At 37.4% G+C, this 72089-nt stretch overlaps 2 protein-coding genes and 1 non-coding gene across 3 annotated transcripts; 2 read left to right on the top strand and 1 right to left on the bottom strand.

The window, feature by feature from the left end:
• Window positions 1-23886: 23886 nt before the first annotated feature.
• Window positions 23887-23994, bottom strand: LOC112768108 (small nucleolar RNA R71). The gene has a single exon (XR_003185546.1). It is a non-coding gene; the product is annotated as a small nucleolar RNA R71 (small nucleolar RNA).
• A 22595-nt stretch (window positions 23995-46589) lies between these two features.
• On the top strand, window positions 46590-47003 carry LOC112763714 (uncharacterized). Its single transcript, XM_025809314.1, has one exon. It carries the CDS (start codon window positions 46590-46592, stop codon window positions 47001-47003), a length of 414 nt encoding a protein of 137 aa, XP_025665099.1.
• A 3990-nt stretch (window positions 47004-50993) lies between these two features.
• On the top strand, window positions 50994-57478 carry LOC112764377 (wall-associated receptor kinase-like 14). The gene is made up of 3 exons (XM_025809935.3): window positions 50994-52296; window positions 55870-55947; window positions 56045-57478. The coding sequence occupies exons 1-3, from the start codon at window positions 51549-51551 to the stop codon at window positions 57331-57333; spliced, it is 2115 nt and encodes a 704-aa protein (XP_025665720.1). The 5' UTR covers window positions 50994-51548; the 3' UTR covers window positions 57334-57478.
• The last annotated feature ends 14611 nt before the right edge of the window (window positions 57479-72089 follow it).

The raw sequence follows: 72089 nt of genomic DNA, 5'->3' as shown, positions 1-72089 counted from the left end.
CACCATGATCTTTAAGGCTCTGTGTGACCTTGGTTCAGGAATAAACCTCATGCCCCTCTCTGTAATAGAGAAACTGGGAATCTATGGGGTGCAAGCTGCTAAAATCTCATTAGAGATGGCAGACAGCTCAAGAAAACAGGCTTATGGACAAGTAGAAGATGTATTAGTAAAGGTTGAGGGCCTTTACATACCTACTGATTTTATAGTCCTGGATACTGGAAAGGAAGAGGATGAATCCATCATCCTAGGAAGACCTTTCCTGGCCACAGCAAGAGCTGTGATTGATGTTGACAGAGGTGAAATAGTCCTTCAATAGAATGAGAACTCCCTTGTGTTTAAAACTCAAGGATCTCCCTCTGCAACCATGGAGAGGAAGCAGAAAAAGCTTCTCTCAAAGCAGAGTCAACCAGAGCCCCCACAGTCAAACCCTAAGTTTGGTGTTGGAGAGTCTCAACAAAGCTCTGCACATCTGTGAGGCTCCATGAGAGCCCACTGTCAAGCTATTGACATTAAAGAAGCGCTTGTTGGGAGGCAACCCAATGTTTATCTAATTCTTATTTTTATTGTTTTTCATGTTTTCTTAGGTTCATGATCATGTGGAGTCACAAAATAAACAAAAAATTCAAAAAAGGAATCAAAAACAGCAGAAGAAAAATCACACCCTGGAGGAGCATCTGTCTGGCGTTCAAACGCCAGAACAGAGCATAGTTCTGGCGCTGAACGCCCAGAATGGGAGCATCCTGGCGCTGAACGCCCAGAACAAGCATGGTTCTGGCGTTCAACGCCAGAAATGGCAGCAAATGGGTGTTGAACGCCCAAAATGGGCACCAACCTGGCGCTGAACGCCCAGAGTTGTGTGCAAGGGCATTTTGCATGCCTAAATTGGTGCAGGGATGTAAATGCCTTGACACCTCAAGATCTGTGGACCTCACAGGATCACCTCAGGATCTGTGGACCCCACAGGATCCCCACCTACCTTCACTCACTCTCTTCTCTCTTCTCAATCATCCTTTATTCCCAATAAACACTCATCCCTTCTGTCTTCCATTTACCACTCACACCCATACACCTACTTACCTTTAAAATTCAACATCTCTCTCTCACCCAATCCCACCCATATGGCCGAATACACACAGCCATCCATCTCCTCCATATCTTCTTCTTCTTCTATTCTTTCTTCTTTTGCTCGAGGGCGAGCAATATTCTAAGTTTGGTGTGGTAAAAGCAGAGCTTTTTTGTTTTTTTCCATAACCATTGATGGCACCTAAGGCCAGAGAAACCTCTAGAAAGAGGAAAGGGAAGACAAAAGCTTCCATCAAGGGTCTATAGCTCAGTGGTAGAACATTTGACTGCAAATCAAGAGATCCCTGAGATACCTCAGAGGATACATTTTCTTCCACACAATTATTGGAAGCAACTAAGGGTGGAACATCAAGAGCACTCCATCATCCTTCATGAAATCAGAGAAGATCTAAAAGCAATGAAGGAGGAGCAACAAAGACAAGGAAGAGACATAGAAGAGCTCAAGGACATCATTGGTTCCTCAAGAAGGAAACGCCACCATCACTAAGGTGGATTCATTCCTTGTTCTTGCTTTCTCTGTTTTTCGTTTTCTATGTTATGTGCTTATCTATGTTTGTGCCTTCATTACATGATCATTAGTAGTTAGTAACTTTGTCTTAAAGATAAGAATGTCCTATGAATCCATCACCTCTCTTAAATAAAAAATATTTTAATTCAAAAGAACAAGAAGTACATGAGTTTTGAATTTATCCTTGAGCTTAGCTTAATTATATTGATGTGGTGACAATGCTTCTTGTTTTCTGAATGTATACTTGAACAGTGCATATGTCTTTTGAAGTTGTTGTTTAAGAATGTTAAATATGTTGGCTCTTGAAAGAATGATGACTAGGAGACATGTTATTTGATAATATGAAAAATCATAAAAATGATTCTTGAAGCAAGAAAAAGCAGCAAAGAACAAAGCTTGCAGAAAAAAAAAATAGGCGAAAAAAAAAATAATAGAAAGAAAAAGAAAAAGCAAGCAGAAAAAGCCAAAGCTCTTAAAACCAAGAGGCAAGAGCAAAAAGCCAATAACCCTTAAAACCAAAAGGCAAGGGCAATAAAAAGGATCCCAAGGCTTTGAGCATCAGTGGATAGGAGGACCTAAAGGAATAAAATCCTGGTCTAAGCGGCTAAACCAAGCTGTCCCTAACCATGTGCTTGTGGCGTGTAGGTGTCAAGTGAAAACTTGAGACTGAGCGGTTAAAGTCAAGGTCCAAAGCAAAAAAAAAAAAGAGTGTGCTTAAGAACCCTGGACACCTCTAATTGGGGACTTTAGCAAAGCTGAGTCACAATCTGAAAAGGTTCACCCAATTATGTGTCTGTGGCATTTATGTATCCGGTGGTAATACTGGAAAACAAAGTGCTTAGGGCCACGGCCAAGACTCATAAAGAAGTTGTGTTCAAGAATCATCATACTGAACTAGGAGAGTCAATAACACTATTCGAAATCTGAAGTTCCTATAGATGCCAATCATTCTAAACCTCAATGGATAAAGTGAGATGCCAAAACTATTCAAGAGGCAAAAAGCTATAAGTCCCGCTCATTTGATTGAAGCTATGTTTCATCGATAATTTGGAATTTATAGTATATTCTATTCTTTTTATCCTATTTTGATTTTCAGTTGCTTGGGGACAAGCAACAATTTAAGTTTGGTGTTGTGATGAGCGGATAATTTATACGCTTTTTGACATTGTTTTTAGTATGTTTTTAGTAGGATCTAGTTACTTTTAGGGATGTTTTTAATAGATTTTGTGTTAAATTCACATTTCTGGACTTTACTATGAGTTTGTGTGTTTTTTTGTGATTTCAGGTATTTTCTGGCTGAAATTGAGGGACTTGAGCAGAAATCAGATTCAGAGGTTGAAAAAGGACTGCTGATGCTGTTGGATTCTGACCTCCCTACACTCAAAGTGGATTTTCTGGAGCTACAGAACTCGAAATGGCGCGCTTCCAATTGCGTTGGAAAGTAGACATCCAGGGCTTTCCAGCAATATATAATAGTCCATACTTTGGCCAAGAATAGACGACGTAAACTGGCGTTCAATGCCAGCTTTCTACCCAAATCTGGCGTCCAGCGCCAGAAAAGGATCCAAAACCAGAGTTGAACGCCCAAACTGGCACAAAAACTGGCGTTCAACTCCACAAATGGCCTCTACACGTACAACACTTAAGCTCAGCCCAAACACACACCAAGTGGGCCCCGGAAGTGGATTTATACATCAAATACTTACTCATGTAAACCCTAGTAGCTAGTTTATTATAAATAGGACCTCTTACTATTGTATTAGGCATCTTTGAACGCATTGTTCTTAGACCATGGGGGCTGGCCACAAGGCCATGCCTGGACCTTTCACTTATGTATTTTCAACGGTAGAGTTTCTACACTCCATAGATTAAGGTGTGGAGCTCTGCTATTCCTCAAAGATTAATGCAAAGTACTTCTGTTTTCTATTCAATTCATCTTATTTCGCTTCTAAGATATCCATTCGCACCCAAGAACGTGATGAAGGTGATGATTATGTGTGACGCTCATCATCCTTCTCCCTTATGAACGCGTGCCTGACAAACACTTCTGTTCTACATGAAATAAGCTAGAATGAATATCTCTTAGATCTCCTAACCAGAATCTTCGTGGCGTAAGCTAGAATGATGGCAGCATTCAAGAGAATCCGGAAAGTCTAAACCTTGTCTGTGGTATTCCGAGTAGGATTCAATGATTGAATGACTGTGACGAGCTCCTAACTCGCGATTGCAGGGCATTAGTGACAGACGCAAAAGGATAGTAAATCCTATTCCAGCATGATCGAGAACCGACAGATGAATAGCCGTGCCGTGACAGGGTGCGTGAGCATATTATTCACTGAGAGGATAAGATGAAGCCATTGACAAGGGTGATGCCTCCAGACGATTAGCCGTGCCGTGACAGGGCATTGGATCATTTTCCCGAGAGATGACCGAAAGTAGCCATTGACAGTGGTGATGTATCACATAAAGCCAGCCATGGAAATGAGTAAGACTGACTGGATGAAGATAGCAGGAAAGCAGAGGTTCAGAGGAACGAAAGCATCTCCATTCGCTTATCTGAAATTCCTATCAATGAATTACATAAGTGTCTCTATCCCTATTTTATTAATTAATATTCGAAAACACCATTATCACTTTATATCTGCCTGACTGAGATTTACAAGGTGATCATAGCTTGCTTCATACCAACAATCCCCGTGGGATTCGACCCTTACTCACGTAAGGTATTACTTGGACGACCCAGTGCACTTGCTGGTTAGTTGTATCGAAGTTGTGACAATTATGAATTAAGATCAGAGCACCAAGCTTTGGAGCCATTACCAAGATTTGTTCGAGCCTGGAGATCACAATTTCGTGCACCAGAAGGCAGGTTCATTCTTTGATTCCAAGAAAAATGGTCGAACTCCTTCAACAGCTTGGACCTTAAAAAAGTAGTTCTTAAAATCCCTAAAGGCTCGTCATACATAGCAAACACTTTGTGTCCCTGGGCAGATCGAAAGGAAATCCAAGAAGCTTTCTTTTTTGAGGAAATCCCGGGCTTCGTCAAAACAAAAAGATAAAGAAAAAGAGTTTGAGAAGGTGTGACACCCAACTCTTGGCAAAGCAACTGAAAAATCTTGATAAAACCGCAGGAGTTCAGATGGAGCTGGGATGGAGCTACGTTACACGACCACAAAAAGTCGGTCTTAAAGGAAGTAAAAGGAAAAGTAATGTCAAGCTGGCTGAAAAAATAGTCATAAGCGTAAAAGAAGGGACGTTCCCCCTGGGTCAGAGCAGGAAAGCAAACCTTTTCATTAGAATCAGGCGCTACCAATTCATAGTTCTTTTCCTGATCTCTATTCCTACAGATTCGATGATGTTTTCTAAGCTCTGCACAGAATTCAGAATTAACTACAGAGACACACATCAAGACGAGGGAGTCCAGCCAATCAGACATGCCCTCGGAGACTTTGGAGGAGGTCTCGACAATATTTTTACGAGAAGACATGGTCAACTAATCCTACAGCAAAGAAAAAAGAGAGGAATTACTAAATAAATAGCTTAGACAAAACAGATATAACTCGATCTAAGGCACACATAACAAAAGGAAATCCCAGGACACAACCCACTGGTCCAGGGGCATCCTTTGGAGGCAATAATAGAGCGACAGAGCAAGTTCTACAAAGTTATCTCAGCAAGAAAAATAAACCTTCTTTCAATCAAAATGTCGAGAAGAAAATTACAAATCAAATAAGTCATCAAAAATAGCCACCCTTCAAACTACAGTTTTAGTCTATCAGCAAAAGGAACTACCAACAGCAAATTTTTGCCAAGTGGAAATCATCAAAGACGCAACTTTTTTTCAGAATCAAACAAGCTATTACCCCAAGAAGCTCCAAAATAAAAAAATACAAAAACAGATAACAACATGCAAAGCCCTAAAAGCTTCAACCATCAGGAAAGGCGAAAAGGTTCATACAAAAAGATGAAAGAAAATTCCAGAACACACATTACAACAACAATAAGACACATCAAAAGTAGAAAGATCCAAACTGTCTCCAAGATCAGGCAAATGTAAAGAAAGTGACTAAAAAGGAAGAGAAAGTACTAACTTGTAAAGAGGAAGAAGAGACGAGTGTGAGGAAAAGGTTCGAAGGAAACAGCGGCAACAAAGCACCCTTGCGTCGAAGCGAACAGAAGGAAAGAAGCACCTCAAAGCAAAAATGACGGAATGCAAAGGGATGAGAGAAACAAAAGCAAAGCAAAAGCGAAATATTCGGGAGCAAAAGAAACTGAAAAGAAGGATTCGAAAATACAAGAGAAAAGAGGGAAACGGCAAAGGAGAAATTAATGAGCATTTAAAAATCTCGCATGTTCCCAAGACAAGAGTGCAATTGCAAAAGCGCGCACTTTCAAACTAAAAGAAGCGAAGGAAAACGCTTCATATTCAAAAAGCTTCAGCAGAATCGACCAAAGTGCTCGAGCTCGGCTTTACCAGAAAAGGATTGAAGACCTAAAGACTAAAGGACTCGACCTCAAAAGGAAGGTCGTACTCGAGCAAGGGCACTGTTCATACCCTGGGTCGAGCTCTGCGACTCGGGTTGTTTGGCGACAAGTCGACCGACCTCTTCAGGTTAGGACTATCCGACCACTTCTTAAAGAGCTCGACCAAGTCACCAGGAAAAGCCCAAATAAGGGCCCAAACAGAGGAATACGACCCAAATCCAAAGGCAGCCCAAAGCCTAGAGAGATAAGGGCGGTTCCCTTGAAGATAAGATGACTTCACTCAAAGATAAGATAAGATAACTATCTTATCTATCTTATCTCCATAAAGGTCACTCTACGCCATTATAAATACACTGGAGCACCCAGGTATAACTCATACTCTGATTCTACTAAAAAATCTGCTTAATACCCTTGCTAACTTAAGCATCGGAGTTCCTTGCAGGTACCCCCACCCTCTGGTGACGAAGGATCAGCATCACCGACAAGTCCAACAAGTCGGACACAGCGGCTCCGGCCACCACCCACACATCGGATACATCAGCACCGACTGGCACAGAAGATCTCGTCCGAGATCGACCTACAGTTTCAGGTAACCCCCGGAACAAATACATTTATATATTAATGTCTAAAATGGCTAAAGATTGTGTATCAACTATCAAGGACTTAAGGATAGCTAAGCACAACTGATGGCAAAACTATAATTTTCACTTCCTTTAAGTTACTTACAATTGCATTTAACATAAAGAATTGAGTCCATTATTGGCCAATGGATGAAAATGTTGATGCAATCAAATTTTAAAGAAAACATTGACCATATAAAGCTAATATAGCATAATTCCATTTACGAAGTTAGCCGATAAATTCAAATTTATGAACATGTGGCGTTTGTAAACCCTGTAAAATAAATTAATTTTTAGTTAAAGAAATTAGAAATGTGAATTTTATAGTTTAATAAGGTAGAGCTAATTAAAATAAGAAGTTTGACAATAATTTTAAAGAATTTGGCCCAAAATTAGATCGAACGGGACGAATTGGGTGAACTGGACCCGTAATGGGCCCAAGGCCCAACCCACACTCCACTTGACCAAATGAGTTCAGCTCATTTTTTTCCCATTCCTGACTGTTTCACCTTGGAAGAACATAAGGGAAGAGAGGAGAAGGTTCCAAAATCCTTGGTTCCACTTCAAATCACCATATCTTGCTACTCTGAGCTCCGATCGCCACATCGTTTGCGGCCACGCATCCACGGCATCGAACTCTACAAAGTTCGGTGCATAATTTGGTAAGGAACTTCCATTTTTATTCTCAACCTCACCTTCCCCAAAATTTTCAAAAATTTTATAAGTGGGTGTTGAGATTTTGGTCCTCTTATGTTATAGGATCCGATTAGTTTGAGAAAAATATTCAATCTTGCTTCATTGGTGCTTGAGTAAGGTGAGGATCCTAGAACGCTAGCTAATTCATTCATTAAGTATATTGGGTATTGAATTTTGGGTATGTATATGTGATAAAATGTGTTATGTGTATATATATATATATATATATATATATATATATATATATATATATATATATATATATATATATATATATATATATATATATATGATATGAAGCAATTGGAAATGTTGGAAGCTTAATTGGAAGCTTGAAGTTGGTACTAGTTGCTGAATTTCAGTGTTGAGGGCTTTCAAACTTATCTAAGTGGGTTGTCTTGGATTATACGAGAAAATTGGCCAAGGTATGATTTTGGTTTCTCGTATTTAATATATAATGTCTCGTGAAAATTTAGGCTAAGTGACTATAGGATAGGTGTGAATACATGAGTATGTTAATTTTTTAGTACTTTATGATAATTGTTGATATGGATTGAGAATTTGTTGGTGATTATTGCTTATGATAGAAATAGAATGATAAATGATGGTTTAATGACGATTGATAAGTTGGTAATAATGAATATGTATAGATGATGGATTTTTTATGATTTATTGGTATCATTGTGAAGTTTATGCATGGGAATTTTGTAAAAGTGGGGTATGGTGGGTGATGGAAGGGTGTAGTGCTGTGTTAATGTGATATGTTATGCTGTGGTGATGACTATATGTATAGAATGTTGAAATTGATTTTTATTTTTTTTAATGAAAATAGAGGTTTGAGAACTTTGTGTAAGTTTGATTTTTGGCCGAACTTCGGCGACCCATAACTTGGCTTCTGGACCCCCAAATTATTTTAAACTTGTTTCATATGAAAATTGAATCCGTGAAGTTTACGTCTTTCAAAGAACGGATGAAAATATTTTAAAACAAAAACATTATGCGTGTCGGAAGTTTGGAGTGCAAAACTGAAAATTCTGCAGCATTCAACATTTTTGCCAATCCGCAGATCTTGTGTGTGCGACCACTGCACGCGACGCGACCAACCCTTTCGGGTTTGGCATCTCGTGTACGTGAGCAGGGTGCTTGCGTATGCAAGAAGTGGTTTTTGAGGGGTTACATAGGCCTCACCTGTACGCGAGCAAGGTGCGCATATGCGAGCATCGAAAAATGCACGCCCATGCGTACACGTGACCCAGGCGTACGCGTGACCCCTGTTTTCAGCAAAAATAAATTTTGTGTTTTAAAACCTAATTTCAAACATCTAAACCTCTATTTTCATTCTTTTAGCCCTAGATCTTAATAGTATGCCTAGTAATGAGATGAAGCTAGGAAAATGTGATAACTTGGGGGTGAAGTAAGGTTGAAAAATGATGATGTATGAAAAGTGTAAAGAAGTGAAGGATATGTGATGTCATGGCTATGATGAATGATTGTACAATGATTATGAATGTTTATGTGGCTTATGCACTCAATTTATCTGAGATACGAGTTTTCCTGGGTAAAGTACCGTGGCTTGCCACCAAGTGTTCCAGGTCGAGATTCAATACTATGTTGACCCTACGTCTTAAGGGTGACCAGACACGTATAAATTCTCGGGAAGGATACCCCCAATGAGCAGATTTTATATATAAGAAAAAGCTATGCATAGACTCTTGGGGATGCGCGATGGGGGACAGTAAGGGGTTTAGTAGCCGGACTTGTCGGGTTGGCTTGATAACCGACATATGAGACTCATCAGCCATAGGACAGGCATGCATCATATGAATATTGTTTGAATTTCTTGTTGTGCATTAATTGGAAATGCCTAAGTCAATTTAATATGTTAATTGTTGTATTTGCTATCTGCAGTACTTGTATTCTACCTGTGTTTGTCATTGTCTGCTTATTTGTTTGTGCAGTTTCACCAGTGTCAAAGGATTGGAGGAAAGGAGGAGGATTGAGGGTTTAGGTTTAAGGAATTGGCTAAGTTAGGAATCCTTAGAAAACCACCTTGATTTGTGGTTTCTATTTTAATTCTTTAAGCTTTATAATCTGAGTGTCGGCGTTCTAAGATTGCCTCTGTCTTTCTCGGAACCTTACATCTTATGTATGCGGCACCATTACCATGCTGAGAACCTCCGGTTCTCATTCCATATAGATATTTGTATTTTTCAGATGCAAGTCAAGAGGCACCTCGCTAGGCCTCTGGAGTTCTGCATTGAAGTGGATCTTTGGGACTTTATTTTGTGTACTATTTGTATATGATATATTTATAGGATTCTCCCAACAACTTGTTTTACTTTTGTACCTCTTAGAGGTGTATGGAGAACTAGGGTTTTATATATGTATTATGGGTTATGGGTGGTTATATATATATATATATATATATATATATATATATATATATATGTATGTATGTAAATATTCTCCGGCCAGCCTTAGCTTCGTAGGCTGAGTTAGGAGCTTGTTATTGTGTACTCTTGACCCTCTAATCTTGTTTTCTGTATATATATGTTTATGAACCTTAGCATTCTTCGTACGCAACTTAACCTTATTCCTGAGCATTGCGTTTTTAATTTTGCGATTTTTGCTTTACCTATACTTCAAGGCTCCTCGTATACTACGTTCTTTCAATTATATATATATATATATATTATCTTAGAGGTCGTAATATCACACCACTTCGGTTTTACGACTTAAGCGTAAAGCTCTGTGTGCTAGGGTGTTACATTATGATATCATAGCAGTTCATTCCTGTAGAGCCTGAGGGACGGAGTGACTATGCTTCTGTGCATTCTCTATGTGTGTGTCTATGTGCTATTAGGATATCTAACTGATATATATGGCATAAACATTCATGAGAATGCATTTGGGACTTTGAAGCACTAGACTTGTGATATTGAGACTGATCAACTTGATATCACTTGTTTGGTGTGTATAGGAACCAGATGGCGTGATGCACGAAAACTTGTCTCTCAACAAATTTCCTTCAGCAAGTATACCGAATTGTCGTCAAGTAAAAACTCACAGTAAAGTGAGGTCGAATCCCACAGGGATTGATTGGTCAAGCAACTTTAATTGGAAGAATGTTCTAGTTGAGCTAAGCAGAAAGTGAGTTGAGAATTGCATGAAATTAAATGGCAGGAAACTAAATAGCAGAAAATAAATGACGGGAAGTAAATTGCAGAATCTTAAATGGGGAAGGGAAGTTTAGCATGAAAGTAAATGGCATAAAGTAAAGAGAATGGGTAAGATCAGAAATGGGAAATTCATTGGGCTTAGGAGATGTTGCATTCTCCGGATCAAGTTCATTTTTATCTCTTCCTCAATCAATGCATTCATTGATCTCCTTGGCAATCTTAAGTTATTGAATTCCAATTCTTTGGTAATTCAATCTCTCAAATCAGATCAATAGCCAATTCCTTGGTCTAATTGCTCATGAGAAGAGATGAAATGTGGTCACTGATTATACCACATGTATTTCCAAATCAAAGTATTGGGAGAATTATATGTCACCATATCCGCCCAAACCCCAATTTGGTCCAACATGAGAAAATATTTCTAGCATGATCTCTTCATCCCTTTTCCAAGGTTCAGAAGAGATCCAAGTATAAATAGCTTCTTTTCCAAGATAACTACTCAATTGGATGAAGATTGAAAGCTTTCTAGTAAAATCAAGAGAAAAGAAAGAAGAAGAATAATGAAAACTATTATTGATCCATCAAATTACAACAGAGCTCCCTAACCCAATGAAAGAGGTTTAGTTATTCATAGCTCTGGGAAATGAAAGCAAAGATAGAGAGTACATTCTGAAAGTTAAACTAGAAGTGCAAAGAAAGTAAAATACAGAGAGTAATTCTAATAATGCCAAAAGCTCCTTTTCTAGTTCAAAGCTCTCCCTATTTATACTACTCTTCTGATCTTCTAGTTGATTCTTCAAGTCTTGAATATGGGCCTTTGGATCTTGAGTTGAAGCAGTTATCTTTTTCAGTGGGCTCAGCTTTACTTGCAGAGAAAGTGTGAAGTAGGCAGGGACTTTAGCTTAGGGCGTTAGTGGTGTTAACGTTAAGTGAAAATGTGGGGTTGAGAACGTTAGTGACAATCACCTTTTTCACTAACGTTCCTAATCCAAAGTGGTCCACATTAACTTCAACGTTAGTGGTACTAATGTGACCACTAACGTTGACCCTTGGCTCTTCGCAAACGTTACTGGGGTTTACCTTTTTCAATAACGTTAAGAGTACCCCTTTCTCCCTATGTTAGAGTTCACGTTAGAATAGTTAACGTGGCCTTTAACGTAGGCTTGCCAAATCTTCGAGAGCGTTAGTGACACTTACCTTTGTCACTAACGCTTCAGAACGCCCCTACTTCCCACGTTAGAGTTCACGTTAACTAGGTTAACGTGACTTCTAACGTGGTATTGATAGCCATCTCCAACGTTAGTGACAAAGGTGAGTGTCACTAACGTTGGCTCATCATCCCTCTTCTCCACGTTAGCTTCCACGTTAATGTAATTAACGTGGCAACTAACGTGGCTCATAGTGGCTCAATCCAACGTTAGTGACAAAGGTGAGTGTCACTAACGTTGGTGATTCTTGCTCCCTCCACGTTAGAGTCCACGTTAACTAGGTTAACGTGGCTTTTAACATAGCCAATATGGGCTTAGTCCAACGTTAGTGACAAAGGTGAGTGTCACTAACGTTGGCATCATCTTCTTCTTCCACGTTAGAACTCACGTTAACTAAGTTAACGTGGCTCTTAACGTGGCCAATTGCCCCTTTTGGAACGTTAGTGGCACTTACTTTTACCACTAACGTTGGAGTTCTACTTCTCTTCCACGTTAACATAGTTAACATGGCAACTAACGTGGGCTATGATGGCTCACGAAGGCGTTATTGGCAATCACTTTTCTCATTAACGTTGCAAGCTAGCCTTCATTCCACGTTAGTGGTCACGTTAGCTAGACTAACGTGGCTGCTAACGTGGTTCTTCCTTGCTTCCTTTATCCTGAAATCAAGCAATAAAGTGCATCAAAGCTCTGATCCAAGTTATGAGACATGCATCATTCAATTTGTCCTTTAATTCATGCATAATTCTCATGAAATCATGTAAAATTCACAATGTTTGCTTGAATCAAGATGTAAGTGATTATTTACCCAAAACTTGCTTATTTCCTAAGAAAATGCATGAAACTACCTTAAAACCATAAAGAAAAGGTCAGTGAAACTGGCCAAAATGCCCTGGCATCATGGCGCCTCGTGGATGCGGTCGCGGGCGAGGTAGAGGTAGATTAGGCAATACAAGTCTTGAACTGGTAGGGAATAACCCTGCAGAATTTATGGCTGCCCTGGAAAACATGGTCATGGCTATACAGGCGACAGCCAAGGCACTAGGTAATCAGATGAACAATGGGAACAATAGGAATAACGGTGAAGAGGGTCACAATTCATAATTTTTAGTTTTAGATATAGTTTTTAGAGAGAGAGGTTCTCTCCTCTCTCTTAGGATTTAGTTTTAGGATTTAGGATTATTTCTTCTTCATCACAGGTTCAAGGTTCCTCTTATTTATTTTCTACTTTTATTATATACTTTTAATTATTATTTATCTTTTCAATTTGGCTTATGCTACATTCATGTTATGATTTTCTTAATTAATATTATTTGAGGTATTTCAAATTTGAGATTGCTTTGCTTTATTTATATTGATGCTTTTAATTTAATTTAGATATTTTCTCCCTTTTGGCTTGGGTTAAGTAATTGGTAACGCTTGAGCTGTCAAATAAAACAGTGGTTGAAATTGGGAGTTGCTCCAATAACTAAGGTTATAGTAAACTCTCGTTGCAAATATAGTTACTAAACCAAGCAATCAACCTTTTTTATAAATGTTTTGGTTGTCACAAGTAACAAACCCCTTTAAAATTGATAACCGAAGTATTTAAACCTCGGGTCGTCTTCTCAAGGAACTGCAGGGAAGCATGTTCTTATTATTGGTTATGAAGATTGTAAATCAGGGTTTTGAAGATGAGGAACAAGTAATTTAAATTGTAATTAAAATAAGTAAAAGACTGTAAAATAAAAAAATAACTGTAAAACACACTTTTGGCAAGGTATGAGAAATTGAAAGTCCTATCCTAGTTATCCTTATCAATGATGATGAAAATTGAATCTTAATTCCACTTAGTTAACCTTTACTAGAGCAAGGGAAGGACAAGTGACTAATTAGTTTGATCTTCAAATCCTAGTTAATTCCTAGAAAAAGATTGGGATTATTGAAGTTCAATTCAATTAGCAAAGATAACAATTATCGATCACGTTGAGTTTGATAACTCCTGAGTTACTGATTTCTTAATCAAGACCAAAAGGGAAAAAGTAAATCTATTGGAATAAAAATGTCTTCAGATTGGAAGCAATAGTAACATAAATAAAAGAGAGCAATAATAAACTGAAATACCTCAAATAACATTAATTCAAAGAATAATCTGTAACATAGAAGAATTCATAAACTAAATTGAGAAGATAAATAAAAAGGAATGTTGAACCTGATAAAAAGACATAATCTTGAAAGAAAAAGAAATCCTAATTCTAAATCCTAAAAGAGAGAGGAGAGAACCTCTCCCTCAAAACTACATCTAATTCATGAATACTAACTAATTGGAGACTCTCCTTTGAATGGATGCATTCTCCCACTTCATAACCTCTGATCTGTGCCTTCTAGACTTGGATTTGGGCCAAAAAGGGCTTTAGAAATCGCTGGGAGCATTTTCTGTACTTTCTGGTGCATGGCCTCTGTCACACGTCCGCGTGGGTCACGCGGTCACGTCATTTGGAGTTTTTCTTGTCATGCGGTCGCTTCAGTCATGCGTCCGCATCATATGCGTTTCACTTATGGTACGTGATCGCGTCAATCACGCGGTCGCGTCACTGCTATTTCGCATTGGCATGCGGCCGCGTCGTCCATGTGATCGCGTCACTGCCAGTTTCTTCAAAAACTCCGTTTTATGCTTTCCTTCCAATTTTGTATGTTTCCTTTCCATCCTTTAAGTCATTCCTGCCTTAGAAGATCTGAAATTACTCAACACACGAATCACGGCATCGAATGGTAATAAAGGGAAATTAAAATTATTATTTTTAAAGCATAGGAAACATGTTTTTCACATACATCACATAATAAGGAAGGAAAAGTAAAACCATGCAATTTACATGAATAAGTGAGTGAAGGATTGAATAAATCACTTAAATTAGGCACAAAGTATATCATAAAATATGGGTTTATCAACCTCCCCACACTTAAACAATAGCATGTCCTCATGCTAAATCCAAGACAAAGAGTAAGGTAAGGTTAAAGTGGTGGAATCTCATGCAATGCAATCTATTCTAAATGCAACTACCTAAATGAATCATGCAATTCTAATTTGTTATTCCCTTGTGTATAAAGCTTACATGTAGTTGAATTAATTCACATTCTCAAGGAATCTTATATATATATATATATATATATATATATATATATATATATATATATATATATATATATATATATATATATATATATATATAGCGAAACCTTAGATAGTGATAAAGTACCTTTACAATTAAGATGGGAGAGAAAAACATTTTATAATTTTGCAAGACAATTAATAATTTAAGCAGAGATATATGTTGATGAGCTATTGAACCCTCACTGAATTGTGTTTACTCTCTAGTCACTCAGTGTTTATTGGGTTAATCACTCTATTCTTCTTTTTATCCTTACTTTCTATAACTTTGTTCTTCATCTAACCAATCAACAATTATAGAATATAGGCATACAAAAATCATGAGGTCTTTAGTTAAGGTTGTAATGGGGCCAATGTAAAGGTAATGGTATATGTATAAGGCTAAGTGAGCTAATTAAGTGAATCCTTGATTAGTTTAAGATCTCACCTAACATACATATTTTGTAAAGCAAAGCTTCCTTACCTATTTTTCCATATTTTTCTCACTTTTTATGTTACATGCTCATATTTTAATTTTTATTTATTTTTATCCCATGTGCATCGCTTTTTGCATTTGGGAAATTCTTTTGCATCCCCTTTATTCAAATACTGAAAAATAAGTATTTTTTTAAAATGCACATGGTAATTAAATTATTTTGATTTCACATGAGCATGTTTCCCAAAACTTTTAAAAATAAAAATTTTTATTCTTTTTAACTTTCTACCCTTTTGTTTCTATCATCCATGTTCCCATAAGGTTCCCACACTTACACAATACAATTTCTATCTTAAGCTAACCAAGGATTTAACTTGGAATTTTTATTTTGTTTTTCTGCTTAAGGCTAGTAATGTGGTTATAAAACAAGAGGGGATTTAAAGGCTCGAGGGGGCTAACAAGGGTGATGTAAAAGGTAGGCTGATTTGGGAATAGTGAGCTAGAATCAAACAATGGCCTCAATCACTTTCTTGGTATGTATCTATATTCTATAATCGGACATATAGATTAAAACAAAGTAAAGAACACCAGAATAAATAAGAAGGGCGGAACACACAGGAACAAAATATTATGGTTTAAATGTAACCATGCAATTAAGCTCAAAACTCACAGGCTGTGTGTTCTCTAACTCGAAAATCATATATCAGTTATATATGTCAAGCAAGTAAAAATTAAGAGTTCCCATTATTCTCAATGTAAATCTTAAGGTGGCTTTAAAGTTCTAGTGTTTCTCCTTGACGAAATGTTGTTAACTAACTAACATGTAATGCTATATATACAAGGTGTGGGTTGTTTTTATTCTGTTAAAGTCTCTAGTTTACTTCTTTTTTATATTTTTAATTTAAACTAAGTTATCTTATGCTAAAAAGGGTAAACTATACTAATTAATCCACATTTTCTATAACTAATAAGTTAGAATTGCAACTAAACTAAATGGCTAAAATATGAACTAAAGTGCAACATGCAGAAATATAGTAAAAATACATGAAAATAGCAATGTATAAGTACTGAGAAAATAAAAATAAAAATAAAGAGAAAATTACAGAAAAATAATAAAGTAAAAAGAGTCTGTAGTGGTTCACCAAAAAATATACGCCAAAGATGGCGACCTCCCCACACTTAATATGAAGCATCGTCCCTGATGCTCACTCAAGCAGGGTGTGAAGGGGTGTCCTCACTGGAAGGATGGGTAGCTGGAGCCTCTGTGGTGGTGGTCTGAGGATCTGCCTGGTGCAGAGGAGGTGATGACTGAATAGGAACCTCTGGGTCTGCAGCCTGAATATGCTGCGGGGCCTCCTGCTGGGGCGCAGCCTGCTCCGTGCCTGCCTGCGCAACCTCTCTCTGTGGATGGGTCTCCGCCTCGTGATCATCCGTCTCCTCCTCAGATGGCTCTGATGGGGTGTCAGGCTCGGAGGGGATGTCGCTGCCAGAACGGAAGATCAGCTTCAGGTGCACATAGCGTCGCTTGCTGTGACGCTCAGATCTCTCGTATCATCGCCGGTTGCGGTGCTCCATCTGGTCTAGCTACTGAAATAGGCGGTGCACTACGTGATAAACTAGCTCTGAGGCAGGTGGAGGTGCAGTGGTGGTAGCAGGGGTGGCTGTAGAGGAAGAGGGGCCGGCAGATGGTGTGGCTGTCTCATTAGTAGGAGTGAGGAATGGAGGTCTGTAGCCCAAAGCCAGAAAATTCCTGCTGTGAGGGATAATTTTCTTGCATTCTGCAGCAGGTGGCTTCTCATCAACATCCTCCCAAGGCACGTCAGCTCGACGGCCAAGCTGTGTAATCAGATATGGAAAGGGGAGAGTGCCTCGGACGTGGACCCGGACCATGTAGTACCGAATGAAGCGTGGCAGGTACAGGTCCTTACCCTCCATCACACACCATAGGAGGGTGATCATAGCGGCAGGTAGCTCCGTCTCGTGAGTACTCGGCATAATAAAGTTGCTTAGGATCTGATGCCATAGCCGAGCCTCATCGTTCAAGTATGCCCGCTTGATTCCCTTAGGCATGGTGGTGTTCTGACCCATGACCCATGGAACAGTCGGGTCAAGGGCTATCCTTGCCTTGATGGCATCCCAGTCAAACTTCAGGAAGCGCATGTCCTCCTCAGCCTTTTGATAACCATCTGGCTTATCGGATTTAGGGAGGAGCTTCAGAACATCCTCTATAGCCTCTTCAGTGACCAGTATCTGCTTCCCTCTTAGGTGTACTGCATCTAGGGAAGTTTTGAAGTAATTGCAGTAAAATTCCCTTACCCAAGATGCATTGACCTCAGTCAGGTTTCTCTCCAGGAAGAACCAGCCTCTTTGTTTGATCTGATCAGAGGTGCATTGCTGGAGTTCTTCTGAGATCTTCAGAGTCCTCTCCAGGTACAGGTTCCTGGAGGTTGCAAATACCAGATACTTCAGCTCGCAGTATCAGTTTGCAAACTTAATGGGATCAGTAGCAGGGAGTAGCTGGTCAGCCTTCTCCTGCGGGGTAAAGTGTTTCTCCCGCTAGGAGTCATCATGCATGATGTCCAGGATGGACATGGAGGATTCTCCTCTTTTCCGTTTGCCAGTTGTTGCCTTTCCCTTTCCTTTTCTTTGGGTGTCAGACATCCTGAAAAACAGAAAATCAGGATATAATAAAAACAGGAAAAACAAGTATGCAAATCACAAAATAAGCTTATAGTGGCAAAGGAGCAGTGGAGTAATGAAAATGAGTTAAGTAAATGTGCATTAAGGATTGAATAGGAGTTAAAAGTTCGAGAAGAAAAATTAACAATCCAAAATGTATTAGAAATCATGTTAATTAGGAAAAATTATCATCATGCCTTGGTTAGAAGGTTAAAAAGAATAGTGAAAAACTAGAAGAGATGTTTTGAAAGGTTAGGTTGGTTAGGAATGAAAAAAGAGTTTAGGAAGTTAAAAATAGTGAATTAGTAAAAAGTGGGTTAGAGTAAGTGGCATGATGATCATTTTCTAAGTAACAAGCATTCTCAATTAGAAGCTACAGTTAACTCATATCCAAACAAGGGAATCAGGTTGATGATGAATCAAAAATTGGAAGCTAAACATCAAAAATGCATATCATGAACCAGGAAATCAAAAAGAATAAGAAAGCTTGCCCTGGTATTCATGAATTGGGTTGGTAAAAGCAGAGTTCAAAGTGCCAAAACCAAGACATGAATGGAAACAAAACAGTTTACAGAAAATTGGGCAGCATTTCGGCTAAAATTGGATGTTTCCGGAAAATAAACAGTAAGCAGGATAGTTCATATAAATTAAAACAAACTGCAATTAGATATAATTAGCGTGAACAAGAAAGAACATTTGCAATAGCAGCATGAATAGTAAGAACAGCATATGAACAATACTAACATCACAGCCACAGCAGAATTACGAAAATTATAAAACAAGAAGCACGAACAACGTAATTAATCAGGCCTAAATCCACTAACCACATCCTAGGCTACCTAACCACCTAGAATCCACTACAACATGCATATCTAACTAGCCTAATTATGAACATAAACAGAAAAATATGTAATTAATTGGGAATTGAAAGAAGGGTGGCGTTCGGCGGAACCTGGTAGGCGGATGAATGAAAGTGGGGCAGAGAGATGGCTGGGGAATGGTGGTGGTGGCGGCTGACGCGGTGGTTGAGGGTGGCGCGGCGGTGTTGTCTGTTCGGAGGCAGGGGGTTCGGGTGGGGTTATGGGGGTAGGGTAGGGGGTAATGGTGAAGAGGGGGTTGGATGAGAAGGGGTTTGCGGCGGTGACGGCGCGGTGGGCGGTGGTTGTCCGCGGTGGTGGCAGCGGTGTTTAAGGGAAGAAGAGAGAGAGAAAGAGAAGAAAGAGAGGGAAGGAAGAAAGGGGTGGCGCAGCGGCAGTGGGGTCTGGGTGGTCGACGGTAGGGCAGTGGTCGGTGGTGGTAGCTGGAAGTGGGTGGTGGTGGTTGCAGAGAAGAGAGGAAGGAGAAGGGGGTTGGAGGGGCGCGAATGGGTAGGGTTTCACGTGGCTAAGGGGGTTATCGAATTTGAATCCACGCGATCGCGTGAGTGATGCGATTGCATGGAATGGGTAAAAGGATGAATGACGCAGTCGCGTGAGGCATGTGACCGCGTCGCTGAAAATTGTGCTAACCGCGCAATTCCAGCGTCGTTTCAGCGCAACTCTCTGTCTCCTTTGGGGTGTTGTGCAATCCACGCGACACGATCGCATCGCTCAAGCTGTCGCGTGGGATTGGAGTTGTGCAAGTGACGCGATCGCGTCATGGACGCGACCGCTTGGATCGTTTTGTGCGAAATGCACAACAGCCGCACGATTCCAGCCCAACTTTCTGGGCGTTGGATCCTTACGCCGATTTCCAGGTCACGCGGCCGCGCGAATGACGCGGACGCGTGGGGGTTATTTTTTGCAACTGACGCGATCACATGAGTGATGCGGTCGCGTCGCACGCCTACTTGATGAGCGGATAATTTATACGCTTTTTGACATTGTTTTTAGTATGTTTTTAGTAGGATCTAGTTACTTTTAGGGATGTTTTCATTAGTTTTTATGTTAAATTCACATTTCTGGACTTTACTATGTGTTTGTGTGTTTTTCTGTGATTTCAGGTATTTTCTGGCTAAAATTGAGGGACTTGAGCAAAAATCAGATTCAGAGGTTGAAGAAGGACTGCTGATGCTGTTGGATTCTGACCTCCCTGCACTCAAAGTGGATTTTCTGGAGCTACAGAACTCAAAATGGAGCGCTTCCAATTGCGTTGGAAAATAGATATCCAGAGCTTTTCAGCAATGTATAATAATCCATACTTTGCCCAAGTTTAGACGACGCAAACTGGCGTTCAACGCCAGCTCTCTGCCCAATTCTGGCGTCCAGCGCCAGAAACAAGTTGCAAAGTGGAGTTCAACGCCCAAACTGGCACCAAAACTGGCGTTCAACTCCAGGAATGACCTCTACACGTGTAACACTTAAGCTCAGCCCAAGCACACACCAAGTGGACCCCGGAAGTGGATTTATGCATCAATTACTTACTTCTGTAAACCCTAGTGACTAGTTTATTATAAATAGAGCTTTTTATCATTGTATTCACAGTCTTGGTTACTCCAGTTCCCCTTTGGGGCCGAGACCAATGAACTCCATTATCACTTATGTATTTTCAACGGTAGTGTTTCTACACTCCATAGATTAAGGTGTGGAGCTCTGCTGTTCCTCAAAGATTAATGCAAAGTACTACTGTTTTCTATTCAATTCATCTTATTTCGCTTCTAAGATATTCATTCGCACTTCAACCTGAATGTGATGAACGTGACAATCATCATCATTCCTTATGAACGCGTTCCTGACAAACACTTCCATTCTACATTAGATTGAATGAGTATCTCTTAGATCTCTTAATCGGAATCTTCGTGGTGTAAGCTAGAATGATGGCGGTATTCAAGAGAATCCGGAAGGTCTAAACCTTGTCTGTGGTATTCCGAGTAGGATTCAATGATTGAATGACTGTGACGAGCTTCAAACTCGCGATTGCTGGGCGTAGTGACAGACGCAAAAGGATAGTAAATCCTATTCCAGCATGATCGAGAACCGACAGATGAATAGCCGTGCCGTGACAGGGTGCGTTGACCACTTTCAGTGAGAGGATAGGATGTGACCATTGACAAGGGTGATGCCTCCAGACGATTAGCCGTGCTGTGATAGGGCATTTAGATCATTTTCCCGAGAGAAGACCGAAAGTAGCCATTGACAATGGTGATGCATTACATAAAGCCAGTCATGGAAAGGAGTAAGACTGATTGGATGAAGATAGCAGGAAAGCAGAGGTTCAGAGGAACGAAAGCATCTCTATGCGCTTATCTGAAATTATCACCAATGATTTACATAAGTATTTCTATCTCTATTTTATTAATTATTTTCGAAAACTCCATTACTATTTTATATCCGCCTGACTGAGATTTACAAGGTGACCATAGCTTGCTTCATACCAACAATCTCCGTGGGATTCGACCCTTACTCACGTAAGGTATTACTTGGACGACCCAGTGCACTTGCTGGTTAGTTGTGCGAAGTTGTGAACCATGGTATTAGCATCATGTTTTTGGCGCCATTGCCAGGGAAAGAAAGAGCAATGAATTTTACATAATCAAAGTGTAATCACAATTTCTGCGCACCAAGTTTTTGGCGCCGTTGCCGGAGATTGTTCGAGTTTGGACAACTGACGGTTCATCTTGTTGCTCAGATTAGGTAATTTTCTTTTTGTTTTGTTTTCAAAAATTTTTTTTCAAAAATCTTTCAAAAATTTCTTCCTTGTTTTCGAAAAAAATTTTAAAATAAAAATGTTTTCAAAAAATATTTTTCTTCAGAATTTTTAAGAATGAATTCTAGAGTTTCATGAAGCATGATGAAGCATGCTGGCTGTAAAGCCATGTCTAAATTCATTTGGACTGAGGCTTCTAATTTGTTATCAAGAGCAAGCTAGTTGTTGCTAATCCACCTGCTGATGTTCCTGATTTACATACTAAAGCTTGGCTGGCTATTAAGCCATGCCTAACCCTTTGATTGGAGCTTTAGACTAAAAAGCATAAGATTCCTGGAATTCATATTAAAAATTTTGGAATCCTTATTTTTATTTTTCATAATAATTTTCGAAAAAAAATACAAAAAAATTATAAAATCATAAAAATCAAAAATATTTTTCATGTTTCTTGTTTAAGTCTTGAATCATGTTATAAGTTTGGTGTCAATTGCATGTGCATCTTGCATTTTTCGAAAATTCATGCATTCATAGTATTCTTTATGATCTTCAAGTTGTTCTTGGTAAGTCTTCTTGTTTGATCTTTGTATTTGCATGTTTTGTGTCTTTTCTTGTTTTTCATATGCATTCTTGAATTCTTAGTGTCTAAGCATTAAAGAATTCTAAGTTTGGTGTCTTGCATGTTTTCTTTGCATTAAAAATTTTTCAAAAATATGTTCTTGGTGTTCATCATGATCTTCATAGTGTTCTTGGTGTTCATCTTGACATTCATAGCATTCTTGCATGCATCACATGTTTTGATCTAAAAAGTTCATGCATTGCATCTTTTTAGTGTTTTTCTCTCTCATCATAAAAATTCAAAAATAAAAAAAAAATATTTTCCCCTTTTTCTCTCTCAAAATTTCAAAAATTAGATTTGACTTTTTCAAAAATTTTTTAAAAAAAATCTAGTTGTTTTCATGAGTCAAATCAAATTTTCAATTTAAAATCTTATCTTTTTCAAAAATCAAATCTTTTTCATTTTTCTTAGTTATTTTCGAAAATTACAAAAATATTTTTCAAAAATCTTTTCTTAATTTTATCTCATAATTTTCGAAAATAACATCATCAATTAATGTTTTGATTCAAAAATTTCAAGTTTGTTACTTGCTTGTTAAAAAAGATTCAAACTTTGAGTTCTAGAATCATATCTTGTGATTTCTTGTGAATCAAGTCATTAATTGTGACTTTAAAAATCAAATCTTTTTCAAAAACTAATTTCAATCATATCTTTTCAAAATATCTTTTTATCTTATCTTTTTCAAAATTTGATTTTAAAATATCCTTTCTAACTTCTCATCTTCTTATCTTTTCAAAATTGATTTTCAAATTGGTTCCAACTAACTAACTAACTTTTTGTTTGTTTCTCATCTTTTTCAAAACTACCTAACTAACTCTCTCTCTCTAATTTTCGAAAATATCTTCCCTCTTTTTCAAAAATTCTTTTTAATTAACTAATTATTTTAATTTTTATTTTAATTTTCGAAAAAAAAATCACTAACCTTTTTCAAAAACTATTTTCGAAAATCACTAACTATTTTTCAAAAACAATTTTCGAAAATTCCATCTCTCTCTTTTCTTCTCTTTTTCTTCCACTCACCTAAAGGGAACCTCTATACTTGGGTAAAAAGGATCCCTATTATTATTATTTTTCTGTGCCCTCTTCTTTGTCATATGAGCAGGAGCAAGGACAAGAATATTCTTGTTGAAGCAGATCCAGATCCTGAAAGGACTCTGAAGAGAAAACTAAGAGAAGCTAAATTACAACAATCCAGCAAGCACCTTTCAGAAATTTTCGAACAAGAAGAGGAGATGGCAGCCGAAAATAATAATGCAAGGAGGATGCTTGGTGACTTTACTGCACCTAATTCCAATTTACATGGAAGAAGTATCTCCATTCCTACCATTGGAGCAAACAATTTTGAGCTGAAACCTCAGCTAGTTTCTCTAATGCAGCAAAACTGCAAGTTTCATGGACTTCCATCTGAAGATCCTTTTCAGTTCATAACTGAATTCTTACAGATCTGTGATACTGTTAAGACTAATGGAGTAGATCCTGAAGTCTACAGGCTCATGCTTTTCCCTTTTGCTGTAAGAGACAGAGCTAGAGTGTGGTTGGACTCTCAACCCAAAGACAGCCTGAACTCTTGGGATAAGCTGGTCACGGATTTCTTAGCCAAGTTCTTTCCTCCTCAAAAGCTGAGCAAGCTTAGAGCTGATGTTCAAACCTTCAGACAAAAAGAAGGTGAATCCCTCTATGAAGCTTGGGAAAGATACAAGCAGCTGACCAAAAAGTGTCCTTCTGACATGCTTTCAGAATGGACCATCCTGGATATATTCTATGATGGTTTATTTGAGCTCTTAAAGATGTCATTGGATACTTCTGCAGGTGGATCCATTCACCTAAAGAAAACGCCTGCAGAAGTTCAAGAACTCATTGACATGGTTGCTAATAACTAGTTCATGTACACTTCTGAGAGGAATCCTGTGAGTAATGGGACGCCTATGAAGAAGGGAGTTCTTGAAGTTGATACTCTGAATGCCATATTGGCTTAGAACAAAATATTGACTCAGCAAGTCAATATGATTTCTCAGAGTCTGAATGGAATGCAAGCTGCATCCAACAGTACTCAAGAGGCTTCTTATGCAGAAGAAGCTTATGATCCTGAGAACCCTGCAATAGCAGAGGTAAATTACGTAGGTGAACCTTATGGAAACACCTATAATCCATCATGGAGAAATCATCCAAATCTCTCATGGAAGGATCAAAGGCCTCAACAAGGCTTTAATAATGGTGGAAGAAAAAGGTTTAGCAATAGCAAGCCTTTTCCATCATCCACTCAGCAACAGACAGAGAATTCTGAGCAGAATCCATCTAGCTTAGCAAATTTAGTTTCTGATCTATCTAAGGCCACTGTGAGTTTCATGAATGAAACAAAGTCTTCCATTAGAAATTTGGAAGCACAAGTGGACCAGCTGAGTAAAAGGATCACTGAAATCCCTCCTAGTACTCTCCCAAGCAATACAGAAGAGAATCCAAAAGGAGAGTGCAAGGCCATTGACATAAGCACCATGGCCAAACCTGTAAGGGAAGGAGAGGACGTGAATCCCAAGGAGGAAGACCTCCTGGGACGTCCAGTGATCAATAAGGAGCTTCCCTCTGAGGAACCAAAGGACTCTGAGGCTCATCTAGAGACCATAGAGATTCCATTGAACCTCCTTATGCCATTCATGAGCTCTGATGAGTATTCCTCTTCTGAAGAGAATGAGGATGGTACTGAAGAGCAAGCTGCCAAGTTTCTTGGTGCAATCATGAAGCTAAATGCCAAATTATTTGGCATTGATACTTGGGAAGATGAACCTCCCTTGTTCATCAATGAACTAAGTGATCTGGATCAACTGACATTGCCTCAGAAGAGACAGGATCCTGGAAAGTTCATAATACCTTGTACTATAGGCACCATGATCTTTAAGGCTCTGTGTGACCTTGGTTCAGGAATAAACCTCATGCCCCTCTCTGTAATAGAGAAACTGGGAATCTATGGGGTGCAAGCTGCTAAAATCTCATTAGAGATGGCAGACAATTCAAGAAAACAGGCTTATGGACAAGTAGAGGACGTGTTAGTAAAGGTTCAAGGCCTTTACATCCCTGCTGATTTCATAGTCTTAGATACTGGAAAGGAAGAGGATGAATCCATCATCCTAGGAAGACCTTTCCTAGCCACAGCAAGAGCTGTGATTGATGTGGACAGAAGAGAATTAATCCTTCAATTGAATAAGGACAACCTTGTGTTTACAACTCAAGGATCTCTCTCTGCATCCATAGGGAGGAAGCAGAAAAAGCTTCTCTCAAAGCAGAGTCAAACAAAGCCCCCACAGTCAAACTCTAAGTTTGGTGTTGGGAGGCCACAACCAAACTCTAAGTTTGGTGTCAAACCCCCATATCCAAACTCTAAGTTTGGTGTTGGGAGGTTTCAATAAAGCTCTGCACATCTGTGAGGCTCTATGAGAGCCCACTGTCAAGCTATTGATATTAAAGAAGCGCTTGTTGGGAGGCAACCCAATTTTTATTTATCTAACTCTATTTTTTCTTAGTTATATGTCTTTATAGGTTCATGATCATGTGGAGTCACAAAATAAATATAAAAATTGAAAACAGAATCAAAAACAGCAGAAGAAAAATCACACCCTGGAGGAAGCATCTGCCTGGCGTTCAATGCCAGAACAGAGCATGGTTCTGGCGCTGAACGCCCAAAATGGGCAGTATCTGGGCGCTGAACGCCCAGAAGGGGCATCATCTGGGCGCTGAACGCCAGAATTGCACCCTGGAGAGGAGCTGGCGCTGAACGGCCAGAACAAGCATGGTTCTGGCGTTCAACGCCAGAAATGGCCAGTAAATGGGCGTTGAATGCCCAAAATGGGCACCAACCTGGCGCTGAACGCCCAGAATTGCGTGCAAAGGCATTTTGCATGCCTAATTTGGTGCAAGGGTGTAAATCCTTGAACACCTCAGGATCTGTGGACCCCACAGGATCATCTCAGGATCTGTGGACCCCACAGGATCACCTCAGGATCTGTGGACCCCACAGGATCACCTCAGGATCTGTGGACCTCACAGGATCCCCACCTACCTCACCCTCTCTCTCCATTCATGATCATCCCTTCTGTTTTCCATTTATCACTCACATCCATACACCCACCTACCTTCAAAATTCAACATCTTTTCCCCACCCAATCCCACCCATATGGCCGAATACACACATCCCTCTATCTCCTCCATATCTTCTTCTTCTTCTTCTTCTATTCTTTCTTCTTTTGCTCGAGGGCGAGCAACATTCTAAGTTTGGTGTGGTAAAAGCATAGCTTTTTTGTTTTTCCATAACCATTAATGGCATCTAAGGCCAAAGGCCAGAGAAACCTCAAGAAAGAGGAAAGGGAAGACAATTGCTTCCACCTCTGAGCCATGGGAGATGGAAAGATTCATCTCACAAGCCCATCACTAAGAAAAGGATGGAGCAAACAAGAGAGCACATTCATGGATCTCAACAGGCACATGAAGAAGCTCATCATCAAAAAATCCCTGAGATACCTCAAGGGATGCACTTTCCTCCACAGAATTTTTGGGAGCAAATCAACACCTCCCTAGGAGAATTAAGTTCCAACATGGGACAACTAAGGGTGGAACATCAAGAGCACTCCATCATCCTTCATGAAATCAGAGAAGATCAAAAAGCAATGAGGGAGGAGCAACAAAGACAAGGAAGAGACATAGAAGAGCTCAAGGACATCATTGGTTCCTCAAGAAGGAAACGCCACCATCACTAAGGTGGATTCATTCCTTGTTCTTATTTCTTCTATTTTTCGTTTTCTATGTTATGTGCTTATCTATGTTTGTGTCTTCATTACATGATCATTAGTAGTTAGTAACTATGTCTTAAAGTTATGAATGTCCTATGAATCCATCACCTCTCTTAAATGAAAAATGTTTTAATTCAAAAGAACAAGAAGTACATGAGTTTCGAATTTATCCTTGAACTTAGCTTAATTATATTGATGTGGTGACAATGCTTCTTGTTTTCTGAATGTATGCTTGAACAGTGCATATGTCTTTTAAAGTTGTTGTTTAAGAATGTTAAATATGTTGGCTCTTGAAAGAATGATGACAAGGAGACATGTTATCTGATAATCTGAAAAATCATAAAAATGATTCTTGAAGCAAGAAAAAGCAGCAAAGAACAAAGCTTGCAGAAAAAAAAAATAGAAAAAGCAAGTAAAAAAAGCCAAAAGCTCTTAAAACCAAGAGGCAAGAGCAAAAGCCAATAACCCTTAAAACCAAAAGGCAAGGGCAAATAAAAAGGATCCCAAGGCTTTGAGCATCAGTGGATAGGAGGACCTAAAGGAATAAAATCCTGGTCTAAGCGGCTAAACCAAGCTGTCCCTAACCATGTGCTTGTGGCGTGTAGGTGTCAAGTGAAAACTTGAGACTGAGCGATTAAAGTCAAGGTCCAAAGCAAAAGAAGAGTGTGCTTAAGAACCCTGGACACCTCTAATTGGGGACTTTAGCAAAGCTGACTCACAATCTGAAAAGGTTCACCCAATTATGTGTCTGTGGCATTTATGTATCCGGTGGTAATACTGGAAAACAAAGTGCTTAGGGCCACGGCCAAGACTCATAAAATAGCTGTGTTCAAGAATCATCATACTGAACTAGGAGAGTCAATAACACTATCTAAACTCTGAGTTCCTATAGATGCCAATCATTTTGAACTTTAATGGATAAAGTGAGATGCCAAAACTATTCAAGAGGCAAAAAGCTATAAGTCCTGCTCATATGATTGAAGCTCCGTTTCATTGATAGTTTGGAATTTATAGTATATTCTCTTCTTTTTATCCTATTTGATTTTCAGTTGCTTGGGGACAAGCAACAATTTAAGTTTGGTGTTGTGATGAGCGGATAATTTATACGCTTTTTGACATTGTTTTTAGTATGTTTTTAGTAGGATCTAGTTACTTTTAGGGATGTTTTCATTAGTTTTTATGTTAAATTCACATTTCTGGACTTTACTATGTGTTTGTGTGTTTTTCTGTGATTTCAGGCATTTTCTGGCTGAAATTGAGGGACTTGAGCAAAAATCAGATTCAGAGGTTGAAGAAGGACTGCTGATGCTGTTGGATTCTGACCTCCCTGAACTCAAAGTGGATTTTCTGGAGCTACAGAACTCAAACTGGCGCGCTTCCAATTGCGTTGGAAAGTAGACATCCATAGCTTTCCAGCAATATATAATAGTCCATACTTTGCCCAAGTTTAGATGATGCAAACTGGCGTTCAACGCCAGCTCTCTGCCCAATTCTGGCGTCCAGCGCCAGACACAAGTTGCAAAGTGGAGTTCAACGCCCAAACTGGCACCAAAACTGGTGTTCAACTCCAGGAATGACCTCTACACGTGTAACACTCAAGTTCAGCCCAAGCACACACCAAGTGGGCCCCAGAAGTGGATTTATGCATCAATTACTTACTTTTGTAAACCCTAGTGACTAGTTTATTATAAATAGAGCTTTTTATCATTGTATTCACAGTCTTGGTTACTCCGGTTCCCCCCTGGGGCCGAGACCAATGAACTCCATTATCACTTATGTATTTTCAACGGTAGAGTTTCTACACTCCATAGATTAAGGTGTGGAGCTCTGCTGTTCCTCAAAGATTAATGCAAAGTACTACTGTTTTCTATTCAATTCATCTTATTTCGCTTCTAAGATATTCATTCGCACTTCAACCTGAATATGATGAACGTGACAATCATCATTATTCCTTATGAAAGCGTGCCTGACAACCACTTCCGTTCTACATTAGATTGAATGAGTATCTCTTAGATCTCTTAATCAGAATCTTCGTGGTGTAAGCTAGAATGATGGCGGCATTCAAGAGAATCCGGAAGGTCTAAACCTTGTCTGTGGTATTTCGTGTAGGATTCAATGATTGAATGACTGTGACGAGCTTCAAACTCGCGATTGCTGGGCGTAGTGACAGACGCAAAAGGATAGTAAATCCTATTCCAGCATGATCGAGAACCGACAGATGAATAGCCGTGCCGTGACAGGGTGCGTTGACCACTTTCACTGAGAGGATAGGATGTGACCATTGACAAGGGTGATGCCTCCAGACGATTAGCCGTGCCGTGACAGGGCATTTGGATCATTTTCCCGAGAGAAGACCGAAAGTAGCCATTGACAATGGTGATGCATTACATAAAGCCAGCCATGGAAAGGAGTAAGACTGATTGGATGAAGATAGCAGGAAAGCAGAGGTTCAGAGGAACGAAAGCATCTCTATGCGCTTATCTGAAATTATCACCAATGATTTACATAAGTATTTCTATCTCTATTTTATTAATTATTTTCGAAAACCCCATTACTATTTTATATCCGCCTGACTGAGATTTACAAGGTGACCATAGCTTGCTTCATACCAACAATTTCCGTGGGATTCGACCCTTACTCACGTAAGGTATTACTTGGACGACCCAGTGCACTTGCTGGTTAGTTGTGCAAAATTGTGAACCATGGTATTGGCATCATGTTTTTGGCGCCATTGCCAGGGAAAGAAAGAGCAATGAATTTTACATAATCAAAGTGTAATCACAATTTCTGCGCACCACTACTCTCTCTTTTTTTTTTTATGCAAGTATGCAATTATGCAGTATGCAATGCGAATGAATAATATTCAGGTTCAATTGAAAAGGAAAACAAAAATAAATAACACGAAATAAAACTGAAAAAGAAATGACCATACCATGGTGGGTTGTCTCCCACCTAGCACTTTTAGTTAAAGTCCTTAAGTTGGACATTGGATGAGCTTCCTGTTATGGCGGCTTGCGCTTAAATTCGTCCAGAAATCTCCACCAATGTTTAGAATGCCAACAGCCTCCGGGATCCCAAACTAGGCATGTAAAGCTTCTGAGTATCTTCAAGCAAATTGTCAGGCTCCCGGGGTGACGAATGTCAGAATAGATTCCAGGATCCCAAACTTTGCTTTTAAATCTGCCTTCGTCTTGATCTATATTTTTCCATCCGGGCTGTTTAGAAAGTAGATTTTCACCAAGATGACCAAACGTTTTCCGAGATCCATTCGATTGATCATGATGCCAATCCGTTCACTTCGAATTGAAGCGTGGAACCTTATTGAACCTTGTGCACCAGCTCTGAGTGCGAGCCATTTCCCTCTTACTCTTAAAGCCGCAGAGAGCTCTAAGCTGGCCATCTGTTTCAAGCAAACCATATTCGAGTGGGAAAATAAAGCTAAAGGTTAAGGATTGTACCCACTTGAAGCTTGTATTGGGTGGTAATGGCCTTGGGATAGGTGTTTCTAGTGGTTCTGTAAGTTCTACTCCCTTGTGATCTTCGGTGAATTTCTTCACTTCCTTGCAGACTTCTTCAATTGCATCCATGTCCTGATCAAAGCCTTCTATGTCTTCCTCGTCACTTAAGTCATAAACAGGAGGTTAAGAGAAATCTACCTCCGCATCATCTTCGTATTCACTTGGGGAAGATTCTTCGATCTCAGAGAATTCACTTGCTGATGCAAGTTCATTACTGGGAGAACTTGACTTGAGATTATCATCATCAAGGAAACTTGCTTCTTGGATTATTCCATCTAGTTCTTCATAAAAGACTTGCTTTGGGAGTTGTGCACTATCCTCCTTACCATCAATTGTAACGTTTTTGATAGAATTCTCCATAACTCTGGATTCCCATGGAAGTTCAGCGTATCCTAAGTCTTCAACCAACTCTTCTTCGTTTACAATGACAGCTTCCTCTACTTGTTCCAGTACGAAGTCATGCCCTGTTCTGTCCACTGGAGTTTCTAGTATCTCCTTCATGCTACGCTCTTCTTTAGATTGTCCACATGGGGCTGTGGGAGGTCCTTGAATGTTCGAACGTCTAGAAGATAATTGACTTACAGCTTGCTCCAGTTGATGAAGGGTTGTTTGAAGTTGATCTACTGTTTCCTTGAGGCGAACCTCTGATTCTCGGAGTGATGAATTTGGACGTGGTACATGGGAAAGTGGTGGTGTTTGGGAGTAATTGGATTGGAATTGGGAAAAATGAGGATCATATGGTAGTGAATGGTGAAAAGGAGCTTGTGAGTGTGCTGGTTCGAAGTTACGTTGAGAGGATGGTCTATAAGCACAGGGTGGGGCTTGTTGGTAACTACAAGGTTGTCCACCATGCCTATTGGCTTGGTATGCATTGTAGAATGGTCTTTGTCCATGATATCTTGGAGGGTGTTGTTGCCTAAAGGGTTGATCATATCCTCTTGGCTCCATCCATCTTTCATTGCTCTGACCTTGATGCATGTTCCTATTATAACTTTCACTCCTTTCAACAATATTAGAACCAAATTCAAAGCGAGGGGGGTGAGAATTCATAGTAGCTAATAAAAATAAAAGGAGAAAATAAGAATAAATAAACAAGTAAAAGAGAAATATTTACAATAACCAATAATAAGGCACACGATTGTAGTTCCCCGGCAACGGCGCCATTTTGAAAGAACTGGAAGGATTGATGGTTTAGAAGTTATAGTAAACTCTCGTTGCAAATATAGTTACTAAACCAAGCAATCAACCTTTCTTACAAATGTTTTGGTTGTCACAAGTAACAAACCCCTTTAAAATTGATAACCGAAGTATTTAAACCTCGGGTCGTCTTCTCAAGGAACTGCAGGGAAGCATGTTCTTATTATTGGTTATGAAGATTGTAAATCGGGGTTTTGAAGATGAGGAACAAGTAATTTAAATTGCAATTAAAATAAGTAAAAGACTGTAAAATAAAAAAATAACTGTAAAACACACTTTTGGCAAGGTATGAGAAATTGAAAGTCCTATCCTAGTTATCCTTATCAATGATGATGAAAATTGAATCTTAATTCCACTTAGTTAACCTTTACTAGAGCAAGGGAAGGTCAAGTGACTAATTAGTTTGATCTTCAAATCCTAGTTAATTCCTAGAAAAAGATTGGGATTATTGAAGTTCAATTCAACTAGCAAAGATAACAATTATCGATCACGTTGAGTTTGATAACTCCTGAGTTACTGATTTCTTAATCAAGACCAAAAGGGAAAACGTAAATCTATTGGAATAAAAATGTCTTCAGATTGGAAGCAACAGTAACATAAATAAAAGAGAGCAATAATAAACTGAAATACCTCAAATAACATTAATTCAAAGAATAATCTGTAACATAGAAGAATTCATAAACTAAATTGAGAAGATAAATAAAAAGGAATGTTGAACCTGATAAAAAGAGATAATCCTGAAAGCAAAAGAAATCCTAATTCTAAATCCTAAAAGAGAGAGGAGAGAACCTCTCCCTCAAAACTACATCTAATTCATAAATACTAACTAATTGGAGACTCTCCTTTAAATGGATGCATTTCCCCACTTCATAACCTTTGATCTGTGCCTTCTGGACTTGGATTTGGGCCAAAAAGGGCTTCAGAAATCGCTGGGAGCATTTTCTGTATTTTCTGGTGCGTGGCCTCTGTCACGCGTCCGCGTGGGTCACACGGTCGCGTCATTTGGAGTTTTCCTTGTCACGCGGTCGCTTCAGTCATGTGTCCGCGTCATATGCGTTTCGCTTATGGCGCGCGATCCCGTCAATCACGCGGTCGCGTCACTGCTATTTCGCGTTGGCATGTGGCCGCGTCGTCCATGCGATCGCGTCACTGCCAGTTTCTTCAAAAACTCCGTTTTATGCTTTCCTTCCAATTTTGTATGTTTCCTTTCCATCCTTTAAGTCATTCCTGCCTTAGAAGATCTGAAATTACTCAACACACGAATCACGGCATCAAATGGTAATAAAGAAAAATTAAAATTATTATTTTTAAAGCATAGGAAACATGTTTTTCACATACATCACATAATAAGGAAGGGAAAGTAAAATCATGCAATTTACATGAATAAGTGAGTGAAGAATTGAATAAATCACTTAAATTAGGCACAAAGTATATCATAAAATATGGGTTTATCAAGGGTCCAATGACGCTTGCCTCTTTTCTGAAGGTGCGCCCTCCGACCTTCAGGAGGACCTCAAACCCTACTGAAGCGAATAACTGGCTTTAGGCAATGGAGCGGGCAATGAAGGCTCAATAGGTTCCTGAGGAACAGTTGGTCAAGTTCGAGACCTATCAGCTGCATGGTGAAGCCCAGTATTGGTGGCAAAGAACACGATGTATCCTGCAACCAGATGGTGCTGTGGTACCGTGGGAAGTGTTCTGAACAGAGTTCTATAGAAAGTACTTTCCCAGTTCAGTCAAGAATGCCAAGGAGCATGAGTTGCTCCAATTAAAACAAGGCCAGATGATTGTTACTGAGTATATTAACAAGTTCGAAGAACTGTGCCGATTTTCTCATATTTGTCAAGGCGCTCCAGAGGATTTTTTTGAATGGAAGTGCATCAAATATGAGGGAGGACTCTGGAGTGATATTCTGATATCCATTGGACTGATGGAAATTAGAGTATTCTCTAAGCTTGTAAACAAAAGCCGGGTGGCTGAGGAGTGTCTGAGGAAGGCAGTAGTGGAGAGAGGAAGTCAGAAGATGCCATTTCAAAGGGCTCAAGGAAGGAACTTTGCACCAAGGGACAGAAATTTCAAGCGTGGAGGTTTTGTTCTACAGTATATTTTGGGTCAGAATAACTTCAAAAGGTTGAATAACAATGCCAATCAAAGAAGAAGGTATGGGAAGCAGCCACAGACTAATCTAAGTTGTCAGAGGTGCGAAAAGTATCATCCTGGAGTCCCGTGCAGATTGGGATCAGGGGTATGCTACTTTTGTGGACAACCCGGGCACCTGGCCTAGAATTGTCCAGAGAAGAAAAAGTTTGAGACCGGTAGAGTACAGCAACCGGGAAGAGTGTCACTACTTCTGCAGCAGGTGTTGAGGGATCTGAGAGACTAATTAGAGGTAACTGTAAAGTAGCCGGTAAACTTTTAACTGCTTTTTTTTATTCGAGAGCGACGCATTCATTTATAGCAATTGAAAAGGCTAGTGAACTAGAATTGAAGATTGTGGTCTCGGGTTATGATCTGAAGGTACATAATGCCACTTCTGAAGCCATTGTGACTAGGTTAGGCAGTTCACAAGTGTCATTCCGATTTAAACAGCGTGATTCTTTTCATGACTTGATTTGTCTGCTGATGACTAGTCTTGATCTCATATTGGGATTGGATTGGTTGTCTAAAAACCGTGTTTTCCTAAACTGTTCTGAAAGGACGCTACATTTTATGTCAAAAGGGTCAGAAGGGCCGATTGTGGCAATGGACTATTAATTGAACTCCGTTGTTGTGAACTGCAGTGGGTGTGAATGTGAGGGTGTAGTTTTGTTGGCGGCAAATTTGTCGGGTGAGGAACAAAGCTTAGAGCAAATTCCGGTTGTATGTGAATTTTCTGAAGTGTTTCCGGACAACATACCTAAATTCCCTCCTGCTCAAGAAATTGAGTTTGCGATTGAGTTGGTACCTGGAGCCGGGCCAATCTCAATTGCTCCTTATCGAATGTCACTACTGGAATTAATTGAACTTAAATCTCAGTTAGAAGAACTAATGAGTAAAAGTTTCATCCGGCCGAGTGTTTCTCCGGGGGAGCGTTAGTGTTACTGGTAAAGAAGAAGGATGAGAGCATGCGCTTATGTATTGAATATCGGCAGCTAAACAAGGTTACCGTGAAGAATAAGTATCCGTTACCAAGGATCGACGACCTAATGGACCAACTTCAGGGAGCCGGAGTATTTTCCAAGATTAACTTACAATCCGGTTATCACCAAATAAGGGTGAGGGACGAAGACATCCCTAAGAATGCTTTCAAAACTCGTTATGGTCATTACGAGTACACTGTAATGTCTTTTGGGTTGACGAACGCTCCTGCGGTATTCATGGACTACATGAATCGAATTTCTGTCTGTTTCTGGATAAGTTTGTAGTCGTCTTCATTGATGACATACTAATTTATTCTAAAAATAATGAAGAGCATTCAGATCACTTGCAAACCGTGCTATAAATCTTGAAGGAAAGAAAATTGTATGCTAAACTATCTAAATGTGAATTCTGGAAGAGTGAGATGAAGTTTCTTGGCTATGTGGTAAGTCAACAAGGGATTGCTGTGGACCCTACTAAAGTTGAGGCAGTAATGGACTGGGGGCGACCAACTTCTGTAACGGAGATTAGGAGTTTTCTTGGTTTGGCGGGTTATTACCGAAGGTTCATCAAAGGATTTTCACAACTCGCCTTGCCTTTAACCAAACTGACCAGGAAGGATGCGCCATTTTTCTAAACTTCTGAGTGTGAAGAGAGTTTTCAAGTATTGAAGTAGAAGTTGACCACTACACCATTATTGGTATTGTTTGAGCCGAGTAAACCATTTGAGGTGTACTGTGATGCATCCTTGAAGGGTCTAGGGTGCATGTTAATGCTGCACTGTAATGTCGTGGCATACGCCTCACGGCAGTTAAGGCTGCACGAGATGAATTATCCGATTCATGACTTAGAGCTTGTTGTCGTTGTGTTTGCTCTAAAGGTTTGGAGGCATTACCTCTTTGGCGTCAAGTTTCAAGTTTTCTCCAAGAGCTTGAAGTACCTTTTTTAGCAAAAAGAGTTGAATATGTGTCCGAGGAGGTGGATGGAGCTTCTAAAGGATTATGACTTTGAGTTGAATTACCACCCTGGAAAAGCAAATGTTGTGGCAGACGCTTTGAGTCGAAAGTCCCTATGCACTGCCTGGATGATGCTATGAGAGGAAGAATTGCTAAAGGCATTCGAAGGTCTGAAAAAGGGAGATAGAGAGGAGTCAGGTACTCTATGTTTAAGCCAATTGCAAATTTCAAGTGATTTTAAGTTCAAGATCGAAAAAGCTCAACAAGACAAGAAGAAATTACAGAAGGTGTGGCCGGCAATTGAGCAAGGGAAGCGGTAGAGAGTATCATGGGACGATGACAGAATATGGAGATTCAAGGGTAGGATCTGTGTGCCGATTGTTGGAACCTTACGGCAGGATATCTTAAAGGAAGCGCACAAAAACGGGTTTTCTATCCATCCGAGAAGCACTAAGATGTACCAAGATCTGAAAGCTATGTTCTGGTTGCCGGGAATGAAAAATGACATAGCGTTGCATGTATCTAAGTGCCTGACTTATTAGAAAGTCAAAATTGAGCATCAAAGACCATCAGAAACCCTTCAACCCTTAGCAATTCCGCAGTGGAAATGGGAGAGCATCGCAATGGACTTTGTGTCAGGATTACCAAGAACTCGAGCTGGATATGATGCTGTTTGGGTGATTGTGGATCAACCGACAAAGTCGGCTCACTTTCTCCCTATTCGGATGAGTTGCACGTTGGAGGAGCTAGCACGCTTGTACATTAAAGATATTGTGAGGTTGCATGGCGTGCCTTCCACCATTATATCCAACAGAGATCCTCGTTTCACCTCAAGATTCTGAGGAGCTTTTCAACGGGCATTTGGGACTCAGTTAAGCTTAAGTACTGTGTATCACCCTCAGACAGAGGGTCATTCGGAGAGAACAATTTAAATCCTAGAGGATATGATGAGGGCATGTGTTCTGGACCAGCCGGCAAGCTGGGATCGATATATGCCGCTAGTGGAGTTTGCATATAACAATAGCTACCATGCGAGCATCGGAATTGCACCGTATGAAGCTCTGTATGGGAGAAAGTGTCAATCTCCGATATGCTGGTATGAGGCTGGAGAGAAAAGCTTGTTAGGGCCCGAAATGATAACTGAAACCACTAAGCAGATAAGGAAAATTTGAAGCCAAATGCTTGTCGCTCAGAGCCGTCAGAAGAGCTATGCTGATCAAAGGCGGAAGCCTTTAGAATTTGAAGAAGGAGAGCATGTGTTTCTGAAGCTTACTCCAACAACCGGAGTGGGTAGAGCAATCAAAACAAAAAAAACTGAATCTCCATTATATCGGACCATTGAAATTCTGAAGAGGATTGGGCCGGTAGCTTATAGGATTGCCTTACCTCCGCATCTTTTGAACCTGCATGACGTGTTTAACGTGTTGCAACTTCGGAAGTATACTCCCGATGCAAGTCATGTTCTGGAATCGAAATCGGTTTAAGTAAGAGAAGATCTGACGCTTCCAGTAATTCTGGTTAGGATTGACGACACCAGCATCAAACGATTACGCGAAAAGGAAGTATCATTGGTGAAAGTAGCTTGGCGTCAGGCTCGTATCAAAAAACATACTTGGGAACTCGAATCGGATATGCGGAAGGACTACCCACACTTCTTTTTAGGTAACTAAATCTAAATTTTGAGGGCAAAATTCTTAATTAGGTGGGTAGGATGTAAATCCCGTAAAATTAGCGAATAATTAATCAATAAATTAATTTTTAGTAAAAAAATTAGAAATGTGAATTTTATAGATTAATAAGGTAGAGCTAATTACAATAAGAATTTTGAAACTAATTTTAAAGAATTTGGCCCAAGATTGGGCCGAATAGGCCAAACCGGGCGAATTGGGCCCATATTGGGCCCAAAGCCCAACCCACACTCCACTTAACCAAATGAGCTCAGCTCAGTTCTTCCCTATTCCTGGCTGTTTCACGTTGGAAGAACACAAGGAAAGAGAGGGGAAGGTTCCAAAACCCTTGGTTCCAAAACCTTTGGTTCCACTTCAAATCACTATATCTTGCTACTTCGAGATTCGATCGCCGCACCGTTTGCGGTCACGCATCCGCGGCGTCGAGCTTTACAAAGCCCGGTGTATAATTTGGTAAGGAACTTCCATTTTTGTTCTCAGCCTCACCTTCACCAAATTTTTTGAAAATTTTATAAGTGGGTGTTGAGATTTTAGTCCTTTTATGTTATAGGATCCAATTAGCTTGAGAAAAACGTTCAATCTTGCTTATTGGTACTTGAGTAAGGTGAGAGTCCTAGAACCCTAGCTAATTCATTGATTAAGTGTGTTGGGTATTGAATTTTGGGTATGTATATGTGATCAAATGTGTTAGGTGTGTATATATATGTGATATGAAGCAATTGGAAATGTTGGAAGCTTAATTGGAAGCTTGGAGTTGGTACTAGTTGCTGAATTTTCGTGTTGAGGGCTTGCAAACTTGTCTAAGTGGGTTGTCTTGGATTATACGAGGAAATCCAAGGTATGGTTTTGGTTTCTCGTATTTAATATATAATGTCTCGTGAAAACTTAGGCTAGGTGACCATAGGATAGGTGTGAATGCATGAGTATGTTAATTGTTTAGTACCTTGATGATAATTGTTGATATGGATTGAGCATTTGTTAGTGATTATTGCTTATGATGGAAATAGAATGATAAATGATGGTTTAATGATGATTGATAAGTTGGTAATAATTAATATGTATAGATGATAGATTGTTGATTATTTGTTGGTATAATTGTTAAGTTTATGTATGGGAGTTTTGTAAAAGTGAGGTATGGTGGGTGATGGAAGGGTGTAGTGTTGCGTTAATGTGATATGGTATGCTGTGATGCTGACTATATGTATAGAATGTTGAAATTAAGTTTGATTTTTTTTTAATGAAAATAGAGGTTTGAGGACTTTGTGTAAGTTTACGCCGTTCGTAGAACGGATGAAAAATATTTTAAAACAAAAAAGTTATTCGCGTCGAAAGATTGGAGTGCAAAACTGAAAATTCTGCAGCATTCAACATTTTTGCCAATCTGCAGATCTTGCATACATGACCACTGCACGCGACGCGACCAACCCTTTCGGGTTTGGCATCTCGTGTACGCGAGCAGGGTACTTGCGTACGCGAGCAGGGTACTTGCGTACGCAAGCAGTGGTTTTTGAGGGGTTGCGTACGCGACCACCTGACGTGACGCGACCAACCTTTTCGGGTTGGGCATCTCGCGTACGCGAGCAAGGTGCTTGCGTACGCAAGAATGGAAAAATGCACGCCCACGCGTACGCGTGACTCTTGTTTTCAGCAAAAATGAATTTTGTATTTTAAAACCTAATTTCGAACTTCTAAACCTCTATTTTCATTATTTTAGCCCTAGATCTTAATAGTATGCCTAGTAATAAGATGAAGCTAGGAAAAGGTGGTAAGTTGGTGGTGAAGTAAGGTTGAAAAATGATGAATTATGTATGAAAAGTGTAAAGAAGTGAAGTATATGTGATGCCATGAGTATGATGAATGATTGTACAATGATTATGAATGATTATGAATGCTTATGCACTCAATTTATCTGAGATACGAGTTTTCCTGAGTAAAGTACCGTGGCTTGCCACCACGTGTTCCAGGTCGAGACTCGATACTCTGTTGACCCTACGTCGTAAGGGTGACCGGGCACATATAAATTCTCAAGAAGGATATCCACAATGAGCATATTCTATATAAGAGAAAAAGCTATGCATAGACTCTTTGGGGGGACAGTCCAGGGTTTAGCAGCCAGACTTGTCGGGTTGGCTTGATAACCGACAGATGAAAGTCATCAGCCATAGGACAGGCATACATCATATGAATATTGTTTGAATTGCTTGTTGTGCATTAATTAGGAATGCCTAAGTGAATTTACTATGTTAATTGTTGTATTTGCTATCTGCAGTACTTGTATTCTACCTGTGTTTGCCATTGTCTGCTTATTTGTTTGTACGGTTTCACCGGTGTCGGAGGTTAGGAGGAAAGGAGGAGGATTGAGGGTTTAGGTTAAGGAATTGGTTAAGTTAGGAATCCTTAGAAAACCACCTTGATTTATGGTTTCTGTTTTAGTTCTTTAATCTTTATAATCTGAGTGTCGGCGTTCTAGGATTGCCTCTGGCTTTTCTGGGACCTTATATCTTATATATGCGGCACCATTACCATGCTGAGAACCTCCAATTCTTATTCTATATGGATATTTGTGTTTTTCAGATGCAGGTCGAGAGGCACCTCGCTAGGCGTCTGGAGTTCTGCAGTGAAGTGAATCTTTGGGACTTTATTTTGTGTACTACTTCTATATGACTATATGTATAAAATTCTCCCAACAACTTGTTTTACTTTTGTACCTCTTAGAGGTGTATGGAGACCTAGGATTTTATATATGTATTCTAGGTTATGGGTTTGATATATATATGTATGTAAATATTCTCCGGCCAGCCTTGGCTTTGCAAGCTGAGTTAGGAGCTTGTTATTTTGTAATCTTGACCCTCTAATCTTGTTTTCTGTATATATATATATATATTTCTTCGTACGCAAGTTAACCTTATTCCTGAGCATTGCGCTTTTAATTTTGCAATTTTTGCGTTACCTATTCTTCAAGGCTCCTCGTATACTACGTTCTTTCAATTATTATACGTATATATATTTTATCTTGGAGGTCGTAATACCACACCACCTCAGTTTTACGACTTAAGCATAAAGCTCTGTGTGGTAGGGTGTTACAGCATTTATTAATCAATTGCTTATTGCTTATCACACTAAGCCAGAAGATTATATGTAGCTGATGATCGAGATGTCTTAATCGTTTACAATGATCTTATAATCGCATTTGGTACAAGTAATTAGACTATACTAAAACATACAAAGTGTAGAAGCTAAGAATAAAAGAGGGGTTAAAATTTTTTAAGACAAGAGTGTATTTCTACACAAACTAACACAATCAAATAAGAGGTTGATACAATGAAATCCCTTGATGAACTTCCTTTTGTTACTTTTTGTATAGAAAGAAAAAGACCTAGATTAGAGAAACATATATAGGAAGTTTGAAGTATCTCATCTTCAGCTTACACACATAGTATAATGTTGCTCAGAACATCAATTCAACTAGAAAAATTCATGCGGAAGAACGATAATGTTACCAAGATGATCCGATCATGCTGACTACTGAGACTCATTTTTAAACCTGATCAAACCTCATTTTTTCTATTATAACCTGATCAAACCCAGAAAAAACATTATCCATCATAACTTTTAAACCACAACAGACACTATAAGAATAAAAAAGAGGCAATATAGTCAATGCAATTAGCCACTTGCCACTCAATCATTTAAAATATATTCAATCATCATGCCCTATGATCACTTGCTGTAAACTGATTTTTCTCAACTTCAATTATATCCATAGTTCAAATCTATCTAAAAATTCAGGTGCTAACCAATCTCAAATGTTTTAACCAATAAATCATATGTATTTTAGCTAATATTTGTAATAGCCAAAGACATGTAACAAATAGTAAATCATTGAAAAAAATGAACAACTATGCAAATCTATCGTGCTCTAAGCATAACTAAGCATGATATTAAACAATAAATCATAAAAAAAAAGGAGAAATAATAATTTCTGGCAGAGATTTTCCTTTAACATTCATTTTCATGTACTAAGTAATTATTCAAAAAGACAACAACAAATTCATGATTCAATCACTAACAAATTCAACTCTATAAGATTTTCAACAACAAAAATATTTAACTAAGTAATTATTTGAGCAAGACAGCAACAAATTTAAGGTTCACAGATGATAATCAATAAAAAATTTATCTTAGTGATGATTTTAATTAACAAAAAAATTAGTTCAACAAATTATTCAAGGTTAATAAATTTATGTCAATGATGATTTTCAGCTAAAAAAATAGTTCAGTGATATTTTCAATAACAAATTAAAATAAAAGTGCAGTGATTTAAATTTCAGCTACCTTTAAATTTTAAATTTAATTTTAGTCAGTTTATTTAAACAATATTCTCCAATTTTAGTGACGGCCACCACTCTATAATTCCATCGAGCTTAGGCTTCTAATCTATCTAGTCCATACTACAATTTAAAGCAAGCTAATCACAATTTAAATTATTTAAAACATATAGGTTTATCATTTAAAATCTGGTTAATAATTAGCTAATTAATTAATTAGTATTTTGGCATTCAAACAACTTTCTGATGTAAAGGAATCATGAAATGAGAATAATAAAAACTCTTCAAATATATCTCTTTTAAAAAGTAAATTGTCAATCAAATTTGTTAAACTTTTTTATTCTTTTCATTTCTCTTATCAATCAAAGTTGTTAACACCTTAACACCCTCTTAAAGAGATGCATTGCAACATTGGTACTTGATAGTATTAAGTGAATGATGTGTTGGCTTTCAAGTGTATGAATACATTTGTACTATAATGCAAGAAACATAGGACAAAAAAATAAAAATTAAATAACATTACCAAATAAGAGATCAGTTTTTGGTTGCGAAGGAATATGACGGCGGGAAGAAAGTTGACGGCGAGATTCAAAACAAGAAGACGACAATGACGATCAGTCTTGGGATCGACTACTTCTGCTGTCGGCGATGATGAGCACGAGAAGGCGCGCAATTAAGTGCGAGACGGTGATGACTGATGACACGAAGAGTGACGAGGATCTTGAATGCAAGACTGGAGACGAGAGAGGAAGAGAGCTTGAGATCACGAGAGCTAGTGAACAAAGAGATGAGAGAGCTCGAGTTTCAGTGAGAAAATGAGAGGAAGGAGACGCTGAGGGCTATGATTTTTTGTCGGATTAGATTGAGAGATTAGTGATAGATTGAACTTGGGCTAGTGCAAAGGCCTAGGTATAGGGTTTTTTTTTTTCACGGACCTAATTGTATTTTTAAATATTTTAGAAATTTAAATGTCCAAAAAAAATCAAAAATATATTTATCTTTTTCTCAAAAAAATTAAATATGATTCGGTTTAGATTATGTAGACCAATCAAATTGAACCGGATCTGATAATTATAATGTGGACAATTAGATTTAGGGCTTGTTTGGATGAACTTCTAAGAAAAGATCTTTTTTCGAGTTATCTTTTTTTAAAAGATCTTATGGAAAAGTAAAAGTAATTTTATGTTTGGGTATCTCATGCAAAAAGATCTTTTTATCTATCAATTATGTTTGGATATAACAATATATAAAAGTACTTTTTATTTATTTATTACATAAAAAACATCTTTTTTTAAGGAAAAAGATCTTTTAAAAAAAGATGTAAATTATAACTTCTCAAAAAAGATGTTTTTCTGATTTTTCTAGTGCTTTTACTTTTACTACTCGAAATTTGCCAGACACGCTAAAAAATAAAAAAAGATATTTTTTCATTGAAAAAAGATCTTTTTTTATCAAAATAATGGCGCCCAAACAAACACTTATTGTTGTTGCTAAAATAAACTGATTTTGTTCTGATTTATTAAAGAATAAATTATTAATTATTAACTGATTTAATAAATACATCTAATAATAATGTGATACATGTAAACGTCTTTAAATAAAAGATATTTTTTAACGTATTTATCAAAGTAGTTTTTTTTTTTTTTTACAAACCTTAATATATTATTATGTTTCAATTATTATTAATTAAAATGTATTGGGCTTCAATTTATCATATAGTTATCGGCATCTTATCTTGTTCTTTGTTGCGTCATGTGGTACTTATAAAAAATACTTTATTTTTTAATTATCCTTTTATTTTATTATTATTTTGTTTTTGGTTGACTTTTTTGTGGATTATCTAAAAAACAAAGTTCTAAATTCTAATTGTAATATCGTTTTTTCTTGGACTTAGTCTGAAATTTCAACGTCATTGGATAAAAATATATCAACCTACAATCAGCAAGGGCCCAAATCATTGATTCAGAAGGTACAAGTCCTACTATAGTTGGGCTTATTTCTTTGATTTTGGCCTTATGTTCACAAAAATCTGCTATATAAAAATCTGTTTGAATTAAAAATTTAAAATAGAGAGAAAGAAGGGATTTTTTTTTAAATTTTTTTTAATTATTTTATTTATGAAAATCGGTATTTTGTAGAGTTATTATCGATTTACATTATCTTACTTATCTCGTTTATAGTGTGTAAACGAACTAATTAAGGTGTATCTCATTTATACTGAGTTTATCTCATTTACAATATAAACGAGATGTGTCCATAATCAACGCTATTTTATATAAGCAACTTGTTTACAACGTGAAAAGTGTCACTTTCATTCACTTTTACATTTTTTTTCTCCTTTTTGGACCTTTTTTTCTTAATATTACCGACACGCGTAGATGTTTGACATAATGATATCAATTGTTTGAACGCAACGTGGCATATCGTTGGAGCGATCGACTTTTAGATTAATATTGTTATTTTTCTCTTTTAAATAATATGCATATAGTTATGGTACTTTTATAGATTTAATACTGCTATATATATGACTAAAATAGATGTTGCGTTAGTACATTGTTTAGGTTAATTGGCAATTTAGCTTTTATTTGGTGGTGGAATATATTGTTAGTAACTTGCTTTTATGGATATTAGTTAGATTCTCTTTAAAAAAACTTGTTAAATGTTTGATATTTATGGATTTATTTAATTTAATCAGGAAGAATAATAAATTTTAAGATGTAAAATAATTGTTTATTATATTTTTTATTTTTTATTTTTTATTTTTTATTTCAAATTTTATATTCTTAATTTTGATTTTAAATATTTCATGTATTAAATTAAATTTTTATTGAAATATTTTTTTATTTTAATAGAGGCCTCACTTGTTACTTCCTAGACGAGTTAGCCACACCCTTGCACCATCGGACGTCATTCTTCCATACTTGAGGGAGGCTGGGTTTGTCGACATGTGGCAGCTCAAGGACTTTGTCTTTGACAATACCCTGATTGCTGCTTTTGTGGAGCACTTCCACACTTTCCAGTTGCCTTGGGGTGAATGCACCATCATTTTACAGGACATTATATACCACCTTGGGTTACGCACCAATGAAGAGCTAGTTGACGGCTGTTTGCAGGACTTTCAGACATGGTACCAACACCCCACTTGGAAATGGGTAAAAGAGCTCCTAGGTGCTAGGCCTCCGCACTTTCAGCAGCCGAGGGAGCAGAGGAATGAGTTGTTTTTCATCAAGCTGACGTGACTGAGGCAGAGGGTGCAGCATGTACCATCTAGCTCAGATCCTGTCACCCTCCGACAATACATGAGGTGTTATATTCTGTTACTAATCGGGAGTTACCTGAAAACAGATAAGTCAAATAATCCGGTGTTACATTCTATTACACGTATCTCGTTTACACTATAAACGAGATAAGACATAAGAAGGTAGATGTGTATATTTCATTTACAGTGTAAACGAGATATGTGAAGATAAATGACATTTACAATGTAAACAAGATACGTTTCGACAAATTTTCAACAGCTATAAAAGGATGTGTAACCCTTTGTATTATCCACCAACATTTCACTTCTTCTTCTCTTCCGTTTTTCTTCCAAAAAATAAGCCAAAATGTCTAGTAGTAGTGGATATGTGATTGTAAGTGTGTATTCCAATTTCCATATGAGAGAATCTCATTTTGTTGCGTACCTGGCAAGTAAGTTTTTTGTCAGAGCTGAAAAGTCTAATATTGGGTAGCATTGGTGGTAGTGGGAGAAAAAAGATCGGAAGAATGGGGTATTGGTTGCTAGCACCGTAGAAAATAGAGTTTTTTAGTTTCATCTGTTTTGACTCCATGGAGTCGAGCATGTGTGCCTCATGTTTGACATCCATAGGAGAATCATGGTGGAACAAGTGATGGAACTTTCTGTAGAGGTAGGCGATGTCTATGGCGGTGGATTTAGCCAGTCGGATTTTGTGCAGGACGACCCTCCTCTCGTACCACCACTGCTACACTTTACTAGTCCAGTGGAAAACATGGACATTGATGGTGAGGACTCCGACGAGGAGTATGTTGCAAATAGCAACGACAGTAGTTCTTCTGAAGATGATGATGAAGAGAAATTTGTACCAGAGACGCCGGTCAAGCCATCAATTCGGTATTTTCTGCCCTCCCCGCACCCAATTCTGACCTTATCAGTTGTATTCAGTCACTATCATACATTAGATCTGGACGGGATGCATGAGAAAACTCCATTTTCCAACACGGGTGAAGACGATTACAACTTAGACAGTGGTGTAGAGTTTTGTGTTGGCCACAAGTTCAAAAGTAGATATGCAGTAATGCAGGGTGTGAAGAATTACAATATTCGCAGAAGTGCTGAGTACCGAGTTGTGGAGTCAGATCGATTAAAGTACCATGTGCATTGCTGGCAATATGCAGCAGGCTGCCCTTGGAGTCTCCTTGTTCCCCTCCGACAGAATCTTTGATATTGATGAGTTCAGGTTTAACCGTGGTGTATTTTCTCATTTATAATTATTATATTTGAATTAAATGCCAACCATGTATGTGTTATGTCGTTAGGGAGGTGCGTAAGGTTGGAGGAGCACACATGTGTTTAGCACCCATCAGGTCCCAAGACTATAGACAGTTGGATAGCAACCTCATCTGCCGTGTCATTCTGCCATTGATACAATCCAGCCCATCCATCAGCATCCCCGTTCTACAAGGTGCAGTTAGGCAAAGCTATCACCCTCGTACAGAAAGATCTGGATGGCGAAGCAAAAGGATGTTGCACAAATATATTGTGGGTGGGAGGAGTCATACAATAAGGTGCCGAGATTGCTGCAAGCACTGCAGAGTTATTATCCTGGAACGATATGTGAGTTCAGGGCTGTACCGTACTATGATGGGCACCTTATGGTGCATGACTGTAGCATGTTTGATAAAGTATTTTGGGTCTTCCCTGCTTATGTGGAGGCTTTCAAGCATTGCAATCCGTTCGTCTCTATCGACGGCACGCTGTATGGTAAATATTGTGGTGTTTTGCTTATTGCAGTGGCACAAGACGGTAACAGTAATATCCTTCATGTAGCCTTTGCAATTGTTGAGTCTGAGACCACAGAGTCCTGGTCTTTCTTCCTCACCAATCTGAGACAACATGTGGCCCACAGGATGGCCTATTAATTATTTCTGATAGATCTCAGGCTATCAAGGCTACACTGAGAGGCGATGATAGTGGTTGGTAGCTTTATAGAGCGTTCATGCTTATTGTGTCAAGAACATGGCGGCAAACTTTATGTCTTGTTTAAAGTTTTCTGAGGGAAAGAAATATCTCATAAATGCTACTTATAGTCCAAGCAAAGCTAGGTACGAGTAGTACATGGATGCCTTGAGAGGTTTGTCATGAGAGATGGCAGACTGGGCTGGTAGGTTCAACAAAGAGATCTGGCTACAACACTGCGATAGCGATCGCTGATTTGGGCACATGACAACGAACCTCTTCGAATTCATGAATGCAGTACTTAAGGATACACGTTATTTACCGATTTCAGCCATTGTGCGATGCACCTATGAGAGGATGCAGTAGTTGTTCGTCAAGAAGGGAAGGGAGGCACAAGTACAACTGGGGGCGGGGAATCAATTTTTCCAATGGCTGAATGTTGCTATTGAGAAGTTAAGAGAAAGGATCTCGAAGATGTGCGTTACTCACTACGATAGACAAGCTTCAGTGTTTGTGGTTGAGGAGTTAAAGCCTTTCGAGGGTTGGTCGCAAAGTTTGTTCCGTGTTCGGTTGATGGCAGACGTGTGACTGTGGCCTTTTCCAGTCACTGCATTTTTCATGTCGTCATGCGCTTGCCGCCTATGCCATCGCAAGTGTCGAATGGGGTCCTTATGTGCATCCAGTGTATAGGTAGGAGGCTGCATTCAAGGTGTATGAGGTGGAGTTCCCACTTATACCAGACGAAAATCTTTAGCCGGAGTGATATGGAACACAGCTGCGTCCTAGTCCATCCATGTGCAGGAAGGCTATTGGGAGACATCCACCAGGTTTCGTAATGAGATGGATGAGGGTGAGCGCCAAGAGAAGAGGTGTGGTCTATCTAGACAATTCAGGCATACTCAGAAAGGCTATCCGAATCAACCTACAGACGAGGCTTAGTTTAGTATCACATCTTTGTTCGTCTTTATTAAGTAAAAACATTTACTTAATAAATTAACTTAAATAAAAAATTTTATTTAATTAATTAATAACTAAATTAATACCATGTAGTTAATAAATTAATTTAAATAAAAATATTGACTTAAATAATTAATAACTAAATTGATAAACATGTAGTTAATTATAACTAAATTACTAAATATCTAGTTAATAAATTAATTTAACTAAAAATATTTACTTAAATGATTAATAACTTAATCACCCAACATTTACCTAACAACTTACTTCAAATAAAAACAAAATGAATAACTTAAGAACATAATTTAACTAATACCTAAAATCATACCTATCAACCCTTCCTAACAATATATTCATCCACCAAACATGTGTTGTATACTAAAACTATAAAAGTATTCTAAGTATAGCTACACATACATACTCTGACATAAACAGAAAGAAAACAACACTAATCTCAAAGTCAGCTGCCCCTGCGATGTGCAATATCACGTTCAGTCAGTTGATATCCAGATCATGTACATCTACACGCGCCATGCTCGCCGAGTAAGTTGATAATATCGTTGTAAGAGGGTAGAAATTGGAGAAAAGTTGAAGAAATGGACGAAAACTTATCCAAATGGCGCCGTAAACGAATTGTATATATAGACTGCATTTAGTCTTGTAAACGAAATAAGATTGTACGTATCTCGTTTACACTGTAAACGAGATACGACCGTTACACACCACGTGTATAAAACATGATACGATCATGTTGTTTTGTGCCTTATCTCCTTTACGGTGTAAACGAGATGCGTGCAATTTTATTTCGTTTTTACTATAAACGAGATAAGAAATATGATGAATTTTGGTAAAACTGTTACAAATTGTATATTTTGGTAACTAAAACATTTATTTTATTTATTTTAAAAAATTCTTTCTTCTTCCATCTTCTTATCTACCTCTCTCTCCTTCTTTGGTTTTTTATATCCTTTCCACTCTATATATAATTTATAATTTATATTTTATATTACTAATTTGACAAACGAAAATGTATCAAAAAATATTCTTTCATTACAATTAAAATAAAATCTTTCTATTCAAAATTAACAAACTCCCTTTCTCCTCTTTTTTCTTCTTTTTCTTTTTCTCTTTTTTCTCTCTCATTCTCTATCTCTCTCTACTTTTCTATTCTACAAAATATAAATTTAATAAAATAATATAATTCAAATAAATTTATAAATTATAAAAAATACATTAAATTTATAATTAAATATAAATAAAAAATAATTTCGTAATCTTATTCACATAAAAAATATAGTTATTATTATTATTATTATTATTATTATTATTATTATTATTATTATTATTATTATTATTATTATTATTATTATACTTGTTTTATTTGTTTATTAAAGTTTAAATTTTTACTACTTATCTTTATAATTTATACTTTTACTTCTTTTTTTTCAAATATTTATTACATATAATTTAGAGAAAATACTAATGTTGTGATTAATAATTAGAATTAAGATTTAATTGTTTCAAAAATAATTAATTTTGAGTTAATTTTATAACTATCAATATAATTTTTTTATACTAATATCTAATTATATTTTTATATATAGAGAGCGAAAAAATATTATTTTTAAATAACAAGCATGAAAATTAATTACTTTTATTTTTACAACAGACTTGATACCTAATCAAATATAAAAGTATACACATTAAATTCTTTCAAGTTTTAGATAATGAATGTTAGAATTAATTATTAGTAAAAAATTAAACTCTTTCATATGAAAATAATAATTGAAAAGCTTATTATTTGATTTTTTTTTTATCTAAGGAGATCCTGATCTTCTTAGTTGACGGAAACTTTCATTCTCTATGATCTTTTTGTAAAAATATTTTGATTTTATAAATTTTTTGTGTCATAATCTATAATGTCAAAACAAAAACAGCGTAATTTAAAAGATTTATATTATGGTAATAACAACAAAAACTCTAGTAAGAAATAAGTAATTAAATTCTACCTCTATATTTTGTCGCAGTGCAAACCTACTTGAAGATTAATGAAAAGGTCCTGAATATGAGAACATTTGTTTTATTTTATAGAAGTTCCTCATTCTTCTTAAGATGAGGATTGGCTCGAATTGTACGGAAATTATGGAGGGTCAGAGTCCACACAATGTCTTGGTGCTGGATATCGGATTATTTATAATTGAGTAAGAAGGAAGTCAAGCATGGCGGCCAGAAATTTTTCCATTGAAAACAAATACTGTATGGAGTTAATTGAATTTTAATTAGTTATGTTCTAGCTAAATTAAAAACACACGGGTAGTTCCCTTTTATTGCTCTGCCTATTAGGTACAGTAACATTAATTGACAATCCATGTTGATACGGACAAATCATAAAAGCATTGCCGCAACGAGTATGTATGCTAGCTTCTTGTTCTTGTCCGTTGAAAATTAGTACCGTTTATCTTCTTCACATATGGGTGAGTAACATAAGTGGCCAAGATAAGCTGTGCCTGTGATTCACGTTTACTTTCATTGGTTATCTAGTTGTATTGATTCACGTTCACTTTCATCAGTTATCTAATTATTGTATTAAAATATATATTAACACTTACAATAAGGAAAATAGCTTTTGAGTTTTGATATGGAAAAGGAAAAGGATTTTGTACTAGCATTATGAACTATCGGATTTGTCCTATATCCATAATTTTTGAGAGAGAGAAATTTCGTTCCTTAATTGCTTTGATTTTTCAAAGTGGCAGGTGTTTCATCTAGCTACTGTTCTGCCGTGTGCCGTGTTCTATACTTTACTGTTTCTGTATTTTTCATTTAATGTTATTGTATATCCCTTTCACATGGTAAGAAGAATTGCTTCCCCTAAATCAACAATTAACCATGCAGTGATGCACATAAGGCTACAAGGATCTTACTGCAGCGAATAAAAAAAGGTTAAAAAGGCTTCAATAATGATCTTAAATCATAGCGGTCAGCGTCTCAAATGTGAACATACAGAACATCCGTGAGTAGGCTTTCGTGCCTTGATTAACACCCTCCAATATTATTCAAATGAGCGATCATCCAGAAACGGTTTATTAATACTATATTTTTAATTTTTTATGTCATTCCTTTTCCTTTCATGGTTTGTCTTTGTTAGATGTCATTAGAATTAAACTATTCACCTAATGGTGTGAAAAGACGACAAAAGATAGAGATAGATTCATAGGCGTCCAAGTCCAAAAGAAAGCAAGAAAAAATAAATAAAAATAGAAAATAAAACAATTTCCCCCACCCACAAGTAGTCAAGTCGTCTTAACGGATCATATATGTTTATTTTTTTTTATTACTCCAACAAAATAAAAAAAAAAAAATATACAATCACAATTCTGATACTGATCAACAACTACCACGAAAGTCTTAGCCCAATATTCTCATCGTTCAAACTCATACTACGATCAAGTTGTCTCTTTTCTCTCCTTTTCTTTCTTCCTCCTTTATCCTTCACCTAAATGAGAAATCCCTTTTCTTAGATAAATAATCTCTGCCTTGTTGCCACTGCCATGATCATCATCACAAAGCACACAATTTTGATCCTTCTAGTGTTATGCTGTCTCTTCCTCTCTCTAAGCACAGCACAAGTAAACTACCGAACGTGCAACCAAACATGCGGTTCATCCAAACCCTACCCTTACCCTTTCGGATTCTCCTCCGACTGCGGAATCCGCCTCAATTGTACCACCGACGGCGGAATCTTGATCGGTAAATTCCCAGTCCAAGAAGTAACAACGGACAGCATAATCGTCGGCATCAAAGCACAGTGCAATCGCCCATTTTATACATTCCACGAACTCTTCAGCCACAAGTACGCTCCCACATCGGGGAACGTGATCTTCGTGCAGAACTGCTCCAAAACGGCGTCGTCTTGCACCGTTCCGGAGGCTATGGTGCGGGAATACTTTGACTACTCTGAGGATTGCAGAGAGGGAAGCAGCTTGAGCTGCTACTTCGAAAACAACAGCACCAACAAGTTCTTGAATAAGAGCATCTTGGATGGGTACGGCTGTGGCAACTTTATGTCTTCCATCTGTTCGGAAAATTTGAGGAACAATTCCGGTGCTCCGGTGTCGTTGGAGGTAGCCACAATTCAGCTTGGTTGGTGGCTTCAGGGAGCTTGCCAGTGTTCTAGTGATGCTAATTGTACCGAAATTGAGTCCCCCGTTGATCGGAAACCCGGCTTCCGGTGTACCTGCAAGGAAGGCTTTGTCGGCGATGGCTTTCTTGCCGGAACAGGCTGTACGAAAATCAGAGGTTAGTTCTTGCCTTTGTTCTTATTATTATTTTCTAAAGTATTATAGTTAGTTAACTTTTAGTTAGATTAATTTAATTTCTATACCCCAAATTTTTAGATACATTTTTAGTGGTGCAAAACTTTTCTGTCTTTGTTTTTTTTTTGAGGCGTGCTACACATACAAGTCTTTTTGGCTTACAAGTCTTACAAGTCCAATAAAACACACGCATTACACTTAATTAACGCATTACACACTTCCACATTCAAGAGTAAATAAAACGCACGTTATTCAACAACTTTCTGTTTTCAAAGCGTGCTACTCACCATGCATTATGAACGACTCTTCTTCTTCTTCTTCCATGAAAACAATTTTCTTGCCAAATTTGAAGATAATGGAACTTCAGAAATACACCCAAACGATTATAGAAATACACCCAAAAGATTACAGAAATACACCCAAACGGTTATAGGAATTCACCCAAAGGATTACAGAAATACACCCAAAGGATTACAAAAATACACCTAAAGGATTTAAGAAATACACCCAAAATTCGTTGAAGTACACCTTATGCATATTTCAGAACTCTTTCTCTTTCTCCCCCTCATCATCTTCTGCTGCTTCTTCTTCTTCAAAAACGATTTTAGAGCTTGATGTCAAAAAACAATGGAAATTGATAATAACGAAGAAAGAAAACAGAGAGAAAAGCACGTAAATAAAGAAGAATAATAGAAAGAGGAAGAAGAACGTGCAACAAGAAGAAGAAGAAGGAGAAAGAGAAGGCAAGAAACGAAAGAAAAGAAGAAGAAGAGGAAGAGGAAGAAGAACGTGCAAGAAGAAGAAGAACGAAAAAGAGAAAGCAAGAAACGAAAGAAAGGAAGAAGAAGAAGAAGAGGAAGAGGAAGAGGAAGAAGAACGTGCAGCAAGAAGAAGAAGAAGAAGGAGAAAGAGAAGGCAAGAAACGAAAGAAAAAAAGAAGAAGAAGAGGAAGAAGAAGAAGAAGAAGAACGTAGACCTTGCATCGCGTTTTTGAGGTTTATTCGTTAATTAACTTGTAAAGCATACAAGCCCTAATGACTTGTATGCAGAGCTTTTCTGTATTTTTTAATGGCGATTAGGAACAGGCTGAATATATTCTTTTAGTCGTGTATTTAATTAGGTAATATTATGTGGTTACTTGAGTTGGTCAGTTGTAAAGTGTCAGAATGAGGATCAAGACATGAGAGCTGGTTCTGAGATGGGGAGCTACACCAGCATGTCGTTAATTGGTTGGCGGATGGAGCCACCTATAAAGACACTTTAATGTTTAAATTAGTGTCCGTATGTTGAAGCGACTATATTAGGGTAATGATGACGTACCTAGAGAAAGGGGTAGGTCCCTCTCCCTTATCCTTATTCGCTCGGGTGGCCTCCCTTTCTCTAAAGTCCAACCTTTTCGAAACCTCTTCTAACTGTTAACTGTCAGAATCTTCGAGCTAAGAGAACGGATCACGTGAAGGGCGTCTGTCGGTACAGATGTGGGTGTGTGTCCGCTCGATAGACCTCGACCCCTGTTGGGTTAGCTAGAACAGTGCCCCCAATACGTCAAGGCGTGAGGTTCACGATTGGTGCATTCGCCTGCTCGCGTTTCCGTAAAAATAGTTTCTACTCAAAGTAGGTTTTTCGGCATGGGTCCAGGCTTCTAGTGGCTTCCTCGCGCGTGGGAGTTGCCCTCAACAGTTGTTTCAAAACCGTCGCTTCGATTATCGTATTTAGAACATTAAATACACTTGAATGTCATTCAAAAGCACGCAAAAAAGTCGATTCTACCCTTAACCTTTTGCGCTTCTTTTTCTACTATTATAATTACCACCTTTGTTTTATATTTTTTCTATTCTTCCCCTCCTTTTCTATAACTACCACCACCACTCACCTACTTCTTCCATCTTTCCTTCTGGAACTGCTACTTTTACCTTTGCCTAAGGATTTCATGTTGCTGCCGCGAGAGACTTGCCATTTCCAACTTCCAGCACCCTTCTGTGTCATAATTACTCATAATTACTGGTGGTAAGTGGCAATTTTATTTATTTTCTACCATTGCTGCTCTGCGTTTTTTTATTGTTGTCATTTTCGAATCTGGCATTTGTTAGATAATTTTTAAGAGAGTGTTATAGGTGTCTTTTTTGCGGTTTAGGCTAGGGTGGTTTAACACTTAGTTTTGGCTTAAAATCTTTCTTTAACCTTGTGTGATAATAAAAAAATAATGATAATTAAAAATAAAATAAAAAATATAATTATAAAAATTTAATAATAATAAAAATAAAATAAATTATATCTCTATTCAATTTTTATATTTTTATAATATAAAAAATAAAATATATTAATTTAATATCTCAAAATATAATATTTTTATTTATATTTTATATATTAAATATAATTTTATATTTTTATATCCATGTCTCACTGTTATATTTTTTTAAATAAATCCAGACTATGTGATTAATAAATCCCGTCCTTTTCTGCATTCTCCCACACATGTCACATTTTTTCTTTTAAGATCCATCGGGATGACATGATTTGGTTGGAGACTTTTCTTTACGTCATAGCAGTTCACAGGAAATAATTCACCATGTTGAAAATGACTTGTTTTATATTGAGTTGCCACTTGCCAGCCACAGTCCTTAACCTCTTGGGTATTAAAAATAAGAAAATAAACAAATAAATAATCATTTTCCTAGCTACTTCGGTACTTCCTTTGATCCACTCTCTTAGATTGGATACATGCCAATGCCATTCATCATTACAACTAGTACAAATAGACGGTGCGGACCAATAGTTTAGGGTACAATATCTTGCACATGATATATTAAATATTTGATAATTATATGCAAATCCTAAACATAACGAGATGTTTTGTCAATAAATAATTATAGATTATAGATTTGCAGCACTATCAAAATAAACATCTGAGTCATAATTTTGAAAGATGAGCTGGATAGTGTTAAATAATTGAGAGTGGCCTCAAGCGTAAAAGGATGGTGCAAGTAGGACCGCGTAGCAGCCAGCAAAGAGACGAGAGAAATAATTGGTGGAGCCCAAAACGTAAGTGCCACTTAATTTATTGGGGCAGCCCATAATCACGGGGAATTTAAGTCAACAAGACTAATCAATTAGCCCAGTGGTCAAATGTTCTTTCCATAAAATTTGGTCCAAAAGGGGGAACCTTTTGTTTTTTCTTTTTTTCTTGTCAAACTAGTAGTAGTAGTAGTTGTAATCTAGAAGAGTACGTTCCTCGCAAGTAAAGGAAGTTTCGCCTAACAAAATGTATAACTTTTAACTATTATATGCACTAATTAATTATCTAATTAAGAATGCACTGCTAAAGTAATTAAACCAAACAACAAAACTGCTGAATAGATTAGAGGATAAACCCTTGTCGTACAACCACAGACGCCAATCAAGGAATCCGAATTGAAACATGATCTATGGCCACTAGCTACTACTAATTAATATTATAAACTAAGTTGCTATTAGCTCAACTTTATGTTATGTCATTTTTTTATATAGTTCTGGGTTAGTAATTGTATTTTGTGATGATGGGATTGTGAATATGCAGCCTCTTCAGCATGCAACGCAGCCAAGTACATGTCTGGCCGATGTGGAGGAACTGCGAGATTTGTCATCTTGATTGCAGGTGCCTTATATTTAGCTAGGAAAATAACATACAATAAAACCATACACATTGAATTATAACATACAAAATTGATATATGAGATTACTTTGGTTGACAGGATTTGCTGTAGGAGTTTCAGTGATGATAAGTGCGGTTTCAGTATTTTGTTGTTTGTTTAAAAGGCGCAGCAAATTGAGAGTCACAAAGAGCACAAAAAGGCGGTTCACCGAAGCAACCGTCAACTACAGCGTCCCTATCTATCCCTACAAAGACATAGAGAGAGCCACCAACAGTTTCTCTGAGAAACAACGCCTGGGAACCGGTGCATACGGTACAGTTTACGCGGGAAAACTTCACAACAATGATGAATTGGTTGCAATCAAGAGAATAAAACAGAGGGACGCCAACGACAGCATCGAGCAAGTAATGAACGAGATCAAGCTCCTCTCTTCAGTCAGCCACACTAACTTAGTGCGATTGTTGGGTTGCTCCATAGAACACGGAGAACAGATCCTGGTCTATGAGTTCATGCCGAACGGAACATTGAGTCAGCATCTTCAAAAAGAACGAGGAGACGGTCTTTCATGGCCGATTCGATTAAGAATTGCCACCGAAACAGCACAAGCCATTGCACATCTTCACTCTGCCATGAATCCCCCAATCTATCATAGAGATATCAAATCCAGCAACATACTCTTGGATTCCAATTTCGGTTCAAAGGTAGCTGATTTCGGTCTCTCTAGACTTGGAATGACTGAAATATCCCACATTTCAACGGCGCCACAGGGGACCCCTGGCTATGTTGATCCGCAGTACCATCAAGACTTTCATCTTTCTGACAAGAGTGATGTTTACAGCTTCGGCGTTGTTCTTGTTGAGATCATAACTGGACTCAAGGTGGTTGACTTTACCCGCCCTCATAATGAAGTGAACCTGGCCTCCCTTGCAACTGATAGGATCGGGAACGGGCTCTTGGACGAGATCATAGACCCCTTTCTCGTGCCTCAAGCAAGAAGTGATCCTTGGACACTTTCCTCAATACACAAGGTTGCTGAGTTGGCATTTAGATGCCTTGCATTCCATAGAGATATGAGGCCTTCAATGACAGAAGTGGCAAGCGAGTTAGAACAACTCACGCTTACTACGTGCCCTAGTTTTGGTGACAATCATAATTCTGTAGCTTCTACAGAGTTATCCGCTTCTTCTTCCTCCTCCTCCTCCTCTAATGAGAGTGAGAAACCACTTAGCAGTAGAACCAAGGTCGGGCTACTAACTGGGCCCAAGTTAAGGTCGTTGTTGGATAGGACCAAAAGTAGCTCACCGGTTTCGGTGCAAGATAGAGAAGTATGGTTGAGTGAACAAAGCTCTCCCTCGTCAAATAGTTTCCCTAGCAAGTCATTTGATTGAGATATACTAAATTCTCCCATTGGTCCTGTCTCTGGGCGAATTATAATGAATTAAGACGTCTATTACGGCAAAGAAAGATTTTAGTTGAGGGGATAATTAATCAGTATTTGTGCATGATTAACTATACCATCCATCATTCTTTGAATTCAGAAGAGTAAAGTATCATTTTTGTCCCCAACGTTTAGGTTTAGTCCAAAGTTATCCCTAACGTTTCAATCGTTCTATTTAAGGCCCTAACATTTCAAAATTGACTCAATGTTGTCCTGCCGTTAGGGATCCGTTAACAGAATTGACGGCGGAACAAAATTGAGACGATTTTGAAACGTTAGGGACTTAAATAGGACAAAAACGTTAGGGACAAAAATCATACATAAAAATAAATTTTATTTTAATTTTATCCTTCAATAATATCAATTTTTTACTGTACATAGTATTTAATTATTTTTTAATTACATCTAAGTAAATTACACTTAATCACATTACTTTCATTTTAAATAAATTTATTTTTTTATAATTTTAAAGAATTTTGATACATTAGAGACAAAAGGTATAATTGAAATTTTATTGTATATATATATATATATTATTTCTTTCTTTTCCACAAGTTTATATACTAGTCATTCTACAAATTTATGATAACTAAAAATCTTTAAGATTAAAATTATAAAAAAATTAATTTATTTAGAATGAAAGTAATGTGATTAAATGTAATTTACTTAGATGTGATTAAAAAATAATTGGATACTATATATAGTAAAAAATTGATCTTATTGAAGGATAAAATTAAAATTTATTTCTATGTATCGTTTTTATCCCCAACATTTTCGTCCTATTTAAGTCCATAACGTTTCAAAATTGTCTCAATTTTGTTCCGCCGTCAATTCTGTTAACAGATATCTAACGACAGGACAATATTGAATCAATTTTAAAACGTTAGGGACTTAAATAGGACGATTCAAACATTAGGGACAACTTTGGGACTTACCCCAAACGTTGGGTACAAAAACGATACTTTACTCAATTCAAAAATATTTGGTAACCAAAAGAAAATTAGCAAAAAACAGTTATAATTTGCTTTATTTAGCATTTATTAATTATTACGACAATTAATGAATGTTAAATAAGACAAGTTCTATCTCTTTTTTTTTGTCTTCCTAATATTACCACTTTAAATATATATGGATTAGTCGAATTTTTTTAATTTTAATTAAATAATTATAATATTTACGATAATATGTAATATGTAGAGTATTTATCGATTTGCATAATATACCATATATGACAAAAATGCATTTCGGTTACTCTATACTTAGAATATGACACGCTTTTCAAATACAACTAATTGCATCTGAAATAAAAAACAAAAGAACAAAATATGTATTGAGTACCCGAGATACGAGTATAAGAATATGCGGGACTTAGTATCCAGAATAAGTGTTAGAGGCTATAAAAATGAGCGCAACCGAGATGTTTGCCTTCATTTGAGATTTTTTTTTTTTAAGTTTTGAAAAGTTTAAAAAGTATATATGGCTCAACAAAAGGATTATGTGCGATAAAAAAACATTAACAGATAGAAAAGTATATGAAACCAAGACTTTGAACCAGCCAACTTAAACAATATTATTTAATAATTAATTTTTAAATTTTTAAAAAATCAAAATTTAAACAATTAGCATTAATTAAATTTTGGGTAATTAGGATTAGAAAAAGTAACATTTCTAAAAGTCTAAACACATTTTCAGTAACCACCCCTCTCCTCACCTGGACCTTCCGTCACCCATAACGCTGCCTCGCCACTACCAGATTGCGCCATGTATGTCGCCGCTAGAGGGAGCTCTCGCGTGAATGCCGTAGCCCCTCCACTCCACGATTCGCAGCAGCAAAGATGACCACCGCAGTCCCTCAATTTTTGTAATGATTTGTTGTTGTCTCTTCCTTCGATCAACGGATTGCAGGTAATTAATCTTAAAAGAGTGTCACAAGATCTTGCTTACCTTTCCAATGATGCAGATTTGGTCATCTTAGAAGGAATAGTAAGTTCTTCCTTGGATATTGTTGGAAACTTCTATTGTATTGATCAATGTTAATACATTGTTGGGTTTTGATACTTGAAATTAAGTAGGATAACAAGAGAAGTAATGTTTTGGTTAGAAGTTATACGATGGTATCAGTCTTTTCTGATTTAAATTAATTATCAACTTAGTATACAATGTAATAAGATAGTTCCTTGTTTAAAGAAAGCTATTGCATAGCAAATTCTTAAGCATTTGGATGATTATAATTAAAACATTGAAATCTTTATTTTCTTTAAAATTTAATGTTAGCGGAGTGTTAATTGAGTTATTTGTTCAGGCTATTTTTTTTGTATATTTTTGGATGAAATTTTACAAAGTACATGTGGTTGAAAAATTATTAAACTACTGCTTCTAAGTTTTGTTTTTCTATATACTATAATCTTGTTCTATTCCATTAAAAAAAAAAAATTAAAGGTGTAAGAAAAGAAAAGGAAGGAAAACTTATGTGGCTTCTCATTCTTATTATGGTTCATATACTCCTTAAATTCATTCGAATTGCCTCTATGAATAAAATTATGAAGATTTACGTATTTATATTTTGGCTACTTATCTTTACTAGTTTCTGGTTGGTGTCTAGTTATCATTATATATTTTCCTTTATGAGAATCTAAAGAGTTAGAATTTGAGAGCACTATAGCTTTTCACTGGTTGAGGACATATGCGGAGCATAAGAATTATACTCTGCTCTTACATTATGACATAAGCACCAAGACAAAACCAAGTTTCTAAAGATTTGTTCTAGTTGTTATGTATTTTAATTTATGGGTTGTTTTTGTTTTGGTGGATGTTTCATTTGCTTTTAGCTGGATATTTCTTTTTATTCTACATGGATTTTTTTGCTAATTCAATTATATTCTCCATCTTATGCATTTTGGTTGAGGTGTTTGTAGCTTGTATGGAAATTATTAAATAGTTTGTTAGTTTTTGATATATGTATCATGTAGGGAATTCTGAACCTATGAAGATGTTTAAAAGAACAAATTTGGCAAACAATCAACTCATTCATTATCGATGTGTCCCTGTAAAAAAATGGTTGATCTTGATTGGCATTGCTCATGTTCCCTTGAGGTATGGTGCCTTGCATGTGTTATAGTAAGTAGGCAACTTGGTTAATTATATTCAAACTATGCTTATGTTTTTTAATTTAATAAGAGGAAGACCAACAAATTAAAGAAGCTGAGTTGTTAAGAAATCGTAACAGCTCCATTTATTCTTCATTTTTACTTTTTGCAGAAGCAATGTATCACATCATCAGAAGATATGCTCAAGGATTCCGAGCTGCAAGATTACATTGAAAAATAGAAAATCTACTTTAAGATGATTAATGAATTTGAACTGATAGACGAGGAATTTGAAACAGTTGATGAACCGGATGAAATGAAAAAGACGTGATCCAAGTGTAGCAGATAGAAAGTTGTTCTTTGTTTAGCTAGTTGTATAGTAATGATATAACAATTTTCTAAACGATGTAGCCTCACTCCTCTAACAAAATATAGGGTTCTTGTATTATTTTTTGTCATGATGAATTCCTGATTCTGCAGTGTTGCAAATTGTACGAATAAGTTGAATGAATATTATGATTCCTTTCATTTCATCTTAGCATGATGACAAATTTATCGTTACTTATGTAGGATAAGCTTTTTTTATTTGTCATTCACATGGCTTCTATTAAAGTAACATCCATTTAGTATAGAAAAAAAAAACATCCGAATGCTTGACAGAAATAACATCAACTTAAATCTTTGCAAAAACAATCAGGTATCTACACAGAGAAACATATCGAGTAGGATTTAAAAAAAAGGCCATGCAATCATTAAATAAATACAGTCATCCACAACTGCAACACAAGAAAACTAGGGTAATATACGAAGAAACCTCCATTTAGTCTGAAGACGAAAGATGCTACTGCTTAACAGAACAAAAAACTACTTATATCTTAGCTAAAAAAACAAGGTACAAACACCAAAAAACCTACCGAGAAATATTGGAGAACAGAAAAGACATTCACTTCCTAAAGAAAATAGAGGCATCCCTACTATTTAACACAGATAAACTTGGAACATATATGTAGAAACATCCATTTAGTAAGGTAAAGGAACATTCTGATTCCTAGCAAAAGCAACATCCATGTAGATATTGGCATTAACAAATTGGTATCTATACAAAGAAATCTGTCAAGTAGGTTGATTACATAAATAGGCCATACAATACTTAAAGAACTAGATACATCCACAACTGCAACACAAGAAAACTAGTAAAATATATAAAGAAACTTCCATTTAGTATGAAGATGAAAGATGCTCGTAATTAACAGAACGAAAATCTACTTATATCTTGGCAAAAAAACAATGTACAAATGACAAGAAACCTGCCAAGAAATATTGGAAAACAGAAAAGACATTCACTACCTAAAGAAATAAAGGCATCCTCTACTAATTAACATATATAAACTTGGAACATATATTCAGAAACATACATTTAGAAGGTAAAGGAACATCCTGCTGCATAATAGGAGCAACATCCACGTGGATGTTGCAAAAAACAAGCAGCTATCTGCACAAGTGTCTCAAACGGATACAAAATCATGATTTTTCTAGGTATCTTTTATCTTCTGTTGTCTTTCCCCCTTGTTTGGCTTTTTCGTAGGTAACCCCGTACGCTGCAGCATGGTCTTCATGCTCGGTACTGTGAAGGGGGTTCTCATTTTCTTAAGTTTGCTTTTGGATTGGTTGCGGCATACAGGATGGTCATTTAACATCGAAAGTAAAGCAGCTTTCAATTCCTACCAATTGCAAACAGCAACATCGAAACTCTAACAATTGCAACTTTTTTTTCCCTAATTTCAGCAACATCCAAGTTCCAATTGCATCAACTCACCAAAATAAAGCAATTTAGAGAACAACATCTAGCAATTCATCAAAATTTAATCCTCCGTATAACACACCCTAATTAAAGATGTACATTTACAAAATCAATCAAGAACCATCCACATACACGCTAGAACGAACATCTGTTTAATATGATCAGCAATATATAAACAAAAAATTTATAGATAAAATGGCTCTGTTTCACCATGTGTAGATAACTGAACCTTTTGTGTTTTTCTATTTAAATTGCAAACCATGCATATTGAATACAACACATTTGAGCATGTACATGTAGAGTAAACTAAGTAGTAATTAATCGCCTAAATTTGAACACCATCGAAGACACCAACGCTTAAAATAAACAACATCCAACCTTTTTAATGGGAAACAAACGGAATTTTGTAGCAAAAAAAATAGTCAAATTTAAAAAAACTGCACAATCAAGTCTCCACACACATGCAACTCAGCAAAATCCAACTCCTAAAGATAAAGCAACTTCCAATCTCTAACAATGGCAAATAGGAACTTCAAAACTCTAACAATTTCAACTTCTAATCCCTACTTTCAGCAACATCCAAGTTCCAATTGCATCAACTCACCAAAATTAAGCAATTTAGAGAACATTATCTAGGATTTCATCAAAATTTAATCTGCCATAGAACACACCCCTAATTGAACATGTACATTCACAAAATTAATTAAGAACCATCCACTTACCTGTTACAGCCGTTTGAGAATGCTTGTAGAACTGAAGCCGACAACTGAACTAAAGGAGACCTGTCCACGCCTCCAGGAAGCAGGGATGGCCTTCACGTGGCGGCATTGAGTGTATCAGATAATAGATAACTGGTTGACGTAGATGGTTATTGCATGCGCGGCGAAGACGCGACTGAAACCTCTGGAAGAGAGCCGCTGAGGATGCACCGTCGTCGTTGGGAGGGTGCACCATCGCGGGGATGCGTCACCGTCGGGGATGGTGCTTGCGGTGGGTGCTGCGCTGCTGTGGGGGATGGTGTTCGTGCTTGCTGATGCGCCGCTGTAGGACAAGGTGTACGATGGCTTTGAGGTGGAAGGTGAGAATCGGTGGGAGTGGAAGGTGTTGGAGTGAAACGGTAAAATTTGAAAAATTAGGATTACAACTGAGTAATTTAGGAGATAATTTTTGGTAAATTGAATTTTGGAGTCCAATCCAAAGGATGTTGTCAGAAGTTGGCTGATCTCACTCTTGGTTCCCTAGTAGAATTCTTAACAGATTGAATGTAACGTGATATGTGGTTGAGACACTAAACTTTAAAGTTGGTTTTCTTATTTCTTGTGTTACATAGTTACTTAGTTGATATGTTAGGATATTATGATTTATTTAATTTTAGTTGATACGTTATTATTTGTTGAATTTAAATAGTTAGAATAATGATATATTAATTGACTTTGTTCTAATTAATTTGTTGTCAATTTAAGATATTTGAACATAAATATTTAGATGAATTGTTAGCCATTTTAATATAAAGTGTTCAGATTAGTTAGCTTAGGTTGGTTTAGATTAATAATTAACTGATATGATGGTTTATTTGAATTAAATTTGTTGGCAGAGCAGAAAATTAGGTTTTGATTATTTTTATGCTGTTAAATTTAATTATGTTAGAATATTATTCTTGCTGAGGTTGACCGGTTTATAGCTTGTCCCCCGATGATTGTCTTCAAGCTTCTCGTCGAGATGAATTATACGTCAGCAAGGAGAGAAGAAGAGGATGGGTACTGCTGATGTGTGAGCATCTTTTCTCTATTTTCTATTTATTTTAGATGTAAATTTATTGAGTTTTAATTTGATTTTATTGTTTGAAGCCTATTTGGATGCTACTTTGAGTCGCTTTAGTATTTTAAATATTTCAGGTGAAGTTTGGATCGGTTTGGCAGAGTTCGTGTCCAAGAAAAGAAGAAAATTTTGAATCTGCCTAGCTGGCACTTTCGCGGACCTGGGCGTTTAGTGCCAGGAAGTCAAAAATGAAGTCTCTGCCACCAGGGGCGCTAAACACCAAGCCTGACATTTAGCGCTAGGAAGGCAGAATGGATATGTAGGTTACTGCCCCCTGGGGCACTAAACGCTGAGCCTGGCGTTTAGCGCCAATAATGCGGATCAATCTTCACCAAATGAGCATCTTTAGTGGATTTGACTTCTAATTATTATATTTTATTTTGTTCTAAGTTTTTTTATTTCCAAACACAATCTTTTGGGTTTTAGTTATTTTTAGTTTATTTTATTTTCAAATCAAATTAGGTTAGATATAAAAGGAAAAAGATTTCGTCCTTCAGGGAAATCTCTTTTCTCTTCCTCGTTCCGCACTTTCACATTTTTGAACCCTAGTTTTCTCTTTGAGTCATGAGCAACTAAACTCCCTTGGTTAAGGTTAGGAACTCTGTTTATTTTCATGGATTGATACTATTACCACTCTATTTTAATTAATGTATTGATTCAATTTCAAGGATTACTTTCGTTTTTCATCTTATGAATTTGGGTGTATTGAAAAATAACTCCTATTCTACATGAATTCTTGTTGATTCTTAGAAAAGTTATCTCACTTGAATACTAGCTCGAAAGTAAATTCCTCCTAAACTACTAATTACTTGGACTTAACGAGATATGTTATATATAATCATCTTATATTTGGGTAGTTAGGATTTTTGTGGCCAATAAACTAGAATCGAACCTACTCTAATCTACATTAAGTGACCAAAGAATTGGTGGTTGATTAGGTTAGAGGAGACTAAATTACTAAGAAATTAGGGTTTAGTCAATTACAGTTTTCCATGAAATGAATCTTGCATGTTTAAAATAGTTGTTAAGAAATCTTAATCCAGAAGAATAAATAACTCTGAAACCTTAACTGTTTTCTCACATACATTTCATACCAAGTCTACTGTTTGCTTTCTTACTCTCTGAAGTACTGTCTAATACTTTTGAATCTCAAAATACTATTTCTACTTGCTTGACTAAGTGATTCAATCGACTATTATTGCTCAGTCCATCAATCCTCGTGGGATCGACCCTCACTCACCTGAGGTATTACTTGGTACGACCTGGTGCACTTGTCAGTTAGTTTATGTACATTTGAAATCCACACCACCTGTAAAAGGCACTCCGACACTCAAGTTAATATGTGATTAATAAGCTTTGCAGAATGCCATGAATCAAATAATCTTCTTACCATTTCTTTTATATCTGAGAAATGAAAGTAACTGTTATGTCTTCGATTAATGGTGTTTTAAGTGGAGAATAATTTTATATCTAACATTTTGATATTTGTTTGAATGTCAGTTATGGCCAGCTGGTCTTTAACGCTTTATAACCGAGTTATAACTTGTAACCGATGTATAACGATCACATCGTAGCCCCCCCAAGCTTGGCCTGATAGTATTTTTGATGAAACAGGTTGAGCTTTTAGGGAACGACTTATAACTCGGCGTAAGGAGCCCCTAGTTCAATGTGTTTCATTAAAAAGTATTTAGTACAGTTAAATTCAATTTTTCATTTTCGTAGGGAAAGTAAGGGGAAAATGAAAAGGTCTTGTCATGAAAAATTGTTTTCAATTTCCAATGAGACTGTATTACCATTGGCTGTTTGGGAAACAACGGTTGTGATCTACTTGAAACTGAATGAGTTTTATTAAATGTTTGTTTAAAGTATTTTGGAATCCTGGAAGTTTTCATCAAATCTATTTTACTTTTTTTGAAATGGATTTTTAAAGATTAAGGGATGAGTAAAAGAGGTTAGTGTACTCTCATTTGCTTTTCTAATTTTGTCTCCTCGCTTACGTCTTTTTTGTTCTTGGAAAAAATGGGTGAGAAAAAGGGAAAAAATTTGCCAAAAGTTGATGATGATGGGTTGTATGATTGGGTGAATGAGGATATTAAGATTCGTGACTCTCTGTTTACTGATAAGAGTAGTGTGGATGAGATAGATGTTTCGAAGATAATGAGATCCGGGGTTCGGGTAGAATTGTTGCCATGCACAAGGGCTGAGCTAGTTTTTCATAGAAAGAAGGATTTTGAAATTTTTATATGTATAGTTGCGTTCTCGAAGAACTACGTGTGAAATTTCCATTTACAACTTTTGAATGCGATGTTTTGAAACAACTTAACTGTGCTCCATCATAGCTCTATCCTAATGGTTGGGCTTTTGTGAGATGCTTTGAGGTTTTGATGGAATTTCTAGAGATAAAATCGTCTCTTGAACAATTTTTCTCTTTGTTTCAAGCTAAAGGAGTTTGAAAGGGGGTCTGAGTGAATTTGAATAGCGCCCCCAGTTTTTCAGTTTTCAAACTATATAAGTCGTCTTTTAAGGATTTCAAGGAAATATTTTTGAAGGTGAAGTCGGTGGATGAGAATTTTCTGTTTTATTTAGATGAGCATTTAGGGGGAAAATTCTGGATGTATTGGTGCTCACAACCACAACATATACTTGGTCCGGAGCTTATAACTCCCCGAAACGAGTGTATAATAGGATATCTTGTTGAGGTGGTTGATAGAGGCGGTCTGATATATATTTTTGACTTGCTTCCATGGGAGGAAGATAGATCATCAGTGGTGAATTATATCGGTGAGAGTGTGTTGAGCTATATGTTCAGTAGGTTGGTTTAATTTTGCTGTTTGTTTGACATTATTTTGTTCTGATTTGTAGTTGAAAAATATCCTGGAGTATCAGCTGTGAGCTTAAGAGCTTGGCTGAAGACAAATAATTTTGAAAGGTCCTCCTCGAACCGTGAGAAGATGGATGAAGAGGGAGAGGTTGATCAACAACCTCCTAAGAAGAAAAACTTTTTACTTAAGAAGAGGAAAGCTGACGCTATTAATTTGGGTGATGATGAAAAGGAGAAGGATATCCCTCTTGACGAGTTGTCAACCTTTGTGAATAAGTAAGAAAAGCTGCATGTTTTCACCGAGGATGGGGATGGTTCCTTGGTGTGGGATAAAAGGTTTCCTTTTAATGTTGTAGCTGATGAAGTGGTGCAAGCGTCGTCTAACATTGTGTTGGTTGATGAGGTCGGGGATATTGGCATCGACCAATATCTTCAGATAAGAAGAATTGATCTTTGTTTAAAAATTATTGTAGTGATGAACTGTATATGTTTTAATGCTTTTTATTGTTGTAGGTTTTGGGTTTCCGCCTGACAAGTATAGGTCAGAGTCAAGTAAAAAGGCATAGGAAATTGTTGCTAAAAAAGATGAAACCGTAGGTCTTAAGGAGGAGTTGGATTTAAAAGAAATTGTTATTTTAGATTTGAAAAAGGAATTGGCTGAGAGAGAGGAAGAGTTGAGGCTGGAGAAAAATAGTCATGACAAAGATGTGGAGTTGTTGAAGAAAAGGGAGAATGACCTTTCAAATCTGAATAGTCACGTGATTGAAGTGACTGTGAAGCTGAAGAATATGGAGAGCAGCCGTGAGACCGAGATCTTGGATGCATTCACCAAGGGATTTGAACGTGCTGTGATTCAAGCCAAGTTGTTAGCTCCTGAGGGTCATTTCTCGGCAATGGATCCGAGCAAAGTGGTCCGTGACGGACTGTTGGTTAATGACGAGGATGCTGCCGAGGATGGGGATGACAACTTGGTAGACTGATTTCTGTTAGGAAACTTTTGTGGTAGTTTGAAATGTTTGACTGTTGCCAATTTTTTTTGGCTTTTGTTGGAACTTGTAATAGTTAGCCTTTAAACTGTTTTTGATGATAATATTTAATCACTGTTTGATGATATGATTGTTGTTTGATGAGCAAGCCTTTGCCTTTGGCTAAGTTTGTATTGGCTTGTTTAAAATAGGTAGTGTGTTCAGACTGATAAGGTCTAAAGCTTTGATATCTAACTGATAGATAGATGTTTGATTTGAATGAGTTAGGCAATGAATGTGCTTACTGGCATGTTTGTCCCCATTACTGATAGAGGTTAGATGGGTTTGAAATCGTTTGAGCGAGAAGGTCTCGTTAGTTCACCTTTGTTTGGTGATTTGGTTGATGGTTTAGTTTGATTGCGCATGTGGAAACGATGCAATTTTGAATTGAACAATTATCCTGATTAGATAAGTGTTTTGAGATTTGTTGACTATTGATAGTCGTAGTTTGGACTGATTTAGATCGTCTTGACAATGATTGATATAGATCAGATGATGATTGATGTAGATCGAAAAAGTAAATATAGATTAGAAAAAGTAGATAGTAGATATAAATTGGCTTTTTATTGCCATAATGATTTATTATATGACCTTTGTTTACTAAGGTGTAGGTAGGCTTGTCTCATTAAAACCTCTACAAGAAAAATCCTTTTTGAAAAAAATCTTGTGAGTAGGAAAAAGAGTACAAGCTTGTCCCTGTCTTTTAGTTATAATATTGCTTTAAAGAAGAAACATTCCAAGAGTTAGGTAGCATGGTACCATCTAAGGATTCGAGCTTGTAAGCTCCTTTTCTGAGGACCTCAAAGATTCTGAATGGGCTTTCCCATTTGGCAACGAGCCTTCTATGGGAGGGAGGTCATCTGGCTTCCTCGGTCTTTTTGAGTACTAAGTTACCAATTTTAAATGAGCGAGGATGGACCTTCTGATTGTACCTTTGAGCTATGTTTTGCTGCATTGCTCGGTGGTGGACAGAGGCTGTGTCTCAGACTTCTTCAATTATATCAAGTTCGGTTCATCAGGCTTCATCATGATCGGTTGCTTGTGTTCTTAGTGAGAATTGAGAGATCTCCAAGGGAATCATTGCTTCAGACTCATAGAATAAGCGGAACGGAGTTCCTTTAGTAGTAAAGTGTGTAGTGGTGTTATAACCCCATAAGATTTGTAGAATAAGCTCGGCCCAAAGGCTTTTTGTAGCATCCAGTTTCTTTCTCAAAGCATGTAGAACGACTTTGTTGGCGACTTCAGCTAATCCGTTTGTTTGTGGATGTTCAACTGAGGAGAAATGTTATGTGATTTTTAAGTTCTGTAAAAAAGATGTGAAATTATGGTCGACAAACTGGCGACCATTGTCAGTAATAATATGATGAGGTATACAAAATATGCATATAAGATGCTTCCAAACAAAGGAAATCATTTTTTGTGATGTGATTTTGGCCAGTGGTCGTGCCTCAATCTATTTGGAAAAGTAGTTAATTGCCACAACTAAAAATTTTACATATCCTGGTGCAATAGGAAAAGGGCCGAGGATGTCGATTTCTCATTGATAGAATGGCCAGCTTACCTCGGAGTGATGTAATAGCTCGGCTGGCATATGTATTACTGGAGCGTGTTTCTAACAATTTATGCAGGTTTTCACCTTTTGAAAGCAGTCTTTCTGTAAGCTCGGCCAGAAAAACCTAGCTCGAAGAATTTTTGAAGATAAGCTTCGTGCTCCTATATGTGTGCCGCATATTCCTTCATGAACCTTGGCCAAGGCAAGGTCGGCTTCTGACCTGCTTAGACACTTTAAAAGAGGTTGAGTATAGCCTCGCCTGTACAGATTATCGTTTAAAATGTAAAGAATAAAGCTTTTCTCCTGCATTTTTTCAAATTGGTGATTTCAAATGGAATATTTCCAGTTTTTAGGTAATGGATGTAAGGCCATTGCCAATCATCCTTGTCAGCAATGTGGAAAATGTTAATAGAATTGATGCTTGGGGTAATCAAAGTGGATTGTAAAAGAGTAGCAGTATGTGATTGTGTACTGGCGATCTTTGACAAGATGTCGGCTCGGTGATTTTATTCTCTGGGAATATGATGAATTTCAAATTTTGGAAAAGGAGTTATAAGTGGTTTGACAACTTCTAAGTATTTTGTTAAAAGGGGATCTTTTACTTGAAAAGATTGATTTACTTATTATACTACTAGTAAAGAGTCACAGTGTACTTTTATTGCAGAAATATTTAATTCAATGGCTAACCTTAAGCCGACAATAAGCGCTTCACATTCGACCTGATTGTTACTGGCCTTGAAGGATAAGCGTAGGAAATGCTCCAAAACTATTCGAGTTGGGTCTTCTAGAAGAATTCTTACGCCTGACTCTTGAGGGTTGGAGGCACCATCGACGTACAGTGTCCATTATGCGGGCATATCATCGGAATCGGGAGTAGTAAACTCGGCAACAAAGTCAGCCAGGTATTGTGATTTGATTGAACCCCAGGATTGGTATTTGATATCAAACTTAGATAATTCGATAGACTACTTTATCAATCGGCCAGCTAGTTCTGGTTTTGTGAGTACTTGTCGTAGTGGCTGGTCAGTTCGGACATTAATGGTATGACTTTGGAAATAAGGTCAAAGACGCCTAGTCGAGAAGACTAAGGCAAGGGCGAGCTTTTCTATCTTCGGATAGCGTAGCTTGGCATTTTGAAATGATTTGCTGGTGAAGTGAACAGGTTGTTTGATCTTGCCCCTTTCTGTAATAAGAACAAAACTAATTTCCCAGTCAGTTATAAATAGATAAAGATAAAGTTCCTCTCCAAGTTCAGGCTTTTGTAAAATTGGAGGTTTTGAAAGAATAGTTTTTAAATATGAAAAAGTAGTTTCAGATTCATCATCCCATTTGAAGTTGTTTTTCTTTTTAAGTGATTGAAAAAAGTTGAAAGATTTGAAAGCTAAACAAGGTAAAAATATTGATAAGGCGGCGAGTCTCCCTGTTAGTCATTGGACTTCTTTGATTGTCTGAGGACTTTGCATGTCCAAAATAGCTCGGCATTTTTCTGGATTTGCCTCTATACCTCGGCTTGTCTGCAAAAATACAAGGAATTTACCTCCTTGTACATCAAAGGCGCATTTTTCTGGGTTTAACCTCATGTTGTATTGTCGGATTTGTGCAAAGATCTCCTCAAGATCGTCTATGTGAGATTTGCCATCTTTGGTTTTGGCGACCATGTCATCAATGTATACTTCAATGTTTCGACCAATTTGCTTGGAGAACATTTTGTCCATAAGTCTTTGGTAAGTTGCGCCTGCATTCTTAAGGTTAAAGGGCATAACTTTATAACAAAAATTACCGTATTCAGTTATAAAAGCAGTTTTTTCTTTGTCAGATGGGTGCATGAGGATCTGGTTATAATCAGAGTATGAATCTATAAAACTTAATGTGCCATAGCTTGATGAAATATCTACTGAAGTATCAATAGATGGTAAAGGATATGCATCTTTAGGACATGCTTTATTTAAATCAGTAAAGTCGACCCACATGGACCATTTACCATTGTGTTTCTTTACCATGACAACATTGGCTAGCCATGTTGTGAAGCAGATTTCTCGAATGAAGTTGGCATCAATGAGTTTTTTGGTCTCCTCCAGTGATGCTTCTTTCTTCTCGATCCAAGGTTACGTTTTTTCTGCGCTATAGGTTGGACTGATGAGTTAATTGCCAGTTTATAAGATATTATAGAAGGATCGATGCCGGGCATGTTAGTGGGGTCCAAGTGAAGAGATCGGCATTTTGTTGGAAGAAGAGGACGAGCTGTTTCCTTTCGTCAGCCTACATAGTTGAATCTACAAAAGTGAACTTGTTTGGATCATTAGTTAAAGGGATTTTCTGTAATTCCTCCATTGGGGTAGGTCGATCTTGGAACTCGGCGTGAGGGTCCAACTCAGCTAAAGAAGGAAGCTGAAGCGAGTTGTGGATGGCATTTACTTGTGCACCTATAGCTCGGTTGGGCAATTTAAGACTGACATTGTAACAATGCCGAGCTTCGCGGTGGTCACTGTAAATTGTGGCAACAAGGTTGTCCTGCACATGAAACTTCACACAAAGATGAGTTGTAGATACAATTGCGCCGAGCTCATTCAAGAAAGGTCGGCCCAGTATTAAATTATAAGGAC

Source organism: Arachis hypogaea, chromosome 17 (genome assembly GCF_003086295.3).
Source record: "Arachis hypogaea cultivar Tifrunner chromosome 17, arahy.Tifrunner.gnm2.J5K5, whole genome shotgun sequence".
Classification (NCBI taxonomy): Eukaryota; Viridiplantae; Streptophyta; class Magnoliopsida; order Fabales; family Fabaceae; genus Arachis; species Arachis hypogaea.
This window is presented reverse-complemented; position numbering and strand designations above follow the sequence as displayed.

What these genes read in the sequence shown, in the direction of transcription:
- LOC112763714 (XM_025809314.1), top strand. Translation starts at nt 46,590, where the DNA reads ATGGCGAAGCAAAAGGATGTTGCACAAATATATTGTGGGTGGGAGGAG.
- LOC112764377 (XM_025809935.3), top strand. Translation starts at nt 51,549, where the DNA reads ATGATCATCATCACAAAGCACACAATTTTGATCCTTCTAGTGTTATGC. An exon ending in AGGCTGTACGAAAATCAGAG is followed by an intron (nt 52,297 to 55,869) that starts GTTAGTTCTTGC and finishes GTGAATATGCAG; the next exon opens with CCTCTTCAGCATGCAACGCA. An exon ending in ATTTGTCATCTTGATTGCAG is followed by an intron (nt 55,948 to 56,044) that starts GTGCCTTATATT and finishes TTTGGTTGACAG; the next exon opens with GATTTGCTGTAGGAGTTTCA.